Source organism: Eublepharis macularius, chromosome 12, assembly GCF_028583425.1.
Source record: "Eublepharis macularius isolate TG4126 chromosome 12, MPM_Emac_v1.0, whole genome shotgun sequence".
NCBI classification, from domain to species: Eukaryota; Metazoa; Chordata; class Lepidosauria; order Squamata; family Eublepharidae; genus Eublepharis; species Eublepharis macularius.
The window spans coordinates 49,781,586-49,853,504 of NC_072801.1; the positions used below are offsets into that span (position 1 = coordinate 49,781,586).

Genomic DNA, 71,919 nt, shown 5'->3' on the forward strand with positions numbered 1-71,919 from the left:
TATAAAAATTGTGCAGCATGTGTATACATAGTGGATTTGATTTAACAAAACTTTTTGCTCAGTTGTACCCAATTCTCTTCTTCTTTCTAAAGGAAGCAATCCTAAAAATATCTACTCCAAAGTAAATGTGATAGTCAATGGGGCTTACTCCCAGAAAAATGTTCATATGATTGCTATCTCAAAACCTTCAGAATACTTGGGCAATACCACAAATTTGCCTTTTCTGTACATGGACTGGATTGGCTGCATTTGTAATTGGCCACACAGTTTTCAATAAAATATAATGATGTTAAAGATATATTATGTAGTTGCTATTGTGCATGCACTATTCTTGTTTCTTATTGAAATAGTGAGTCAGGTTTCATTTGACCTTTAGCTTTAACTATCTTGTAACAAAGGAGGACTGTGACCTTGATAGCCCAGGGCAACCCAATCTTATCAGATCTCAGATGCTAAGCAGGATTGGTCTTGGTTAATAATTGAATGGGAGACCACCAAAGAAGACCGAAGTTGCAGAGGCAGGCAATGGCAAACTACCTCTTTTAGTCTCTTGCCTTGAAAACCCCAGAAGGGATTGCCATAAATCAGCTATGACTTGACAGCACACTCCACCACTGCCATCATTGGAGAAACAAACTATTTCCCTATTGGGATTTTTCAGCCAGTAATTCCTGATGTCAAATAGAAATATGATCATACCTATAGGTATAAAATACTGAGACTAAATATATGGGAAACTGTAAAAAAAAATGAATAGAAAGAGTAGTGAAGATCATTATCAAGAAACCAGGACTTTGCTATAAATATTAAATATTTAGTTCATAGAATGAAGGTAAATTTTAGTCCATTATATATGACCATAATAGTCACATGCATGAATGGTAGGGGACAGAAGTGATAAAGGGAAATATTTTAGAAGAATATTGGGTGCTCCTTGGGATGGTTTGAGTAATCGCTGGCCACAGACCTTTAATTTTATTGTGATTAGGTGCCTCCCCATTCAGTATGTGTAGAGAACTGCCATTTTGGATACAACAAGATAGTTCTGGAGGGAAAAGATTTTTGTTGCTACGGTTGTGACAGATGTCCAGAAGATACAATTTCTTCTCAACTGGGTATGTGACAGTGCACATTTTTCCTTGGAATATTTTTTTTTTTTGAAAAATTTTTATTGGGTTAGAATCCATTATTTCCACATTTACATTCAATTTTCCCCAATTTTTTCATCTCTAACCCCCTCCCTTTCCCCCCCCTTTTTGTTGACTTCCAACAGCTTTCCAACCCTTTGTCCCCTTTCCCTTACTTTTATTAGCTTCCTCTATCTAAAACAAATATATATTCTCCATTATTCTAAGCAGTACATCCTTAACTATTTTTAACATTATATGCCCAAACTGTAAGCCTTTGTTTCCATCTTAGATAAACAATTTATCCCAATTTTTCAATTTCAGGTATTTCTATATATCATAAACCATATAGATCATACATTCGTTTATATCAAACAATTTGACTTATTCTCTATATATATTACTCATTCTATCTTTTTATAATAGTTCTATATATCTCTCCTCAATTTTTCCTTGGAATATTGTCAGATACATGCTCACACCCATGCCGAACTGTGCAACCCTAAGCAGACTTCAATGGGCTTAAAAGGACATAACTGCCACAAGTTAAATCTCACATTAGATGGTGGTCTATGCTCTGAAGAATGAAACAAGTTATTGGAAGCAATCATTAAATAATAAAATCCCTAAGAGAAGTTTAATGCTGCAACTAGATGGTATAACAAAAAGGATATAAGACCTTCATTATTCAAAATGGCTTTGGGTGACTCAAAACTGAGATTCTAGATTGGCCAACTAATGTTTTTTCACCCAAGCTCCTGAACTCTGGAATTATCTTCTCAGATACTTGCCACCCATAGAGCCTTTCATTTCAGTGCCATCCTATGGAAAGATGCTTCTTTCTAATTCCATTGAAGTCAATTGGTTTAGAAGTGTGTAACTGTTTAGGAGTGCACTGTTAGTGTCTGAATTCAAAGTAGAGATGGAAGGCGTAGGATTGCAAAGATATTAAGGGATTGCTATATTAAGGCATTGGTTCTAACTAGCTTTTCTGGTTAGAAAAAGCATGGAAGAGTCCCCTTTGATTATGCTGTGGACCATGGGACCTGCATGTACAAAAGGCATGTAGGATAAGGACTATAGTAAGTAAGCAAGAAGGTGGCTGAATACAACCAATTATCTATCCGAGGCTTTCAGATGGGGCATAGCCTAATTCCAAATATACCGATGTATGTCTAGAGCCCAGCATTTGGTCCAAGTAAAATTAATGTAGTTATAGTCTTCATTTCCATTTCTTTTAGTGAGACAATCATCATTAACTATGGCTGGATAAAAAGAATTGCGCTTAGAGAAGAAGTACTTTTTAAAAAAAGTTAAACACCTATTGCTTGTTATCGCTGTATTGATCATTGCCACATATATTTATCGTGTTCTATAAAGGAAATCCATACCAAAGTAATTATATATTTGTCAGGTTCTGCCCTGGGTGCCGCTATGTGAGGCGCTGGCAAACCTGACCTTGATTCTGGGAAGTCATCAGGGACTGTGCAGGTTCTCACTCTGGGGAAGGATGGGGGGGTATACATCATTCTCGCTCCCTCTCAGTCTACTTGCACACCTGCTCAACCTGACAGAGCCCTGGCTGCCTCTCCTTACTCCTTCTCTTTCAAAGTCTCCAGACTCACTCACTCACTCACTCACTCACTCACTCACTCACTCACTCACTCACTCACTCACTCTTCCTCCTCCTCCTCCATCTTCCTTACTCTTTCAGCTTCTCTTACTCTCCACCACACTCCTATAAAACACACCACACCCTGTTGGTGAACTTGTCTTATATCCCTTCATCAATTCCCAGCTCCTCCTGCCAGTTACACCCACAGCCCTCTAGCCACGGCCCTGGCTGTCCTAGGCAGCTACACCCAGGGTTGCTCTGAGGGCTGCTCTGGGCAGCCACACCTGTGCCTTCTTTGCTGGCTGCCGGACATTCTTTGCTGCTTGCCTCAGGTAGCCCCATCTGTGGTTGCTTTTCTCCCAGCCTCAGCTGGTTCTTGATAATCCTTTCTAGCCTGCTTGCAGGATGGGGGGGGGGGGTCTGTGCTGCCTTTCCTCCACTGCTGGTAAGGTTGCTGGCTGGCTTGCTGATGGCTGGCTGTCCCTGCTTCTTGTGCCTTCTCCCTCTGGTCTGGTCCCCTCCTGGTGGTCCTAACTCTCCCTGCCTGGGCCCCTAGCTTCCCACTGGAGGGTGAGGCTAGCTGGCTTCCACCTGCCCCATCTGACTCTCTGTGGCTTGGGTACTCCCCCCCCCCATTCCTGGCACGTTTGGGCCCTGGGTGTCCGTCGGTGTAGCTGGGTAACTGTTCCCCAGCTGCCTCCCATCCCCTCCTCCCTGTATTGCCAGGGGCTGAGCCTCAGACCCCGGACAACATTATCTGGCATAAAAACTTGCAATGTATCAAGTCTTTATAAGGCAGGCTGCACATTGTGAAGTAAATTACTGACACTGTCTTTGTTTCTTTCAGATGCAGTCCATTGTGACAAGTGCCCAGAAGATCAGTATTCAAATATGAACCGAGACCAATGTATCCCAAAGCTACAGATCTTCCTAACCTATGAAGAACCTCTAGGGCTCATTTTGGTCTCCCTTGCTATTTTCTTCCCTGTAATCACAGCACTAGTCATATGTACCTTTCTAAAGAATTGGAATACTCCTATTGTCAAAGCCAACAATCGGAACCTCACCTGTATTCTTCTCAGTTCCATTCTGCTTTGCTACCTTTCTTCCCTGCTATTCATTGGGAAGCCTGGAAGGATAACCTGCCTTCTCCGGCAAATGGCTTTTGGCACTATGTTTAGTATCTCAGTGTCTTGTATGTTGGCCAAAACCATCATGGTGGTCTTGGCCTTCATGGCTACAAAGCCTGGCAACAGGGTGAGGAAATGGTTGGGGATGAAAGTAGCAAACGCCATTGTTCTTTCCTGTTCCCTCATTCAAATGGGGATTTGTATTGCATGGCTTTGGACCTCTCCTCCTTTCCCAGAAGCTGACATGCACTCAGAGGCTGGGCAAATCATAATACGGTGCAATGAAGGGTCTGTCTCCCTGTTCTACTGTACACTGGGCTACATTGGGTTTCTTGCCCTTATTAGCTTCATTGTAGCTTTCCCAGCCAGAAAACTGCCAGATACATTTAATGAAGCCAAATTCATCACTTTCAGTATGCTGGTGTTTTGCAGTGTTTGGATCTCCTTTATTCCAGCTTACCTGAGCACTAAGGGGAAAATGATAGTTGCTGTGGAAGTCTTTGCCATCTTAGCCTCCAACACTGGAATACTGGCTTGCATCTTTCTCCCCAAATGCTACATTCTTGTTTTAAGACCTGACCTCAACTCCAAGAAGCTGCTAACAGAGAAAAGGAATTAATCTTGTTTCTAAGAGTATTCGATCTGATTTTTCTTTTCATTTTCATTGCAATGGATCAGCTCCTTTGTTAGTTGCAGACTGCTTCCTGAATAATCTGGCAGTGTCCTATACCCTCTGTACTCCTTTCCCAAGCAACCCAGTTTGTGAGAAGAGACAGGAATGTTAACTAATTTGATTTGAAAGTAGGATTTGTTTTATGATTTCTTTGTGCCTGGATGATTTTTTTTCATGGTGAAAAAATAAGTGTTCTATGCCCTGAGGTCATTTCCCAAAGAACCGGCTTTGCTAGAAGTCAGAGATAGGAATATTACCCAATTTGATTTGAAAGTTGAATTTCTTTTATGTTTCTTTTGTCAAAAATAAGTTTCAATAGTCATGTTAATGATACAGTTCACATATATTTTTTATGTAAAGTATGGTAAAATAAATAGATGTAATGGGAAATCTATCCAAGAAAATTGGTAGGACAAAAATGGTAACAAAGGACAATCAAAGGACAATGACAATCACAAAGTTTGTTTTCTATAAATTAAAAGATTAAATGAATTTGTTTGGGATTTGAACTTCAAGTAATGGTAGGGTGCTCAACTGTTCAGTTCTGTTGCATATTTTTAAAGCAATGTCTAAATTGTGATAAAAATTGCCCTCATGTTAAGACAAGAATTAGTTGAAAATTATAGGTGGGTTACAGCCAGCATCTCTGTTCAACCTCACTCAAATATTTTCCTTATTAACCCCCACATTTCATTTTGCACTTGTCCATGCATGTCCCCCAATCCCCAGCATAGCCTTTTTGGCTGTCTAAAGGGTACAAGAAGAAAGTGGAGATAAAGCAACAACCCTATAAAAAAGGGAAACCAAATAATTAAAACACTGGCATACTATTTAAATCAACAAATAAAAATGCATAAGTTTGATTAAAAATATCCACAGCGTGGTTCTACATATAAGTGCCATTCTCTTGTATATAAACAGAGTAAAATTATGCATATCTATCTATCTATATAATTGAGTAAGCGTATTTCAGACAACTCACTTTATTCCCTGGTGCACCACAAGAGGATGCAGCCACAAAAGAAAGCCCAGGTAACTCACCCTATTGCTCCAGAAAACCCATCTTGGTGGGAAGCCCATGCAGGGAACAGAAGTGGAGCAGGTAGCAATGCCCTCTCCATGCTTTAAGCCAGCCGATATTAAGTGCAGAATAGGTGGCAATGCCCACTACCACCTTCACCCAGCTGATATTAGGAGCAGATCAGGTGGTAATACTGCCCCTACTTCAGCCACCTGGTATTAGGAATGGAGCAGGTGGCAATGCCCACCCTCTTCATTAATCCAGCTAATATTAGAAGCAGAGCAGGAGGCAATACCCGGGCCTCACATGGACTTCTTGTGTTTCCTGTAATTGTGATTTTCTGTATTAATTTTTCATGTTATAAGTGACGCTGGGTTGCTGTACCCTTAAGACCTTAGACCCATTTAATTCATGCTGTTTGGTTAGCAGCGCGGCATTGTTCCATTGGACCGCTACGTTTGAGTCTATGACTGTACTGGCTCTGTGATTTTGTGTGGTGTGTTTTGTGAGTATACCGTTTTTCCTACATATGAGATTATGTCTAAATGTATCTAAATGCACCTGAAGAGATTTGAAAATACGAGGGTTATGATTTTGTTGCAGATAATTGCCCTGAAGAAGCGTTGTTGGTGAAACGGGGATGGACATGATGCAGGCATGAACCAGTAGGCTCTTTACATGGAGTTTTGCTGCCTTCCTCGGTTTGGAGGACTCGCCACGCATGAACACAACAACCTGTTTATGGACTGAACCAGTACGATTGGTTGTATGGTTTATTGTAGGGTCCCATATGATTGTTCTATGCACTGTATGTGAATTATTTATGGATATTGCATAATATAATATATAACTTGGCAATTTGCACTTTGGATTGTGTGTATTTGTATTATAAAATTGATTGTTGCTAGTCATTGTTTTTGCAAGTGGACAGATGACAATGTCTTTCCCAAGAAGCTAAGATAAATACTTAGAAGGTGGATGTCCATACACTCAATGCAATAGGAACAAAGGTTATTATTACCTTAGTGAGGACCAGAGGTTAGACTTACAGCCATGCCCTCCCCCCTGCTCATAGAGACAAAAAAGCCATGACATCAGGGAAATGGTTTTCTGCTCAGCAATTAACACAATCACTGTCATTACTTTTCTTCCATGTAGAATCATCCAAGAAAATAACCCCATAGTTAAATTCTAAGCTAATGTCCATGTTGAAGTGAGAACAGTTGAGGTGTGTTTCATAGAGGAGTTGGGTTTAATTATTCAATCATTCATTCCCAGAATAGTCTTTCTAGTGGGATATCTATGTCCACAAATTCTGCCTTTGCCATTCCTTTCTGAAGCATGCTACATTCTGGCAAGTGCCTGCTGTGGGGATACTTCTGCCTTGGAGCCTAATTTACAATGCAGAAGTGCAGTTGTGATTTGGGTAGGCATGTCTTTGCATTCAGGTGCTTGTTCATTCTAGTCTTGTTGCTGCTCCTATTCAATCCTCTTGTATGTGAGGATATGAACAACAAATGTGACTTCACAAGGGGAATCTCAAGCAACATTTATAGGTTAGGAGATATAATAATTGGTGGAGCCCTGTCTTTTGTACAGCCTAATATTGGTTTGAGGGAATTTAATGAACCTCCAAAAGTATTTCCAGGTCGTTTTAGGTAAGTTGCTGTTTCTTATCTGGCAGTAGTAAAGCCATTTGCCAGAAAGTCTGAAGAAGGCAGAATGTTTAGCTGATATTAATATTTGAGCCTTAGATGGGGTTAGGCTTTTCTTTGTAGGTATTCTTGGACCCTGCCTGCCAATGAATTTTACAAATCACCATTGTTGCTAGGAGTGCCTTTTCAAGTACTCTTAGTTCATAAATTGGCCTCTTTAGATCCTGCCAATCTTTGATAATCTGTACTACTGTGCCCAGCAGATTGGACTACTGTGATGCATACTGTGTGGGGCTGTTTTAGCAAACATCTCAGAAGCTTCAATGGATACAAAATGTATCTGCAACTGTAAGGAATATTACAACCACATGGCCCTCCATTAAATAACCTACCACTCCCATCCCATTATTTATTTCATTTCTCCGTAACCTCCAGCATAGCCTTTTTTGGGATGATCAAAGGGAATGCCCGTCCTTTTCTCTTCAGCAGAAAAGGTGTTTGCATGCAAATGATGTTGGATAATGTCCTTAACTGGTTGCCTGTTTGGGGGACGTCTTCAAGCTGCCTTGAGAGGGGTCTTTTTGCATGTGCCATGTTGTTCATTGGGTTGTTTTTCACCAGATAAGGCCATAAATAGGGGTTCAGACCAAGAAGAGAAGCACTCTTCTTGGTAAAGTCAAGGCAAAAATAAAGAGTGGAGAATCACCAGCCAAGAGAAGAGAATTATACAATGAATAGAGAAAAATATTTTTATCTAATATTATCTAATAAAGTGCAATAGTGATAAGGTGCTTACACGTAATATAGATGCAATAAATACAATTAATAACTTACATTCAACAGATACAGTCAACGTCCAAATCCCTACCCCGAATAAGTAAAAACGGCCAAAAAGTCCCAGATTGCTCATGTGATTTTTTCTTCTTCTTTTCTTTTTGCAGTTGTATGAAAAAGCAATGTTACGCCTGGAATCACTGGTAAGTAAGAACTGACTCGTGTTAGTAATTCCTTATATGGTGTCCTCCCTTAACTTTAGGTGGAGGAACACTGCAGAGAAGAAAGCCACAAGACCCTGTGCCCAGAGTTTCAAGTGATTCATCATGAGTAGTTTCTCAAATGCTGTTCTTTTGTTTCCTTTGTTAGGTGAAGAAGTGTTGTGGAAAAGAGAGCCCAATAACCTGACAAGGAACAGGTTAAATTTCAACTTGTTTTAAGAGGAACTTTCATCAGGGGTCGTGCCAAAGAGAATGCCACCGTCTTGCCCATTGGTCACAAAGTGTTTAGTTTATGAATCCAAAAGGCCTTTCTGTGCTAAATCCCTTATTGAATATGGTGGAAAACCCATTGTTACATGCAGCACTGTAAATCTGAAGTTGTTCTCTTTGTGGTGATACTCTGAAACTAAACCAAACCGTTTGTGACCAATGGGATTAAATAATGAATTGAATTTGATTTGTTTTTTATAATGTCTCTTTCTATGATGTACTGTATAGTGTACTGTAATCCCATGTATTATACACTCTCTTTGCACTCATGTATTATACACTGTCTCTTTAACCTCCCTATATTGCACTACTGTTGCTTTAAGAAGTATCTATTTATTTTGTATTGGGGCGGCAAGTTTTGCACAAGGCCGTTACTCTGCATTTTGCCTTACCTTGACACCTAAGAGAGTTCATGTGTCTGCGTAGGTTAGTTTTTCTACAAGATTTTCTTTCTTAATGACCAGCCACTTGTTTGTAAAATGAATACTTTATTGTGTATTTATTTGCCTTTTGTTAGATGGTGGCATTCTCTTTGGCAAGACCCTTGATGAAAGTTTCCCTTGAAATAAGTTGAAATTTAACCGGTTCCTTGTTGAGACATTGGGATCTCTTTCCCACAGTGCTTCTCCACCTAACAAATGGGGGGCGGGGGAGAACAGCATTTGAGAAACTATTCGTCGTGAGAGCTGGCCTTTTGTCACTTGAATCTCCAGGCAACAAGATCTTGCAAATTTCTTCCCTGCAGTGTTCCTCCACCTAAAGTTAAGGGAGGACACCATATAAGGAATGACTAACACAAGTCAGTTCTTACTTACCGGTGATTCCAGGCATAACATTGCTTTTTTGTACACCTGCAAAAAAAGAAGAAGAAAAAAAATCACATGAGCATATGAGCAATCAGGGACTCTTTGGACATTTTTAAATTTTCTGGGTTGTGATTTGGACTTTGACTGTATTTATTGAATGCAATTTATTAATTGTATTTATTGCATCTATATTACCTGTAAGCACCTTATCACTATTGCACTTTATTAGATAATATTAGATAAAAAAATATTTTTCTCTATTCACTGTGTATTTTTCTCCTCTCCGCTGGTGATTCTTCACTCTTTATCTTTGCCATAAATAGGGGTTGGCAGGAATACTGCATGTTGATGTATTATGTGATGAGTGACCTGACGCATCTGTGGATGAAGGGACAGCTCATGATTGGTTTGTGTAGCCAAGTGAGTTGGAGAGGGAACACTTTTTGGTGCTGCTGAGTAGCATCAATCAAGCTTAGTTGCTTAGAGAGCATATGTGGGGAGGGAGATGCAGCTTAATGCCTCTTGGCACAGCTTGAATATGCAAGCTAGGATAGATAAAGATTAATGTTCACCACATTTTGGGGCAGAGTGGATTTGGACACCACACTGGTACTTATTATAGGCATCCTGTTGGTTACCCACATTTAATGTATCTGATGCTTTCTTGAGGGTTTAATGGCATAGATCAGCCAACACTAAACCTTTTCACTGTTGTCTTTTCCCTTCATATTGGGGCCAAAGTGAGAGAAAAATCTAATTCAGCCTATATTGTGCTCATATAATCCCACTGACTTCTACTGCAGTACAGCGGTACTGGTCAGGCCCTGGGGTCACTCCTGGACACCGCCCTGACCTGTCTGGGTGAGCACCCGCTGCCCCGAGTGCGAGCCATCCACCAAATGGCTGGGACCCGGCCTGGCCACGCGGAGGTGGAGTGGTTCACCCCTGTAAAGCTCCCCCACCCGGCCGTACGGCAGTGGGGGGAGACTGGCTTGTCCATGGGTTCCCCACCCAGGGTGTCAGACCTCACAGCTGGGCCGTATGGCAGCCGTCCGCTCCTGAAAGACCCCAATTCCCCACCAATGGGGAGGTGCCAAGGGTGCTCACCGGCCCGCTACAGATTTTCCTTATCTAAAATCCTGCCACCAGGGAATTACCTCAGTCCCACCAAGCCAATTACCTTCCTCTTCTCACAGTGCAAGGTAGGCAAAAAAACTCCATTCCCAAGTGCCAATCAGGGACAAGGAGAGAAAAATTCCTACCTGGCCCAAAAGGCGACCGGCTAATCCTGCACTGCAATAGGGTGAGGTGGGTGGGCCGAGCATGAGGCACAACTGAATGCAATGGGGCGGAGAAGCCAGCTAAGGCTACAGGCTCCGCCCCCAATGCTAAGCCCTGGATGCCAGGGTGTGCCTTCTGCTTTCCTCCTTCCAAGGAGGCAAAAGCAGCCACAGCCTGAGTGGCTGTTGCCACTGGCCGGGATGGCTGAATTCTCTTTCCTATTATAAATTTCACTTTCTTATTTTTGTAGGGGTGATGTATTGCGAGTCCTTTGGACCTCTGTTTCTAGTTACAATGAACAAAATATTTCGTTGGATGCAGCCAGCTTTTCTCGTGGTAAAAAAGGAAGGGGGTGCCCCCTTTGACCAACAAGAAAGGTTATGCTGGGGTTTGTGGGACATGTATGGATAAAACCTACGTGAGATGGGGTCTGTAAAAAGAAAGGGAACTGTGTGAGACTGACTGAAAAAGCTGGCTGGATCCAGCCCATTATCTTTGACAGAGGTTTTTCAGTCTCAAATTAATGTGTTTCTTATTGCAGCATGGCACCTAAAAACTTCCAGCAAGCCCTGGCCTTGATATTTGCCATTGATGAGATTAATAAAAATCCTAGACTCTTGCCCAATGTCACTTTAGGATTCTGTATCTATGATAGCCAATTTATTGCAAGTTGCACTTATGAGGCCATTGTGGATATGTTGTTTGCTAAGCAAAAGAGAACTCTCAATTTTAAATGTCACAGAAAAAAGGATGTGTTGACTGTCATCGGGGGGTACACTGTTGAAACCATCTTGCAGATGTCCACTATCCTGACTATTTACAAGATTCCACAGGTATGTGTATTATGTATTCAGAAATAAACAGCTCTTGTTGTTTAAATGTACTCTGATATACTGTGCCTTGATTTAGCATGATCAAACACACATAACATGAATAATAAAGAAGACAATGCAGGAAATAACAACAACAACATACGATTTATATACCGCTCTTCAGGACAACTTAATGCTCACTCAGAGCGGTTTACAGAGCATGTCACCATTATCATCCCCACAACAAACACCCTGTGAGGTGGGTGGGGCTCAGAGAGCTGTGGCTAGCCCAAGGTCACCCAGCTGGCTTCAAGTGGAGGAGTGGGGAATCAAACCCAGTTCTCCAGATTAGAGTCCTGCGCTCTTAACCACTATACCAAACTGGCTCACATTCCTCATATTCCTGTTGATGCTCTGGCTGTGTATATGAAGATGATGGCTGAGCAAATGGGATGAATTCTGCCAATCATATCTACAAACGAAAGGGAGGGTGAGTTTCTCTGGTTATCATTTCTGCTGCAGAACCCTGGCTCACCCCTCAAATTGTTCCTGATGTCCACTGAAAGCAGAATTTTGGAAAGATCAGTGGACTACAGTGGGAAGGTAGTGCAACGAACTTCCATTTCACTTATGGAAATGCCTTCTGGTAGCAGGTACAAGCAGTGAGTCCAGCTCAATGTGTGTACCTTTTGTGAGCTTTTGGGGATGGAGGGGGAGAATGAATCCACATTAGCAAGGAAAGTCAAAATCTATGGAAAGTCTAAATCCTCCTCACTCATACTGTTGTATCTTCTTCTTACCTGAATTTATGATTTTATTATAACTAATCTGCCTGTCTACTACTTTAAGATCTTGACTCCTGTTTCTCCTGTTCTTCTCCTCTGAAAATATATACAAAACACTTCGCAATCTTCTAATGAGAACTTCTAATTAAATGAATCAGTATCTATATAGATGATACAGATATTAATATATACACACATACTGCATTGTAAAGTTGTTGAATTATATATTGGAGCAGCACAGCTCTACAAAAATAGGTAACCGGAGGGTTGTGCATGTTTTTGTACATGAAAGAAGCAGCTGTAGGCAATAAAGTCCTGCACACAGATACATGGAACATAGATGACAGTGGTGTTAAAGGGAATACTCCCTCAAAAAAGCTTGGTATCTTGGGATGGAGCATTAATCTATTATTGCAAAATTAATCTGAATGTTTTTAATAAGCAATCAGTCAGTCTAATTCTGCCTCACATGATATTTTCTGTTTATCAGATTTCGTTGTTTTAGATCTGCAAAATGATCAAAATTAGAAAGTCAGTATTATCCAAACTGTACAGGATGACTGATGGATGGGGAGGGATGTCTTCCAAGTCTATCAGTTAAACTCTGTGTATGTACAAAACATGGAAGTCTGATTGACTTATGCATGCTATTAAAACACTGGAAAACAATCTATTCTTACATGTTTCTGCAGGCTCAAAACTTCAATGGATTGTCGTCATTGTAATTAGGAACTCATTTCGTATTTCTAAATAATATTTGCAGTTGAGAATTTCATATTGGAAAAAAATCAAATATTGTTCAGAATATTTGAAAATATAACTCAAAAGGGAAAGCTAAGGACTTTGTTTTTCTAGAGCATAGCAGTCTAGAAAGTTCTAGTTATTTCTCCATTTTATAATAACCTACATTTTCCCTATTAGATCACTTACAGTATATATGAGACTACACTAAGTAAGAAAATGGAATTCCCTTTCTTATACCGGATGGCACCAAAGGAAGCTACTCTGTACACAGGGATTATTCATCTACTCCTGCATTTCACATGGACATGGGTTGGCCTTATTGCCTCTGATGACGATGATGGGGAAAGTTTTGTTCAAACCCTGGCAGCACTGATGGCCCAGAATAAAATGTGTGTTGCATTTTTCCATAGAACTGCAGCCATAGACAGAAGATCTTTGTTTTCATATAGGAAAAACATAGGAAGAATGTATTCAGCACTTTCTTCAACTTTAGCCAATGTAATTATTGTTAGTGGGGACTCTTGGTCTCTACTTCCTTTATTACTTTTATTAGAACATTTTGAGTTTACTGAAAATAATCATATAGGGAAGGTCTGGATTATAACAGCACAATGGGATCTCATAAATACAATCAGTGAGGACGGCTTCACTTCAAAAACCTACAATGGCACCTTGTCTTTTGCATTCCATACAAATACAGTGCCAGGATTCTCGAAGTTCCTCAAAACCCTAAATTCTGATAAGTCACTGATGAATTTTCTCTGTGTATTCTGGCGAATAGTGTTTAAGTGCTGCATTCTCAATGAATATATAGAAAACTGCAAAAACTGTACAGGAGACGAGGAGCTGGAGAGCCTACCTGGCTACATGTTTGAGCTAGATATGACGGATCAGAGCTACACTATCTACAATGCTGTCTATACTATAGCTCATATATTGCATACATACTTCTACAGAAAAAGAAGCATGCTGGGTAGAGGGTCAGATCAGCTGAGCATTCAACAATGGCAGGTAAATCAGCATTGTAAATGTATTTCTGAGTCACACAAAAAATCTTTGGAATAATAAAAAAGCCCCCCCTCCCCCCAAACCACTGGATACTAATGAAGACATATACTATCGTGGTAAAACAATTGGAAGATTACAGAAATTGCAAAGCGTATTGATTTTTTCCAAGTTTCCATCTTTGTGGTCTTAGATTGGGGCAGTCATCCCACCCTACTGACAGAGTCCTGGCTGGCAAAGCTTGCTGGATGGCTTTTCTTTCTCTTTCCTGTTTATCGTTCCTTCCTATTCCTTATGTTTGTTCTTATGTCTTGACTGTTGGAGCTAATGAACTTACGGACTGGAATAGCATGGCTTCTAGACTGACATGGGAACTGAGAAAGAAGCCCCTTGTAGCAGGAGTCATCAAAGATCGATGACCCTGCTAACCTCCAGGGAGGAGCTTCTACCCATGAATTGTTACTGCTTGGACCACTGTGCATGGTACTTCATGGTATGTGCACAAACTTTGCATTCTCCAGTATCCAGGGTGGGGAAGACACAACTTATGGGATATATAAAAGTAGTAGAGCTTTCTAATTATTTTGTCAGAGCCAATTGTAGGAGTTTTCTCCTGAAGGAGGCCTCTGTATCAGTACAGTAGGGCTATGTAAAGTTGTGCACCAACTTCCCAGTGGCTGTCCACATAGTTTCCAATGAAAAATAGCCTCTACAGGCTGCAAAGATAGCAGAGCCTCATAGAGTGTGATCCATATCAGTATTTCCTACTTTCTGGCTCCATATGCCAGGTTTATGTAGCCTTGGATCCACCTCCTGAGAATAGACAGATACCCTGGCATGCATGAATGATGTTCTGAAAGAGACCCCCCAAAAAGTCAGATTTTCTCTATCAAGGCCTTCTTACTCCAGGCCATCTTAACGTCCAGGGAGTGTCACTCCTTTTCCTGTGGAGGATTTAGATTGGGGCAAAGGAAGACTATTTCCTCAGATCTGTAAAAACCTGAATTCACCTTAGGGATGAAAGCAGGATCTATCTTTAACACTACTTTGTCAGTCTGGAAGACATCAAGGACCATATCCACAGAAGGCATGACCACTAAGAAGCCATTTTACAGTTCCTTTGGAGACACAATGCCATCGGCCGGAGGTTGTTTGGATAGAGCCCATTGGACAGAGTTTAAGTTCCATGGGGGGGGGACACCTGTGGGCTACAGGTGGATTGAGAAGAGTCGCTCCTTAAAGAACTTCTTAATATGAAGATGAGAGGAGAGGCCATTATCCAGACTTGAATGAAGGAAGCCAAAACATCTGCTTTTCAGATGGATATCCATAGGCTTTCTTACTTTTGATGATGATGATGATGATGATGATGATGAAGATATTGATGGTGATAACAGAGAAAGCTTTGCTCAAACCCAATCAAAAGACTGATGACCCTGCCTGCCTCCAGGGAGGAGCTTCTATTCAAGAGTTGTGATTGCCCCACCCTGGACCCCTGGAAAACTACTGTTCTTGTGCACTTTAAGTCTGTAGAATGTTTGTAGAGGACACTCAGATGAGGGTCCATTCTATAAATTTTGTTGTATTTTTTCCCAATGTAGCTCCACTCTTTCCTAAAAAACGTCCACTTTAACAACAGTGTAGCAGAAGAAGTCGAGTTTGAAAATGGGGAGTTGTTGACTGGGTATGATATCGTTAATTGGGTCACCTTCCCCAATCAATCCTTCCTTAAAGTCCATGTTGGAAAGACATCACCAAGTGAAGAGTTCACTATCAAGGAGGATTCCATTGTGTGGAATACCAGATTTCAGCAGGTATGGATTACATGCACATCTTATGTCACCTTTGAATGGAAATTTTCAACTGTCCTGATGCTGTAGCATGAACTTCGGGGAATCCGGAGTCCATAAGTCAGGTGCCACAACAGTAAATGTCTTATCCTTAGTGTCCCTTGAACTCAATAAATAATCTACCTCCTTAGTTCAGCCATCTATGTCACTGGGTGGTGTGATGAACAGAAACAAGTGGCAAGGTGCTTACACACAGGCAAATGGCCCTTTCCTCTGCTCTTTAAGGGTTTATCTCTTGTACTCCATTCCTCTTTAATTCAAATTTAACTTGGGCAATTTCTAAAACAATTTCCAGAGTTCATTTCATTTGTCTCCCCCGTCCATGTCATCAGTGCGTAAATCTACAGTGGTGAAGCACTGAAGAAGAACAAACTTGAAGAGATTGCTACAGTGACCAGCACTGCCTTAGCAAATGCTGGGGGGATTTTTAGAGTAGTTCTTGGGGACAGTGGAGTTTGAGGAGAATACGGCACTTACCCAGCTGCTGCATAGCAGCTTAGCTGGGTGCCGGTATTTGCTCCCACGGAAGGAGGAGGGGGCAGAGAGTTTTCCCGGGCAACCGGGCATTGGGCTTGGGGGCGGAGACAGGAGCCTTAGCAGGCATCTCCGCCCTGCTGCCTCAGTCCCTTCCACGTGATTGGCCCACCTGCCTCGCCCTGTTACAATGCAGGATTAGCCAGCTGCAGTTGAACCAGGTAGGAATTTTTTCCCATTCCTAAATTGGCCATACAGGTTTGGGTTTTTTGCCTACCTTGTACTGTAGCAGGAAGAGAGGCATTTTTACCTGGGTGGAGCTGTGTAGGTGTCCTGGCAGGAGAAAGTCGGGGAGTAGGGAGCGGGCCGGTGAGCACCCCTTTGGCAATTCCCCATAGGTGGGGAAAGGGGTCTGTCAGGAAGGAGGGTATGCTTCATGGCTGCCACCACCTGTCTAGACCGCCTCCAGGGAACCCCAGGTGCAAGTCCTTCCCTCATGCTGTATGGCTGAGGCTCTAGGATCTTGAGAGGGAACCCTTTGCCTGGCTGGCTGGGTCCAGGCCAATCATTGAATGGCTCAAGCCCGGGACAGTGGGGCTCGCCCAGACAGGTCAAGGCGGAGGTCCTGGTTGGACCCACTGGCTTGACCTGTACCGCCAGTTGGCCTTGCCGTAGTTTATTGTTAATGCTATGTTTAATAAAGCGGCCCTTAGTTCCAAATACTGTGTCTGCCTCTTTCTTCCGACTGTGGGGGGCAATGTGGCATCACTGGGCCTTAATCAATAAGTACAGTCCTAAGCAGAATTACAATTTTCTGTGCCAATGAACATAGAAGGTGTAATACCGCTTAGGACTTTTCTGAATGGCATAATATTGGGGAAATTAACCATTTTACATATTTTTATATATTTAAATATATATGAATGTAGTCTAAATTGCATATAAAAATTGTGCAGCATGTGTTTATATAGTGGATTTGATCTAACAATTTTTTTTCCTCAGTACTTTTCTGAATGGCATAATATTGGAGACATTCATCATTATACATATTTTATGCATACAGATAGACAGACAGGTAGATAGGAATAAAATACTGAGACTAACTATATTGAATACTGTAAAAAAACCTGAACTGAAAGGGTAGAAAAGCTCATGATCAAGAGAGCAGGACTTCGCTATAAACATTAAACATCTAGTTCATAGAATGAAGGTAAATTTTAATCCATTATGTAAGACCTTGATATTCATATCAGTGAAAGGAGGGGGGTGACATAAATTACAATGAGAAATATTTTAGAAGAATACTAGCTGCTCCATGGCATGATTTTGAGTAATCTCTGACCACACACCCTTTAATTTTACTGTGATTAGGTGCCACCCCATTCAGTATGTGTAGAAAGCTGCCATCTTGGATTCAGCAAGATAGTTCTGGAGGGAAAAGATTTTTGTTGCTATGGTTGTGATAGATGTCCAGAAGATACAATTTCTTCTCAGATGGGTATGTGACAGTGCACATTTTCCCTTGGAATATTGTCAGATACATGCTCACACCCATGCCAAACTGTGTAATCTTAAGAAGACTTCAAAGGGCTTAGAAGGACATAACTGTGTTTAGGACCACAAGGTAAATCTCGCATTAGATGATGGTATGTGCTTTGAAGAATGGAAGCAGTTATTGGTAGCTATCATCAAATAATAAAATCCCTAAGTGAAGTTTAGTGCTACAACTGGATGGCATAAAAGAAGGGATATTAGAACTTCATTATTCGAAATGGCTTTGGGTGACCCAGAACTGAGATCCTAGTTAGTAGATTGACCAGTTAATCCCCTTTTCACCCAAGTTCCTGAACTGTGGAATTATCTTCTCAGATACTTGCTACCCGTAGAGCCTTTCATTTCAGTGCGATCCTATGGAGAGATACATCTTTCTAATTCCTTTGAAGTCAATTGGTTTAGAAGTGTGTAACTGTTTAGGAGTGCACAGTTACTGTTTCAATTCAAACTGGAGTTGGAAGGCCTAGGATTGCAAAGATATTAAGGGATTGCTATATTAAGGCATTGGTTCTAACCAGCTCTTCTGGTTAGAAAAAGGATGGAAGAGTCCCCGTTGATTATGCTTTGGACCATGGGACCTGCATGTACAAAAGCCATGTAGGATAAGGACTATAGTAAGTAAGCAAAAAGGTGGCTGAATCCAATTATCTATCCGAGGCTTTCAGATGGGGCACAGCCTAATTCCAAATATATCTATGTATGTCTAGGGCAAGCATTTGGTCCAACTAAAACTAATGTAGTAATAGTCTTGAGAAACTTCATTTCCATTTCTTTTAGTGAGACAATCATCACTAACTATGGCCGGATAAAAGCCATTTTGCTTACAGAAGAAATACATTTTTTTAAAAAAAGGTTACATACCCATTGCTTGTTTTCTCTATTTAATCACTACCTCATGTATTTATTGTGTTCTAGAAAGGAAATCCATATCAAAGTAAATACATATATTGTCTGGCATCAAAGTAAATCCATATATTGTCTGGCATCAAATTTGCAATGTGTCAAGTCTATAAAACAGTCTGCACATTGTGAAATGAATTATTGACACTGTCTTTGTTTCTTTCAGATGCAGTCCATTGTGACAAGTGCCCAGAAGATCAGTATTCAAATATGAACCGAGATCAGTGTATCCCAAAGCTTCAAATCTTCCTAACCTATGAAGAACCTCTAGGACTCATTTTGGTCTCCCTTGCTATTTTCTTCCCTATAATCACAGCATTAGTCATATGTACCTTTCTAAAGAACTGGAGTACTCCTATCGTCAAAGCCAACAATCGGAATCTCACCTGTGTTCTTCTCAGTTCAATTCTTTTTTGCTACCTTTCTTCCCTGCTATTCATTGGGAAGCCTGAAAGGATAACCTGCCTTCTCCGGCAAATGGCTTTTGGCATTATGTTTAGTGTCTCAGTGTCTTGTATGTTGGCCAAAACCATCATGGTGGTCTTGGCCTTCATGGCTACAAAGCCTGGCAACAGGGTGAGGAAATGGTTGGGGATGAAAATAGTAAACGCCATTGTTCTTTCCTGCTCCTTCATTCAAGTGGGGATTTGTATTGCATGGTTTTGGACCTCTCCTCCTTTCCCAGAGGTTGACATGCACTCAGAGGCTGGGAAAATCATAATAGGGTGCAATGAAGGGTCTGTCTCCCTGTTCTACTGTACACTGGGCTACATTGGCTTTCTTGCCCTCATCAGCTTCACTGTAGCTTTCCCAGCCAGAAAACTGCCAGATACTTTTAACGAAGCCAAATTCATCACTTTCAGCATGCTTATATTTTGCAGTGTTTGGATCTCCTTTATTCCAGCATACCTGAGCACTAAGGGGAAAATGACAGTTGCTGTGGAAGTCTTTGCCATCTTAGCCTCCAACACTGGAATGCTGGCTTGCATTTTTCTCCCCAAATGCTACATTCTTGTTCTAAGACCTGGCCTCAACTCCAAAAAGCTGCTAACAGAGAAAAGGAATTAATCTTGTTACTAAGAGTTTTTTCTGTATGAAATCAATTTTTCTTTTCATTTTTATTGCAACGGATTAGTTCCCTGGTTAGCTGCAGACTGCTTCCTGAATAATCAGGCAGTGTCCTATACCCTGAAATCATTTCAGGGTAAGAAATTGGAGACAGGAATGTTAACTAATTTGATTTGAAAGTAGGACTTGTTTTATGATTTCTTTGTGCCCGGATGAATTTTTTTTCATGGTGAAAAATTAAAATTCAATAGTCATGTTAATAATAAAGTTCACACATATTTTATGTAAAATATGGTAAAATAACTGGATGTAATTGAAAAACTATTGAAGAAAACTGGTAGGTCAAAATGATAATAAAGGAATTTTTGTAAAAAATGAACAAATAATTTACTCCCCCAGTCATAGCTGAATGATCCTTTTGAGGATGACTATCATAAAGATGGGGTTCCATAATTTAAAAGTTTAAATGAATTTGTTTTGGATTTGAAGTTCCAGGAGTAGTTAAAGAAATGGTGCTCATTGGTTTAGATGGGTGTTGTGGGTTTTCCGGGCTGTATTGCCGTGGTCTTGGCATTGTAGTTCCTGACGTTTCGCCAGCAGCTGTGGCTGGCATCTTCAGAGGTGTAGCACCAAAAGAGAGAGATCTCTCAGTGTCACAGTGTGGAAAAGGTGTTGGCAGGTCATTTATATCTACTCAGGAGGGGTGGGGTTGAGCTGAGTCATCCTGTAAGAGTTTCCCAGGGTGTGGAATGCTAATGGCGGGAGGCTTCACTGTATCCTGAGGAGGTTCTTTTGCATATGGATTGGTGCTTGATGTGCTAATCTTCTCCGCAGGGCTATTGTCGGGTGTAGAGTGTTTTGTTAGCCTGGTGTTTTTCAGAACTGGAAACCATGCTCTGTTCATTCTTAAGGTTTCTTCTTTCCTGTTGAAGTTTTGCTTATGCTTGTGAATTTCAATGGCTTCCCTGTGCAGTCTGACAAAGTAGTTGGAAGTGTTGTCCAGTATTTTGGTGTCCTGGAATAAGATACTGTGCCCTGTTTGTGTTAGGCTATGTTCAGCCACTGCTGATTTTTCAGGATGTCCAAGTCTGCAGTGTCTTTCATGTTCTAACATGTTCTAACATGTCTCAGTGTTGTATGTTGGTCAAAACCATCATGGTGGTCTTGGCCTTCATGGCTCCAAAGCCTGGCAACAGGGTGAGGAAATCGTTGGGGATGTTATAACATGAAAGACACTGCAGGAAAGAAGAAACCTTAAGAATGAACAGAGCATGGTTTCCAGTTCTGAAAAACACCAGGCTAACAAAACACTCTACACCCGACAATAGCCCTGCGGAGAAGATTAGCACATCAATCACCAATCCATATGCAAAAGAACCTCCTCAGGATACAGTGAAGCCTCCCGCCATTAGCATTCCACACCCTGGGAAACTCTTACAGGATGACTCAGCTCAACCCCACCCCTCCTGAGTAGATATAAATGACCTGCCAACACCTTTTCCACACTGTGACACTGAGAGATCTCTCTCTTTTGGTGCTACACCTCTGAAGATGCCAGCCACAGCTGCTGGCGAAACGTCAGGAACTACAATGCCAAGACCACGGCAATACAGCCCGGAAAACCCACAACAACCATCGTTCTCTGGCCGTGAAAGCCTTCGACAACTCATTGCTTTAGTTCCTTCAAACCTATTTCCAAGTTGTGATAAAAATTGACCAGGGGTTAACACAATAATTTGTTGAAAACTATAGATGGGGTCCACCTAGCACGTCAACTCAATCTCACTAGACTATCCTCTTTGCTACTGCCCCCATTTCATATTGCATTTGTCCAAGGATGTCCCACAATCCCCAAAATATCCTTTTTGGGCATCTAACAGGCCCCCTGCATTTTTATCAATGTAAAACCTGTTTAGATCTCACCCAGTAACATTGATTCAGCATATTATAATGTGTAGTTAAGTCATGTTAATTGTAATAGGAATTGAATCTAGGTAAGAATATCTCATAGCATGGGCCATTGGCCTAGTAGTATGGAAAAATGGAAGAGGGGAAAGTAGTCTGTGGGATGTAGGGATGGTTCCATCCAGCTTTTTAATTTACATCCCCTGTCATATATGGTTTTTGTTCATGCATGTCTAATAATCTGCAGCATAGATTTCTTAGTGGTCAAAGGGGACCTCCTGCTCTCATTTTCACCAGTGGGAAAACTATTCGTTTCTAACACTGTACCCTGGCATTCCAATCTTAAAGACATAAAATCTGACCTATCTATTTGTAATGCAAAATAAACATTTCTTAATGTATTTTATAACACAATTTACCCATCTCGCTAATCATTTTTCTTTATTCAGGAACTTCTTTATGTTTAAGAGCAATAAAAATGCAAAATAGGCAGGCATAAAAGGTTTATAAGGTCTGGGTTTTTTTTAGTGAAATAACTGTAATTATCCCTTAGTGATAAGTAGGTACTAAGGTCACCTTACCTATTTTGGAACTTACACTCTGTGATCATGTTCTTTCATCATCCAAAAAGGTTCCTCTCCCAAACTCTTCTAAAAGCACCTTTAAATTCTTTATTCCGCAAGCTGTATATGATAGGGTTAAATATGGGGCTAACAACTGTGTAGAAAAGAGACAGATATTTATCAATGTTTGGTGAATAAGCTGAGCTGGGTTTTAAGTATATAATGCATCCAGAACCATAGAATAGGGTCACCACAATTAGGTGTGAAGAACAGGTAGAGAAGGTCCTTTTCCGTCCCTCAGCGGAAGAAATGCCCAGAATGGTGGCAATGATACCGGCATAAGACATTAAGATCATGAGGAATGGAAAAGTTATAAATATCATAGCCACTGCAAACACAGCAATTTCATTCTTTGATGTGTCTCCACATGCCAATTTCAGTAACGGGGGGATGTCACAAAAGAAGTGATTAATCTCATTGGAGCCACAAAAAGACATAGTAAACACCATACTGGTGTGACCAAAGGACATAAAAAAAACCACTTAACCAAGATGCTACAGCTAGACCCATGCACACTTTCCTGTTCATGAGGACAGGGTAATGCAGAGGCTTACAAATGGCAACATAGCGATCGTAGGCCATTGAGGCCAGGAGGAAACACTCTGAGCCACCAAGAAAGAACGTAAAATAGGTCTGAACAGCACATTCCAGGAATGAGATGGACTTGTTCCCAGTCAGCAGATTCGCAAGCATCTTGGGTACATTGACTGATGTGTAACAGATCTCTAAAAAGGATAGGTTTCTCAAGAAGAAATACATGGGTGTGTGAAGGACAGGATCGGCCAATGTGAGTAGAATGATGAGAAGATTTCCTGCCAGAATGATGATATAGATTACCAGAAAAGTAGAAAATAATATGTTTTGCAATTTGGGCTCATCAGAAAGACCCAGGAGGATGAATTCTGCCCATGGTGTGCTATTGTAAAGAATATTTTCTTTCTTGGTCAGCATTCTGGAAAACAAAAGGAAATATGCATCTATCTAAGAGTTTTGGAGAATATGTTCTTTCTTAGTCAATAAATGTATGAACTATGGAGAGAGAGATAGTTTGGCTATAAATTATGGTGCATCAAACCATCTTCCCTGCTAGTGAAAAGGAAGGAAACTTTTTTACCACCAAAAAAAGACTACAGTAGATATCGTGGGAGCTGCACGGACAAAAGCCATGGAATGGGGGATACAGTAAGGAGAACTGGTCTAGTCTAAGTGAAAATATTGTCTTGATCCAACCCATAATACTGCTAAATAACTATTTTGTATGGTTCCAATGCAAGGCCCAAGCAATGATTTGAAGGCACATGATCTAGTTCTAATCCTGAAATTGAGTGAGGGCCAAGCTACACATGACGAATGACACTTGAATGGCAAGTGTATTTCTCCCTGTTCACTTGCCCTCCACTCAATCCACTTGCCGTTCAAGTGTCATTCGTCATGTGTAGCTTGGCCCTAAGTTTAACAAGCAACAAACAACAACAACAGATTAGAGTTCTGCCACTCTTAATCACTATACCAAACTGGGTCCCAGTTTAGCAGTATAAGAATTCTGGATAAAAATCCATCTGAGAAATATACCTAAACTGAAAAATAATAAAACAGGAGTTCACAGCATATGCCCATCTATAACCTCTACTGAGATGAATATGGACATCCATCCATCCATCCATCCATCCATCCATCCATCCATCCATCCATCCATCCATCCATCCATCCATCCATCCATCCATCCATCCAAATTTTGGCATAATTTTGCCTTGTAGGACAGACAGTTCTCTCAATAAAAGAGATGGTATATCTACTTCAAACAAACAAACAAAATCTTGGCACAAGTCTACCAACTGGCCTGAAATATTGGGATATTGGAAATATTGAAAAGTTGGGGCTGCACAATCTCTTCTGGCACATGACAATTTTTATATATACCCTAAAGTCTATATGAATACTAATAACTATAGGAACTAACATCTTTTAAATGCATTGTTGAGTCCCATTAATTCCTAGGGCAGATATTAACTTCTGCTTAAAATGTTGGAATTTGGAACTGAATCTGACACAATGTGGAACTTTGGAGTTCAAATATTGTCATTAAAATGAAACAAAATTCAAAATAATCCTGAACTAAAATATAGCTTGAGCGAGACGGTGGTATGATATAGGCTAATCTCGTCAGATTTCAGAAACTAGGCAATGTTAGTATTTGGATGGATGACCACCAAGGAAGATGCTGCAGAGGAAGGCAATGGCAAACGAGTTCTTGTTTTCACTTGTCATGAAAGCCTCTTGCTGGGGTCATGAGAAGTTAATTGCAACTTGATGGCACATACACATCCAAAACATGGCTTACTATTAGTAATAATTTCTAGAAATACACTTAGTCCACTCCTTCACAATACTAACCAAAGCTTTCAGGTAAGATAAAATAGTAAAGAGTCCAGTAGCACCTTTAAGATTTGCCAACTTTATTGTAGCATAAGCTTTTGAGAACCACAGTTCTCTTCATCAGATACATCTGATGAAGAGAGCTGTGGTTCTTGAAAGCTTAAGCTACATTAAAATTGGTTAGTCTTAAAGGTGCTACTGGACTCTTTACTACTTTGCAACTACAGACTCATGGCTAGCTTCTCTGGAGGTAAGATAAAATTGTACTTACTGGAGCCTCAGATGCTCATATTTAGTCTACCACCTGTGTTACTGATTCATCAGCTGTCCTTAGTTCTATTCATACAGAAAGGAGTGCTCTCTTGATCCTCTTCACAGGCAGAAATGGACGTGTTTTATTCTCCTGGGCTCCCCGCTCCAAGGAAAGGGAGGACTTTTCAGTTTCATGAATGGAACTCCTGTTATGGTACTTTGGATCCACTCCAATTTTTAAAAATTAATTATAAAAACTGCAGATGGCAAGGGCCTTCAGAGGAGAGGCATTTCTCCTTCTCATAAACAGGAAGGGATGCTTCTCTGGGTAATTCCATTGCTCATTTAATTGATTATCCATCTAGAATCTACCAAGATCTCTAACAAGACATTAAAGCATTGGGGAAACACCTGACCAGGAAAGAACTACTAGTCAGGAGTCTCAGAACTCTTTAGGGAGGATGAGGAGCAATTGTATAACTTCCTGTACTTTAAGGTGTATGTATGTAATATTTGGGAGCATCTCTTGATTTTTATGAGGTATAAAAGGAATAATAATACAAACTCTTAAAATAAACTGCCATGATTTCTTTTCATGGCATATTTGCTGTCATTTTTTGCTTTTTAGAGAAAGGGGAAGAAAAACACGTGCTACTTAGCTAGACTGTTTTCCACCTGTGGATTTTGACACCAAACTGGGCCATGAATCAGAGGACAGTGGGTTGCTGGGTTTTGCAGTTTTATTGATTTCTGCATGCTCTTTTTTTAAAAATTGGATCTCCATACAAAGTAAATTTGGTCTTGTGGATCACCATATGAAAGAGTTTGGGAACATCTAGACTACTTAAGGCTGAGGCACCTCTCTTCTTAAGACAAGAAAGATGGAGGACTCCGTCTATATTAAAAAAAAAATACCCTACGGTATTTTTCAGGTATATTTCGGAATCATGATCAATATTTTATTTCTTGGATTAACCACTATTGCTGGTCTCAAACTCTCCCTAACATGTGATTCCATTTGCCTCTGAGGGCCAAGCTACAAGTGACGAATGACACTTGAACGGCAAGTGTATTTCTCCCTGTTCACTTGCCCTCCACTCAATCCACTTGCCGTTCAAGTGTCATTCGTCATGTGTAGCTTGGCCCTCTGAATCACCTCCCTCCCCACTTCCTACTTTTGCTAGGGAAAATTGTGAAAACACTAAAAGAAAAGCTCTGGTGATGGATTGCCAAATCAGAGTATCTTTGGGATTGTATGTTTTGTGCTTCCATGTAGATTCTTCTGGGATTCTCTGTTTTGGAACTGACTGCTTTGGGCTTTGTTGGTTCTGTTTACCAGAATGTTTGTGTGTTTGGCAAAGGATTCTGTGCCCTGAAGACAGCATGGAGGATGGCGGGGGGCATCTTGTAGAACTGAACGCCTCAATCCAATATTTTTGAAATGTGAGAGAAGCAACTTACAGCTTTTGAGGTATCACTGAGACTCACGCTAGAAATGGTGACCTTCTTGCAAAGTTTGGAGATAACCACAAACCTTATTCTCACTTCTTCAACTCTCCATTGTCATTTTTAGGCTGTAGAATAGCATCCTACAAACCAACAGACATTGAATAGAATGGCTTGTACTTGCTTAGTTTGTTTTCTCTAAATTTTCATGTCTTTTCACTACCTTTTCTGTATAAGAGGTTCTTTCTGCAAGTATGCAGCTACCTACTGCCCTTTTGTGGCTGATCCAGGATTACAAGGCAATGAGCAGGAAATGGGAAGAGGGGACATGGAGGTGACTATCAGAAGGAAGTCTCATCACAGCTCTCTAGGAATCACTGTACACTGTCATAAAGCCATAGAGCGTTCAGCAATTCCTAGATAAGACTAATGTCACTTCTAGGTTTTCCATGGAAGTGATATCATGCCATTTCCCCTGGGAGATGAGGGCAGGAAATTCCCTGGCTCTCCTGGGATGCTGACAAAACTAGGCTGATCCCATTGTGCTGCTTTCAATATCCACCTGAGTCTGGCCAGACCATCATGAATGACAGTGCTTAAGCCAACTTTTCAAGCATTATAATGGGAATTTAGGAGGATCTATCCATGTTCCACAAGCAATTAATTCCAGCCACTTCTCAAGAAACTGAGTAAGTTTATTTACTTGTAGTGGTGTAGTTTGGCATACAGTTTGGTGTAGTGGCTAAAAGCAGTGGGACTCTAATCTAGAGAACCAGGTTTGAGTCCCCACTCCTCCACTTACTACTACTGCTACAAGTTAGTCCTAGAGGCACTAACTGCAAAAACACAGCCATCTTAACAACACCCAACACAGCTTCTTCTTCCCAGACACCACAATAAGTACAATTACTTGGGGGGGGGGGCATCATGAAGATGGCAATGTCACTTCTGGGAAAAATCTAGAAATATTAGGGGGGAGTTATAGGAATCAGTGGAAACCATGGAGTTTCTGATGATTGCTAGAGCTATCCACCATCACATCTGGATTTACTCTGGAAGTGGCATCACACATTCATGACACTGCCGTTTGCAGTCACCCCTCCCCCTGCTCCCATGTGAATCATTGGCAGACAATGGCAGTTAAGAGTGGGGTATCCTCTGCCCCCACTGGAACCTTGGAAGCTCTAACCAGAAGGAAGATATTCTCTTCTGGAAAAAGAAACTATTTATTAATTGTATCATTTTTTATTATTGTTTACCACAGCAAGGTTTACTCAGGCACTTATTATACATGTCCTGATGGTTACATGCAGGGCTTTTTTTCTGGGAAAAGAGGTGGAACTCACTAGGTACCATATGTGCATGAGGTGCACTTCCAGGATTGCACAATGATGTCACTTCTAGGAGAACTAGGTTTTAGTCCCTACTCCTCCACTTGAAGTCAGCTGGGTGACTTTGGGTGACCCCCGGGAAGTAACATCATCATGCAGGCTGTGGACATCCTGGGAGTACACCTGTGCTTCACAGGGGGCAGATTTGGGCCCAAATTGGCCTGGAACATGCACTGCCACATGAGAAAGCACTCCCTTGCCTAGCAGCAGCCCAATCCCGGCCATTTTGGGCCCAAATTGCGCCAAATCGGGCCCAAAATGGCCTGGATCAAGTCTGAATTGGCCAGGATCAGGCCCAAATCAGCCTGAAAAGGGCCATTGCTACGTGAGGGAACCCTCCTCTGCCCAGCAGTGTCCTGATCATGGCTATTTAGGGCCCAAAATGGTCAAAATGGACATTAAAAATACCAACCAGTCAGCCAGCGTTCTGGCTGAAAAAAAGCCCTGCTTATATGTATATTTGTCCTAACAGGACAAATATAGCAGCTCCCTCAGCTAGTTCAAGTCAGTAAAAAGATGCGGGGGTAGTTTTATGTCCCTGTTCCTGTGTACTACTGCCCCAATCCAAATCAGACCCTTGTAGGATTTGAATTTGGAGAGATCTCTAGACCCCACCTGAAAGGTGGAAAACCTAAGCCCCTAACAAATTGAGTTCTGCACCTGGAATTCACTGCAAATGTTGGGGTCAATTTAATAAGGTGCTCCCAAGTTCTAGTATTTTCTTCCTCTCTCAGAATAGTAGAACTTGAGTGCCCAATTAAGTTGATAGGAAGTATATTCAAGATGGACAAAAGGAAATATGTCAGCAAATAATAAGATTTGAAAGTTGCTTCCAGAGGCAGGGGCTGCTTCCCCACACGTTGGATAATCCACTTTCAATACGCTTTAGTGAACATTTATAACTGATTTTCCATGTGCAGAACAAAAAATCCACTTCTAAAGGATAACTAAAGTGCATTGAAAGTGAATTATTCAACATGTGTGGAAATGGCCATAGTGATATCCACAGGTATAGATGGTTGTAAAAGGGGATTGGATGGATCCATGGAGGATATGTCTATCAGTGGCTGTTAGCAATGATTAGAGATGGGCACAAACCACATTATGAACTTCAAAAACCCACGAAAATGGCGATCGCCTGATCGTGATCCAGCGGTTCTTGATCGTCCACGGCCAACGAACCAGTGTTCGGAAGAGGCCTGGTTCGGTGTGTTCGCCCGCAGTTCGGGAAGCCAGACAATCAGGCGCCAGCAATCAATTCCCCTGGCAAGGGAGCCGGGGGAATGCCTGAACTCTGTCTGCGCTCCTTCTGTCGCCCTGGAAACCCAAATGGAAGCCCAGCTTACCATGATCGGCAGGTCTTCCTTCCAACCACAGAGCTGCAAAGCGGTTACAAGTTGGGAGAAGACACCCAGGGGAGGGAGGGGGAAGGGGGTGTCCTGTAGCCATGGGCACTCCAATCTCATCCCTGCAAACTTTTATAGGCAGCTCTGATGGCCAAACACAGACCTCCTGCATTGCTCAATGGGACCTGTGCTTATAAATAGCCGTGGGCTCCCAGGCTGGCTTTCACTTTCAGCGAGCAGTGGAGTGGGACAAAGCTCTTCCTTGCCACTTGCTAGCCTTTGGGGAGAGAGACTGAGAGTATAATTCAGCTTGGATTTGGGGGATAGGGATCTATCTTCTCTGGTTCCAGGGCTGCTGCCTGGCTCTGGGGCCAAGCACAATGGGCACCTCAGCTGAGGGCTCACATTGATTATTGATCAGTGCCTGATCGAGTCAGGTCTGTGGGAGTGGTGGGCTAGGGCTCTAGTCCCTCCCTCCTTCTGGTGCCAGGGCTGCTGCCAGGCCCTGGGGCCAAGCTCAGTGGGCACCTCGGCTGAGGGCTTACATTGATTATTGATCAGAGCCTGATTGGGTCAGGTCTGTGGGAGTGGTGGGCTAGGGCTCTAGTCCCTCCTTCCCTCTGGTGCCAGGGCTGCTGCCAGGCAGATCCCTTTTGCAATCTTGTCCAAAATTGGGTGATGGCTGTAGGAGATCCTGCAAAAGACTCCCCGGGAATATGGGCTCTCTAAGTGCCACGGGGGCCATTCCGTGCCCAATGAACTGCGAACCGGTTCAGCAACAGAAAATGTTCATTGCGGTTCACGATCTCGGGATCGTCATTGGCACCGAACCGCAAACCACTGGTTCGTTAATTTTTTTTTGCTTCGTGCACATGTCTAGCCATGATGTTAACTAGCAATAACCTCTATACTAGAGACAGTATACTTCTTATACTAGTGCTAGAAGGTAACATCAGGCAAAGGTCTCAGCTTGGTTTTGGTCCACCAGTAACTGGTTGATCACCATGTGAGACATGATACTGGCTAGAAGGGAAACTGGCATGATCCAGCAGTCCTTTTCTTATATATTTATGTATCTGGGGCAGATCTAGACAGGACATGAAGACAATGAAATGCATACTGAGGCCCTTAGGAAGCCATGGCCCTCTGAGCTATCATACACCTATCTAATGATGGTGAAGGTTGCAAGTATGCAGGAGAGTCAACACTGAATTCTTCCAATTCAGATTCCTCATTTTCCTTTGACCATATTCGGTACTAAACCAAGCCTCCACCAGAGTTGAGGCCCACAGCAAACCAGGCTCACCCTGCTGCGACCTATCCTTAACGAGATTATTTTCTTTCTCATTCTCTTACCTTAGGGTGGAGTGGGGACAGAGAGGCTTTGAAGCAAATGGATTCCAAGAGTACTTTGTTAAAGCCAAGGCACTCCTTAGCAGAGTCAAGTCTGTTCAGAATCACAGGGGGCTGGCTCCAGCAATGTGCAAATGGAAACATAAACAGAATTAGTGCACTACTATTTGCATAAGATCTTGTGGTACCTAGCACTTTCCTCCCTATATGGCCAGAAACTGATTGCAGAAATGCAAGTGAAGATACAATAAATTTGGCTTATTGCAAATGGCTACCATCGTCTTTTTCTTGCATTTCTACTTGAGAAAGCAAACATTTTGTGCTGGATCTAACTTACTGAGTAACTAAGTCCCACTGCAAAATCCTGCATAAGATTCTGATTAGATCCACTTAGGATGGCTGTCATAGTTCACCTGGTTCCTGACATTTAGATCCTAGTACTCCCTTCTGCAAAGTGAAAAAAAGGATCTAGCGGGAGTTAGGAAAGACATTAATGGGGGCTTCTAGAAGGGAGGAGGGGATTCCTCTGTTGCCTGTCATACAAACGTGATAGTGCTCAGACTTCAGAAAGTGTTCTTGGGGATGGAGAAAATATGTATTGAAATAGTTGCCAACCTCCAGGTGGAACCTGGAGTGCTCTCAGAATCACCATTGATCTCCAGACTACAGAGGTCAGTTCCCCTGCAGAAAATGATAACTTTGGAGAGTGGACTCTATGGCTTCACATCTCAACTGAATTCCCTCCCCAAACTCCATCCTCCTTAGCTACCACTCCATCCTGACTCTTCATGAATTTCCCAACCCAGAGTTGGTAAAACTAGTTGAAAAAAATTCAAAGTTTCCCCCCTTTTTCTAATTTGACCTGAGGAAAGAATCTACATTTCAGTAGACCTACTCTGATGTGCCAAAGGCGGCAGAGCCCTGTGTTATATATGTTGGCTGGAAATGTGCTTGTTTGTCAGGTCAACTATGCATCATGCTCTAATTAATTAGGATTTCTCTCTCTTTCTCTACTTTGGAGTTCAAAGCTCTAGAAGGTTTTGTTGGTTGACTAACATGCCTCAGTCTCAAGACTCAAAGAGTTTCAAAAGGGGTACACGTTTATAAATGGCTGTAATATTGAAGAATGTAATATTATCTCTTATTAGAACCAGCACAATAACACACAACAGCACTCCAGCTTTCAACTTCATCAAGCAAGATGCTGCCAAAAAAAAGAGGAACAAAATCAGGTATTTCAGGTCATAAGTTTAAGACTTTGTTGTCTGGTCGACCTTCTGGCTGGCAAAGAAGAATCAGGGCCATTTTCACACTACTAACCTGCTTCCGTAATGTTGCGAAACGTTGTGCAAAAAATGTGGAAGGTAGATGATAGGCCAGGTAAATCTTACATTGGCCTGACATACATTGAAAAAAAAATCCTGTTAACAAACAAGTATTGACAAAGTATAAACCCAGAGACTCCTGGAAGTGATGCAAATTATTCTATTGGTATATCTTACTATATAAATACAAAAAATGATTTGAAAAATCATCTGGATGCTCATTGTTGGAAAGGGTTTGAATATAATATGGGCTCCTATTTTATCACCAAGTCACCAGCCACCTTCCAACCAAGATGCTGGCCATGTATTAGTTAGTCTTCAAGGTTCCAAGAGCCTCTTTGATATTTTGGCTGCAATAGACTCCCTCTCCCACTCTGGAATTAGTCTAAAAATGATTCACCCCATAACCATGAAGCTGTGAATGAAATATTCTTTTCAAGAATAGGAGGCTCATCAGTTTTATGCAGCACAATTCATCAACCAAACTATTTATATCTATACAGTTCATTCTTGAATCAAACAAGACAATTTTAAAAGCATATATAGGTGGGAAGAGCCTTTTTCTGTCTTTTTCTGGCCCTCAACAGAAGGAATCCCCAAGGAATGATACCAGCATAAGACATTAAGATCTACTCCCCCTAGTAACTTCTCATAATGGTCAGATCCATTCTTTGTGATCTATCGGTGGGTTCCAGCCAGGTTTTCTGCTTAATCTCATCCAGTTTTCCCCATCACAATTGAATTTTATCCAGACAGAACCCATGAGCCCCCGCATAGCTCTTTGGGATGGTTCAGTGGGACTACTTATAAGAAATGTATATATCTTGTCTTTTTCAACTTCAGAAAAGCTGCCTGGATCTCACTTAAGCATATAGCAGATTTCAATTTAACATTCAGAATATGGTTGTGTAGATAACCTGGGTAACATTATGCCATATTGCTATGAATTGGTTTTATATAATTAAAAATAAAAAAGCAGCAGCAGAGAAAGGGGTCTGGGAAGCATAGCTCAGGACTCCAATCCTGAACACACATAACCTACCTATCTACTTGTAGCTTGGAAAAACCATTAATATGTCTTGTTAGATGTTGTATTCAAGCTAATGAATTTTCTCTATCCTCAACATTCTTTATGTTTCAGAGCAATACAGAATACAAAACAGGGAGCCTAGAATGGGTTTTTAGATCTAAGTAGGCACAAATGTTGCCTTTTCTGTTTTGGACATGACAATCTATGCCCATGTTCTTTGATCATCCAAAAGGTTTTCTCTCCCAAATTCTACTAAGAGCACCTTTCACTTCTTTATTCCGAAAGCTGTATATGATAGGGTTCAGTACGGGACCAACAATTGTGTAGAAAAGAGACAAATATTTGTCACTATCGGGTGAGTAAGTGGAATTAGGTTTCAAGTACATAATACAAGCAGAACCATAAAATAAGGTCACCACCATGAGGTGTGAAGAGCAGGTAGAGAAAGTCTTTTTCCGGCTCTCAGCAGAAGAGATCCCAAGAATGGTGACAATAATACCAGCATAAGACATTAAGATCAGAAGAAAAGGAAGGGTCACAAAAACCATGGCCACTACAAACACAGCAATTTCATTCTTGGAAGTGTCCCCACAAGCCAGTTTCAGTAATGGGGGAATGTCACAAAAGAAGTGATTAATCTCATTGGAGGCACAAAAGGGCATGGTGAACACCATACTGGTGTGACCAAAGGACATAAAAAAGCCACTTAACCAAGATGCCACAGCTAGACCCATGCACACTTTCTTGTTCATGAGGACAGGGTAATGCAGAGGCTTACAAATGGCAACATAGCGATCGTAGGACATTGAGGCCAAGAGAAAACACTCTGACCCACCAAGAAAGAATGCAAAATAGGTCTGTACAGCACATCCAAGGAATGAAATGGACTTGTTCCCAGTCAGCAGATTCTCAAGCATCTTGGGTACATTGACTGATGTGTAACAGATCTCCAAGAAGGACAGGTTTCTCAGGAAGAAATACATGGGGGTGTGAAGGGCAGGATCAGTCAACGTGAGGAGAATGATCAGAAGATTTCCTGCCAGAATGATGATATAGGTTACCAGAAAAGTAGAAAATAATATGCTTTGCAAGTTTGGCTCATCGGAAAGACCCAGGAGGATGAATTCTGTCAGTGGTGTACTATTGTGAAGAATATTTTCTTTCTTGGTCAGCATTCTGGAAAACAAAAGTAAATATGTATCCAATCCATCTAAGAATTCAAGAGATAACAATAGTTTGGTTTATAAGGGGTTTGATCCAGCCATCTTGTCTGCAGATGAGAAAGGAAGAAGCATTCCCCTTTGAGCTCCAAAAATGTCTGTGCTGGATATAATGAGTCCTGTAAGGACAAAAGTCATGTTGGATAAGCAACATTGTAAAGAGGCCCACTGGGTGAGATTGTGAAAATATTGGCAGGTCCAAGCCATAATACTGCTAAATAGATTATATTGTATGGTGCCAGTGCAGGGACCAAGGAATGAATTTAATGCAGCTCTACTCCTGGAAGTAAGAGGATTTATCCCTCAAAGGCACATCTGTTTGAGGATTATATGTGGAACCCCCCCCCCCAAAGTAATAGAAATGCACAGCTCATGTGGGGAAGTCTATCCTTTCATCCGACATACATAATATTCTCGACTGTGGTGCATGTGTCCATCCTGTGATAGTAACAGTCTTCTAGATAAAGGCGCTGATATTAACAGTGCAATCCTAAGCAGAGTTACTCTTGTCTAAGTCCATTGATTTCAATGGTCTTAGACTGGCCTAACTCTTCTTAGGATTGCTCTGTAACTCTGCAAAATACCCCTGACCTAATACATGATTTAGGATAATTTGCTTCTAGGAATGTACATAGGCTACACAGGTTTTCAAATAAGATACTTACTGGAGTGCTTGTGCACAATCACCCGTTACTGAATCATCAGCTGCACTGTTGATTTCTGTCCACATTCATACAAGGGATTAATCTTGATCCTAATCCCAGAATATTTCTCAGTGAACAAGTTTTATACTATTGTACTACCTCTGAGAGAAACAAGCACACAGAGGTTCATACACAAAATGTGATTTGTCAGCTACATCTAGTAGACTAACCTGTTTGTTGCACAAACCGCAGTTGATGGTAACGTGGTGTCTGAATGCAGACAGTGTTTGTGAAAATATCTGACACACTTCAAACATTACTTATACACATCCTAAGTATGATGCTGGTCCTGCACTTTCCTGCAAGGGGTCAGGTGTTGGGACAGGGTTTGCTGAATGGCCCAGAGAGAGTACCCATATGTGACCTTCCTTAAAGGGAACAACAGGGAGAAGGCTGGAGAAGTCTACAAAAGGGATTGTATCCCCAGCTCCAGCTCCTACTTTTTCTATTGATAACTCTTAGAAATGACTAGGAGGTTCTTTTCACTTTCATGTTTGTCATTATTCAGCACCCTGACCCTAAACGCAGTTAGTCAAAGGAAGCTCCAGCAACAGAAAATTAATCTCAAGCAATCTAAAAGGAAGCAATCTAAAACTGAGATCAGATTTCAAACAGATTTTGAAATTCCTTCCTTTCGTTGTACCAGCACTCCTACCTGCTTTTCTGATTGACAACTCTGGATGTCCATGGCTTCTGCATATACAGATTCCAGAAGTTTAATTTCTGCAACATCAGCACAATAAAGAAAAAGGAATGCCTCCCGTGTACAAAACTGGATTCCACAAAATATTTAAGCAAGAATATTGGTACTTAGCACAGCCTCCTACCTTTGAGACCAATGATTCTTGTAAACTGAGAAGATAGAATGGAGCTCCAATAAAAATAACAGTCTGTCTGGTTCTCTTCATAAACAAACATACACCCAACAGAATGAGCGACAGAGCCAATACCCTGCGGTGTGTGCAGGAAGTTCTTACTGCTTACACAAGAGTCATGTGACTCAGCTCATTTGGTTGCAATATTCATGCAATATCTTCACACCTTGTAGAAGCAGCTCCTGTGCTATTGTGTATTTGTGTGTATATAATTTTGTACATATATTTCTGCTTGCTTGTAAGGGGGCATGCATTTGTGAAGAGATTTTCATAACCATATCGCAAAACCATTGGTTAGAACATTTATTTGATGTGATTGGGTTAATTAAAAAGGGCATTCTGCAGATTCCTGACTCTTCTTTAAAAAATGTTTTAACTTTTTCAGAGAGTTTTTAGCAATAAAGAAAAGAATAAAACAAACAATATTCATCAGTGACAATGCAGGATGTTTTCAAGATGAATAATAGCATGTAGAAACACTGACACTAATAATTTTGAGTAGGCCAATCTTGTATTCATGTGTCTATCCACCTTATGCCCCTTGTTGAAAATTATTTTGCAGGCTAGGTTACTACTTTTATGTTGCTAAAATTACTTTGCAAAGTAGAAACAGAATACGGTATAAACTCCAACAGAATGAGAATTCTTTTGGGTACTTAAGTAATATGAATAACTGCCATGTAGAAATAAATAGGGGTGTGCACCCGAAAAAGATTCGAGTAAACCCAAAGTTGGAAAACAATTCGGAAAAACTCAAATTGTGTGTTTGAACTGCTTCAGTGTGCTCTGTAAAGATTCAGGAAAGCTCAAAGATTTGGGAAAGCTCAAAGCAGCACTTTTCTTGCCATTTGCAAGAAAGTGGTAGGGCATTTGAAAGCAACACTTTTCTTGCCACTTGCAAGTGACAAGAAAAGTGTTGCTTTCAACTTCCTGCCCCACCACATTTTTCCTCAAATGGGAGGGAGAAGAGGGTACCCTCCTCCTCCTCCCATCAGGGGAAAAAAGCTGCAGGGTGGGGTTTGAAAGCAAGAAGCACTTTTCTTGCTATTTGTGATGCAAACAGCTATAAAAATGCTATGGGCACAGCTGCTGCTGCTTTTTCCCAAAGCTTCCCGAAGTGATATGAATCACTTCAGAAAGCTTTGCTTTGGGATTCCCAAATTGGCTCAGCAATGTTGAGGCAAATTCGGGAATCCTGAATTTTTCCAACTTGGTCATTATTTGGGTTAAAAACATGAATCGGAAACCTGATGCGCACATCCCTAGAAATAACAATTCAACACACCAATGTCAAGCTTTACACAGGTATATGAGAGCATGAATCTATATGATATTTCCCATTTCGTTATAAAAATCTCATTGCAAGAATTTTTATGTGCACCTGAGTCAACCTGACATTGTTGCAATGACAATTCACTGATGCCACAGCCACCTTGTAAATATGAGTCATCTCAGGTGTGCATCTTGGGTAAATATCTTCAAATAAGTAATAACTCTACTGTGTAAACATCATTCAAAAATGCAATTGAACTTAAGACTTAAGTGTTTACAGTAAAAATATAAAACAACTCTGAGACCAGTGATTTTCAAATGAAGTTTCCCTTCCAAGCTTAATAGCCACATGGTCATACTGTGGAGACTTCATTTTTTACAGTCAAAAGAATGATTTAGGAATAATGGTGGTAGTGAACAGTACCATTCCTGTGCCTTTAGTGTAATGACATTCAGTGTGTACAGGATAATGTATAGCACATTCTTATTTGTATTTTTATTGAAGCCACACAAAATGGATTCATTTGTTGGAGAGTCCCTTGCATCTTATTAAGCACAGTGCAAAATAAAACCACCTGAAAGCTGCATATTTTTTATTGTGAAGTCATTAGATTCAACAGACAAGGGCTTGACCCTACGCAGTCAGCTGTATCCATCTAACAGAGCTAGGCCCAGAATGAAGAAGAGAGAAATGTGAGAAATTTCTTTCTTTCTGTTCTCATGTGGCTCTTCCCCCCCAGCCCCCCCCCAGCCCATTGCCTGGAGCACACCCCGGGGTCACCCCCAGAGACATAGCCAGGTCCCATGACTGGGAGGAAGTGGCAAACCCTCCATCAATCACCCACCACCAGCAGACGACCCACAAAAGCACACACCAGTCATGCTCCTGGGAAGACGCGATGATGCCACTTCATGAAGTGGCATCATCACACCAGCCATGGATCCTCTGTTTTTTTAAATAATAATAATAACAGCAGCAGCAGCAACAACAACAACATTTGATTTACATACCGCCCTTCAGGACAACTTAATGCCCACTCAGAGAGGTTTACAAAGTGTTATTATTACCCCACAACAATCACCCTGTGAGGTGGGTGCGGCTGAGAGAGCTCCAGAAAACTGTGACTCGCCCAAGGTCACCCAGCTGGCTTCAAGTGGAGGAGTGGGGAATCAAACCCAGCTCTTCAGATTAGAGTCCCATGCTCTTAACCACTACACCAAACTGCCCAAAGTCCAATGAATATCAAATTGTGTTTGTTGTTTGAATTATTGTGATGAACCCCACTTCTGCCAGGATCGAACTCAGTTCGTGAGCAGAGCTTGGGCTGCAGTACTGCAGTTTACCACTCTGTGCTACAGGGCTCCTGTGCAATTATTATCAAGGTTATTTTTTTCTCCACAGTTTACTCTTCTTACATGTCCTAATCCAGTTTCTTCAATCTCTTTGCTGTTTTCCTGAAGCTACCCAACTACTTTGTTATCTTGCTTTCAGATGTGATTGTATGAGCTAATCCACATAGTTTCAGCTGGGTAGCCTTGTTGAGCTGTAGCAGAAGAGCAAAATTTGGGTTCAGTAGCACCTTAACTCCAGGATATGAGTTTTCCAGAGTCAAAGCTCTGACAAAGGGAACTTTGGCTCTTGAAAGCTCATACCTTGGAAATCTAGTTGGTCTTTATGCGAACTCTATCTGCTAGCAGATCAAAAAGAGTAACTGGCTGACTGGACAGTCATGTTAATGTCTTATTTCACTAGTGTTTTGGCTGTACCATCTTGGAAGAAGAATTTGCCCATCTTACCTACAGGAAGGAATGCCTCTTCTAAGATGATTACAGCCATGTTTGTAGGTTCAAAAAACGAAGTGGCACTCTTTTTTGCATTAAAAATAGTGTTATTCCTAATATGATTGCTATTCAAGTAGCAGGTTAGTCATATGGATTCTAGATTGTTACTAAATTAATTAAGTAATTGAATCTGTATCTCAGAGGCAATAATAATTTTCAAGCAAAAAGAAATCTTTTTTTGATCCTACAAATGCAGCATGCATCAGAAAAGGCATTCTTTCATGTATGAGAGAAGAAGAAATATCCCTCCTATGATGACATTTACCATACATAGTTTTTATAACTACCAAATAGTTTAGACCCAAAGTGCCTTGAGCAATGTTCTGTTCGTGAAAATGAATGCTTCTCCCTCCCCTGCAGATATCCACCAAAGCACTTTGTGGATAATGACATCCTAAGTAGAGTTACTCCAGTCTAAGGCTGTTGAAATCAATATGCTTAGACTGGAGTAACTCTGCTTAGGATTTCACTGCCCCCCTCAGCCAGCTCAGCTTTTTGATCTGCATGCATATAGACTTCCCAGAGGGGATAGCACAGGAGGATATAACATGTCCATTGTGCCTGGTGATCAGACAGGAATTAGGATCAATGCCACTCTCTTTCAAGAAAGTGACTTAGAATCCTACAGTGCAATTGACAAGTCAGTAACAGAGGAGGCTGCATGTGAGCATCTGAGACTTCCGTAAGAACAACATTCTCCTATTTGAAATTATGTCCAGCATTCTGAAAGAGCTTACTGTGTACATTTCTAGAAGTGACCACTGATAGTAAATCATTTGTTGATCAAGGATTATTTTTCAGGGTAAGTCCATTTTAATAATAATAATGCTTGAACTCCAAAGTCCAGCATATTTAGTTTGACAGTTTTAAGCCTGTGTCAGTTTCTGCATTTGTAATCAATGGAATTTAACAACACTTTAAAAATGTCTGGATCATATCCGAAGCATCAACTTTAAAGCATGCCTAAATATTCTCATTTAGCAAGAGAGGCTTTGAATTCTAATAGCTCAGTAAGACTTGTAACAATATCATTATCAGACTTTACCCTACTTGTAAGTTTGTACAAGAGACAAAGCAACCAACTCCGGGCAGAAGTATGCATCCTACTCTAGTACATTGTGTATGCATGGATGGGTATACTTCCCTATCCATCACAATAGAGGCATTAGGTCTGCATTTGCTGTTCATTCCTATTTACTATATTTAGATGCCACTATTTATCCAAAGAGCGTGAAGGTTTAGAAACCGTTTTCAGATGGGTTAGCAGCCTTTCTAGGCTAAATCCATTTACCTTTACCAGTACACCTGTACCATGTGCCTTCAAACTATTCTCAGGGCCTTGTGTTGACACAATTCAATATAGTCCTAAGAAGATAAAAAGAGCCTGGTGAATCATACGAGTGTTCCAGCTAAACCAGCATCCTCGGTTGCACAATGGTTGACCAGTTGCACTGAAGGGCCAACAAACTTGGAATAGAGATTACTACTTACACTTCATATAGCCCCCAATTACTGATATTCAGAGGTTCATTACCTCAGAATATTGATGCTCCCATTAGTTATTGGCTAGTCCCCATTGGTGAACCTCTCCTCTGTGAATCTTTCTATTCTCCTTTTAAAGCCATCTATGCTTGTGGCCGTCACTGCATCTATTGGTAGTGAATTCACAGTTTAACGACTCTAAGAATTATTTACTTTTGTCTGTCTTGAATCTATTGCTCATGAAATTAATTGGGTACCCCCAAATTCTAGTACCGCGGGAAAGAAAATGAATGTTGTCTCTATTCACTTCCTCTGCAACATGCATAATTGTATACTGTTCTGTCATGTTTCCCCTCAGTAACCTTTTTCTAAACTAAAAAGTCCCAGACTCTTTTTGCCTTTGAGCAAGCCCCTTAATTGTCTTGCTTGCCTTCTTCTGTGATTTTCTAGCTTGGCAACATTCTTTTTAGAGCTACAGTTACCAAAACTATACTACATATTCCAAATGAGGCCACACCAAACAGCTCTGCAGGCGCCTTACATTATTGTCCACTATTTTCAATTCCTTTGATAGTAACGTTAATAATTTCTAATAATTATTTAATAATTATTATTAGATTTGTTTCATAAGAGTAGCAACATTTCGGTATGAATCCAGCAATCTTCTCTACCTGGTCCTATCAAATTCCTCTGCTTATTACATTCTCCTTCCCACAAAGGTCTTGCCCGTGCAGCTCCCACAGTCCTAAACATAGCCTTTTTTAGTGGTTGACTGAAATCCATCCTTCCTTTTCTCCTTCATTATTAGCAAAGAATCTGGTCAATTGAACCCAGTGTATCACTAAACATTGTCTCTTTCATTCTTAGATTTATGTGTATTTCCTTTTGTTATCCAGGATGCTGACTAACAAAGAAAGGATTCTACAGAACACCACTGCACTGGCTGAATTCATCCTCCTGGGTCTTTCGAATGAACCCAACTTGCAAAGTATACTGTTCTCCATATTTCTGGGTATCTATATCACCACACTAGCAGGGAATCTTCTAATTATTCTCCTTACGTTGGTTGATCCTGTCCTTCACACACCCATGTATTTCTTCCTGAGAAACCTGTCCTTCTTGGAGATCTGTTACACATCAGTCAATGTACCCAAGATGCTTGAGAATCTGCTGACTGGAAACAAGTCCATCTCATTCCTGGGATGTGCTGTTCAGACCTATTTTACATTCTTTCTTGGTGGCTCAGAATGTTTTCTCTTGGCCTCAATGTCCTATGATCGCTATGTTGCCATTTGTAAGCCTCTGCATTACCCTGTCTTCATGAACAGGAAAGTGTGCATGGGTCTAGCTGTGGCATCTTGGTTAAGTGGCTTTTTTATGTCCTTTGGTCACACCAGTATGGTGTTCACCATGCCCTTTTGTGCCTCCAATGAGATTAACCACTTCTTCTGTGACATTCCCCCATTACTGAAACTAGCTTGTGGAGACACTTCCAAGAATGAAATTGCTGTGTTTGTGGTAGCCATGGTTTTTGTGACCCTTCCTTTTCTTCTGATCTTAATGTCTTATGCTGGTATTATTGTCACCATTCTTGGGATTTCTTCTGCTGAGGGCCGTAAAAAGACTTTCTCTACCTGCTCTTCACACCTCATGGTGGTGACCTTATTCTTTGGTTCTGCTTGCATTATGTACTTGAAACCCAATTCCACTTACTCACCAAATAGTGACAAATATCTATCTCTTTTCTACACAGTGGTTAGTCCCATATTGAACCCTATCATATACAGCTTTCGGAATAAAGAGGTTAAAGGTGCCCTTAGGAGAATTTGGGAGAGAAAATCTTTTGGGTAATCGAAGAGTATGGACGTAGATTTTGATATTCAAAAATAAGTGACATTTGGGCCCATTTTTGCTAAGAGCTAGACACATTTATTTCACCAACATGCATCCTGCCTCCCTGTTTTGCATCCTACATTGCTCTATGACATAATGAATGATTAGAATAGAGAAAATTGGTATTTTGTGTGCAGTTCCTTTCCATATACTTTGTAGATATATTCATAAAATTAATAATTAATTTCAGAAATTTTTCTGGGGTTCGTTACACCGTTGGATTTCTTTCAAGAGGATGCAACTTCCATTTAATGAAGGAGGATTTAGCTTTCCTGATCTCAGTTTATATCATCAGGCATAGAAGTTAACTTGTACTAATTATTGGGATTGGTCTTCTCAGTTGGTTTATCCATCTTGGGCTCTTTTGGAAGCTTCTTGTCCAGTGCCCCTCTATAAATGCGGTGCATTAGGGACCATTTATGCTAAAATTCTCCCTCTTCCTTCTGCAATTTCTGCAGGAGAACTATGGTGCAAAATGGCACAACAATATCAATTTGTCCCCTTTTCACATGCTAAATTAACATTTTTGGCCAATCCAGATCTAAAAATTGGGAGGAAATTTTTTTATGTAAGGTTCGGCAGATGCAGAGATTTGTTTCTTCTGGATCAACAATGAGTTTTGCCTGAGGTCTAGATATGACATCAACTTTTGTTGAGTGGCAATATTTACAACTGCAACTGTAAATATGGCATCGAGCTTTTCAGACACCCCCTACTTCTGGAAACTGACATTGAATAAATGCAGAAAATGAAATCTACAATATTTGTTATCAATATTTGATGTTGGTTAGGGTATATTGGACTCTGCAATGCCTTTTTAGTAAAGGAATGAGAAGTGTCTAATTGCTGGTGTTGTAACTTACAGAATGCTTCTCTTAAGCATGTGGTGTGGGTATATCCAGTTATCCAGTATTTTGGGGACAAAATTATTACTCATATTATTTTTGTATTAGAATACTCATTGATTTTTGAAGACATCTATGTGCTTTTAAACTATTTGCCTGTCTCCAACAGCCTAACTGGTGGTCAACAAAAATGAACCTTCCATGCCCATACTGTAGCCAAAAGACTTATTTTGCAATACTGGAAAAATAAATGCCCACTAGTCATAATTCAATAGATTGAGGAACCTACAACCTTATCAATATTTGAATGTATGGCATACAGATGACAATTTTGCATTGGCTTATTTTTAGATATTCAGAAAACTTTGAGATGATTATATGTAGTTCTGCCACTATTGTTGTCATATTTTATCTCTATTTTGTTTGAAGCTTGTTATAATTTTTAAAAATTAAATTAAAAAAATGTTCTACAGGAGAACTTTGTGAAAAAATGGACACACAGGTCATTTGTATCCTACAAGTGCTCTTGAGGGGCACTGCTACCCATTCATCAGCTACATGTCTATATGGCACTGTTCTCGCTACCCTCTGCACCAAAGCCTGCTATGTTATGCTCAGCTCAGTCTCTGTTCAGCAGTGGCACAAATTATTAGGACACACTCCTCAGAGATTCTAATGAGAAGTGACCATAAAACGTCACTACAAAGATTACTATAGATGGCAACAAACTTTGAAATGTCTTATCATTCAATCTACCTATTTCAAGTCTGTAATGCAAACTTTCCCTTCACCTCACTTATTAACCTCATCCTATCTCAAGTTAGACCCAAGTTCCTTCCAGTCTTGGGTTTCTCTGCCTCACTCCCTACTTGTAGCAGCCCTCTCTCTTCCTAAGCAACTATATCTGATCTTTTTGGAAGGAAAAGAATTTAATATGGGCAGAGATGGCCTCTTTTTAACTGACAGTATACATCTACACTTGACCATTATTTTTCATCTGAGATTATGGGATTTGTAGTTTTTGCTGCCTCCCTATTATATTCAGGAAGTCTGCCTTATTCATGTCCATAATATTGGCCAAAGTTTCTAACTTTGAATCCTTAGAGAACATCTACCATATTTCAGTTGATTCATGTCAAGCATATATCAACATTCGTTTGGAACAAAATTATTTTACTTTAATGCAAAATTGGTAAAAAGTTACATTCTTGTAAGATATTCATATTATTAAACATGCTTCCTAGAGAAGAAAAGGAAAGCAAAAACTACTACAAATTCATTCTGCAAGTACATATTGCCTTTAGTTCTCACTGACATTACACAATTGTAACCCAATCCTTTTGGCCACTATAGTGTTCTTGTGCACCCCCTCCCCATTAAAATGATGGGGTTATATCAAAAAGTGCACTTCTGGTCACGGAAAGTTTCCTTCTTCCCAGGGATAGTGCTTTTCTGCTCACAGAAGAAGTTTCTTCCTACAAGAAGAGAAGGATTTCTTCCAATTGTATAGATTGGTTCAAATTTAAAAGCTCCATAAACCAGGAATCATATCAGAACAGGCATAAGAGCTGCAGATAAGGGCACTCATCCATGGCACACATACATTTGGATAAAATGGAACCAAGGGTTCATTTGTTTAGATTATGTTGCTGAAATAGTTGCTGCTTCACATGGTTGGACTCCACAATGTACAAATAATGTCTGAAATGGAGAGGCTATGTGGTATGGGCAGATGACCATGGATATAACCCACCCTATTTAGGGTTGCCAACTCCATCCCAAGGAATTTCTGGACATTTGAGGGATGGAGCTTTGGAAGGATGGGGGTTGGGGAGAAGAGGGACATCAGCAGGATATAATGCCATAGAGTCCACCCTCCAAAGCAGCCATTGTCTGTAGGGGAAGTGATTTCTGCAGGCTGGAGATCATTTATAATTCTGGGTGATCTCCAGGCCCTACCTTGAGATTGGTAACCCTAACTCTACTGCTTCCACATATCAAGGGGAAAAGGGGACAGCTATGCTGAAAAAAGTAACATTTTCACCTAAGACAGGCAAGTTTTTCCAGCAGACTGTTGTCAGTTAATCAAAATGGAACCTTCAGAAGCCAATAGAACCTCTGCATTTGGCTGACACATTTCTCAGGGCCTCTTTCATCTGCTTGTTTCTCAGGCTGTAGATAACAGGGTTGAGCAAGGCAGGGGCCACTGTATAGGTGAGAGAGAGGAACTTGTGTACTGTAGGTGAGTAATTAGAACTGGGCCTCAAGTATGTGAACATAGCTGAGCCATAGAAGAGGACTACAGAGACCAGGTGGGAGGAACATGTGCCCAGAGCCTTTTTCCTTCCTTCCTTTGTGGTAACCTTCAAGAAAGCGACAATGATCAGGAAGTAGGAAACCAAGATGAGAATGAAAGGCATGATGAGAACCAAGAAGATAGTTAGAATTCTCTCCATGTCATTTATGTATGGGCTTGTACAGTGTAGCCTCAGCAGTGGGATGACATCACAGAAGAAGTGATTAATTACTTCAGAACTGCAGAAGGGGCTGGTGAATATCAGCATTGTCTGCATAAGAGATACGAACAACCCAATGGCCCAACATCCAGAGACCAACAATAAACATGCCTTCCTGGTCATGAGTCTCATATAATGCAAAGGGTGGCAGATTGCCACATAACGGTCATACGACATAATTGCCAGGAGGTAACATACAGCTGCCCCCAGGAAGAGATAGAAGAACATCTGTACAGCACAGCCAACAAAGGAGATAGTTTTCTTCTCTGACATAAGGTTCAGAAGCATTTGAGGGAGAGTTACAGATGCAAAGCAGATGTCTAAGAATGACAAATTCTGAAGGAAGAAATACATGGGTGTGCGCAGAGTGTGATGTAACACAGTGGCAACAAAAACAAGTGCATTCCCAATCAGGATGAAGAGGTAGATAAGCAAGAAAGCAATAAAAAACAGGGCTTGTAGCTCAGCTCTATTAGAGATTCCAAGGAGTACAAATTCAATCGTAGTGGTACCGTTCCCATGCTTCATTTCTTCTGTATTTTTCTGCTAGATGAGAGAGATGAAACTGTCATATGTAGATGTTATGAAGGAAGACATGATAACAAAAATATTGAAACCAAATCTTAACCCAGGACCTGCTTATATGCCTTCCCTGTCATTAAAAAGTTTGATCAGTTTGAACCTGCATACAAAGTAGAGGCTCTATTACTGAACTATACTTCCTATGAATCTTAATACATGATGCTGCCTTATACTGAGTTAGACCACTGATCTTAGAACATCATCTATTATACCAGGCAACTGATCCAGGTTCAGATTTTTTTAAAAATTCTTAAGCTTGGTCCTGGCAATTAATGCTTTTTCCATGAGAAAATTATGCCTGAGACAATTTATCAACCTCAGCTCTAAATATTTGAACTCAGTTTTAGAACTATAATGTTGATAAAGCATTTAACAATTACAGTATAATCTTACATTTGGGGTAGTTGACATTTGGTGATGCACTGGGTGTTTGATTCACCAAGATTAACTCTCAGTTATAGCAGTGGGATTGAGCATGACCAAAGGCTAAAATGCCTTCAGGTTCTCCAGTAACATCTGGAGATGTTCTACATATTCAGTATTCATAATGGGTTTGCAGATCAGGATGAAATTTTCTATGACTTGAACGAACCACAATACACTGTCAGATTAAATAGTGGAAGTTAGCAGCTATGAGGTTCATTCTCTTCTCTTTTATCTATTCACCAATGTCACCATCTTTATAACTCATTTTCCTAAGCAAATATGAACAAGGCATACTAATAACCTGTTCCACCAAGTACACATTCTTAAAGTTGGTCTACTTCAAGATAAATTGAAATATAGAACAAAAAAATAGAACATTAATAAAAGGCTTCCTCTACTTCCATTTAGTTTTTGGCAGTCTCAGATCTAAGAATTTTTTTTCTGTGTACACAGAGATATATTAAAAATACATTCACTTGCTTGCACCATATGATGTATTATTTTTCCATGTTTAAATAAATGCTTTACCATTTACCATTGAGTTAGGTACCGACGCATCCAAGAAAAGTTAGGATCTTTATTGCTGATTTCACCATTAGATTTTCAGTCACAGCAGTGCAATGATCCAAAACAGAGTTGCAACATCCACTGACATCAGTGGGGTTAGAAGAACATAATTCTGCTTAAGGCTTCACTGTAAATCCCTCTCATTAAAATCACCAGGACTTCTAAAAAGCAGTCATTAGACTAATGTTAGCCTTCAATATTTTATAAACTGTATCCAGAATAATATGCTAATTTTAATACTTTTTAAAGCAAAATGTGTATGGCTGCCATTTTCAAAGAACATGTAGAAGAACGGAGAGTAAAAATTGAAGAGACAGGCAGATGCAAAGATTATGTATAAAAATGTTATAATGGCTTGGTACAGACATAACACAAAATGGTGGTTTATTTTAACAATGGTTAATTTGTAAAACTGGGATTTGGGTTGCCAATGACCATTCAAACCCTGGTTTGCCTGGACAAATTCTAGTTTTGTTCTGTCTTGTGTGTCTGTTCCTGGGAAGCATGTGTGGGCAGCATCTGTGAACAAGGGAGACCTGCATTGAATTGGACTCCATGTACTTGACGCTCCAACTTTCTATGACTCTTGCTAAAATAAAGGGAAACTAGGATTAATCCAGAATTTCTGCCATGATTAATATAACTTCAAATCATGATTTCACATCCTGTTTTGGAGGACCCTAACTAAATTAGCAGAGTGGACTGCATTCAGACAATCACATAACTATAGTCAGTTTAGTTAAATCTTAGTTTCATATTCTGCCTGAACTGCCGCTGCAAACTGAAAGAAAGATAAAATGGCTGATTCCTGTGCATATTTAGAGCCTTCATCAGAAATCATGTTTGCATTGCCAAAATATTACGTTGATTATCAGAAATTAATTTATGCAATCAACCCAATATCAGGTTGGTTCCAACCAGATTTTCTCCTGGTGAAAAAGGGAAGAAAAGGTCCCTTTTGACCACCAAAAATGTTATGTTGCAGACCGCTTGACCTTCATAATCAAAACTCATGTAAAAGGGAGGCTGTAATAGGTAGGATTATTTGGGCAAGATTGAGCAAAGAAGATGGCTTAATCCCACCCATCATATTTGTACCACTTTTATTTATTACAGTTCTTCCTTGGAACTCAAAGGTTATACAGAGGTGGTCTCTCATCAGGCAAAGACCTAACTAGACCTAATTTGCTTTATAATGATTGTGGTAAAACATATCTTCAGTCCATATCTTGAGAGAGTTGATACATGGGTCTTGGTAACTGACAATAGCTGAAGAAATAAGAATTACACTTACTTTTGCAATGTTGATCATGTTATGAAAGTAATATGAAGAGCTTGGAAGTTCCCACATATATATCCACCAATCTGAATAATTGCTATAAGCAGATAATAATTGTTTGATTTCTGTAAGCCAGGTCCAAATGCATTTGAAAAGAAAGCACTAGCATGCTCATTTGAATAGCAAATTATCGTGATACATTCTAGTTAATTCTCTTAAGTGGCTCAAGAGATCTGATCCCTGAGAGGAGATCTGATCCCTGAGAGGAGAACTGGATTTTTCAAAAAAGTTCTTAATTATCACAATAGCACAGATACTTTTATGCTAATACCATACAACTGAATGAAATAAATCAGAAATGAAGTACAATGCTCTGCAAAAGCCACTTGGCTTAATATCTTTGGAAACAAGCAGACCTCAGTACAATTAACAAATTCTTCATGAATATTTCCTTGCTTCTAAAAATTTAATATCCATGTACCCAAAGCCATGGGTTGGATCCTACAAGATTTTCTACATTACCTCAAAATGTTCTATCAATTCTACTCAATCTACTACAAAGTTTTCTATTCAATATCCTAGTTGCAGACCCTGTCTTGCATATTTTTGGTCCAAACGGGTCCTACAACTAAAAGCGCAGCCCTTTTGATGATCAAAAGGGGCCTTTCCTCCCTCTTTCACCAATGGAAAAGCTGATAGACTCTAACCCTATGTTTATCAAATGACTCAAAAACAAAAGGTCAAATTGTAGTTAGTTTGCAGAGAATATAATTGGGGATTTTATAAATAGGGGTCTAAAGGTTTTTCCAAATGAGACTTACACCTGAATGGTCAGTCTACTTCTAAGGTTCAGTTGAAGTGTGAAGACTTCAAGAAGGGTAATGGACATTTAACAATATCTTATTATATGCAACATGTACTCCTTAAATAGAAATGAATGAACGTAATTATTTGTCTCAACAAATCAAAGGGGAAAATATAGCCTTCTATACTCCTCACTCAGTCCATACATATTATAAAGTGGCTAGAAATTCTATTTTGTTCATTCTCCTTTGGTGAGAGATTAAATTTCATTGATGGGCACAAATGACACATTAGTGTTATCTTTGATTGGAAAAAGGGTCCCACAACAGTAAGTAAATGGGGTGACATCACCTGGAAAATATGCAAGGGACATAATGATCTTGATTGCCCAAAGAGATATAGCATGGCATGTGCTAGGAGCATCACTGAAGGAGGTGCAATCATGCACATAAATGTGCACATTTTGTGTTCAATTCACGTGATCATCCCACAGGAACATCTAAATGCACTTTTTTTTTGTAGCTACTTATACTCCGCTTTTTTCTCTAAAGTAGTTTGCAACATCATTCTCCCTTCACACATTTCATCCTCATAACAATCCTGTGAGTTAATCTTGGATGAGAGAAAGGGACTAGCCCAACACCACCCAACATGCTTCTGTGGGCCAAGCTACACATGACGAATGACACTTGAACAGCAAGTGTATTTCTCCCTGTTCACTTGCCCTCCACTCAATCCACTTGCCGTTCAAGTGTCATTCATCATGTGTAGCTTGGCCCTGTGTTGGAGAAGGGGTTTGAAACTGGGTCCCTCAGATTCTAATCTGACAGTATGCCATGCCAGCACTCTCTGATTATCTGATTACCACAGCTCTGATTATCATGTGGTATAATAAAGGAATCAGAACAAATGCTCTTAAAATACACTGCTTTATTTGTTCATTTGTTGCAGCTTAATATTGAATATATCCAAGAGTGGTCCTTTGACCTGTGATACAGATGTCTCTTTGCCAGATGTAAAATAAGGGCTCATTACGATTGACATATGTAAATAAAAATAGTGGTGTTTTTTTTTAGTCAACAAACAAAATGACTCAGCCACATGCAATGGTTCAAATATTGCGCTCTGGTAGACAGGTAACCCCTGCTATTGTTATTTGCTATACTAGTGGAAACATACAAGTTGTAATGCAATAGAATAGCAGCTCCTGGAAGAGGGGAGTTGTTTGAAGGCAGAAAAGCAGCACTATCCCTTCTGTGATGTCTCTAAAATTCTGTTCATTGATCCAGGTGAGTATTGTAGACTATTCTGGGTTAACCACATGCAGATCTGTTCCAGAACTTACTGTGAGGTAGAAGAACAAAATATATTTACAAATTAAGTTTAGTTAAATATGGTTGCTATAACTGGGCTTGCCAGTGCCCCCCCCCCCAACTCAGGGCAGGGCTCTTCTGATCCCATTGCCCACTGCTGTTCTGACGTAATGACACAAGCAATTTTGCCCCCCCCCCCCGCTCATGTCCCTGACCCTAAATCTCCCACTAGTTGCCAGACCATGCCAAGAATAAACCTCTTCATTAAACTTTGCTTCCCCCCCCCCCCAAACTGTCCTGTGTCCTCGTTTTCATGCCTGGCTTTCACTATACAATAAACTCTTGTCCTTGGGTTAGACTGTGCCAGGTGTTTTAGCTCAGTCTCACCCATTTCCCCTCCTTACTGTAGCCCTCACCCTCATAACTTTTGTCCATGCAGATCCAGTGATCCCCAGCATAGGTTCATGGTGAAAAGCTATCCCCCCTCACTTTTTCACCAGAAGAAAAGTTGGTCAGAACCAGCTCACACTGTGGTTTGCTATAGGTGCCCAAGAAAAGACAAGAGAGTGGATTGATTGATGGATATGACTAGCTTATCCCAATATTAAACATACAACTTAAGTTTTTTATCGAGACAAAAGGACCAAATCTCAATCTGCCTTTATATATATTTCCCCCCCTTTTTGCAGAAGCCTGTCTCCTTCCTAGCTCAGTAGACTAAAAGGGAAAGGACCTCAGCATCCAGGGTATTTGTGAGTGAAATTAAATTTTGAAGTGTGTAGTTGCAGTAAGATTTGGCACTGCTGCAACAGGGCGGCTGCCAGATATGATGGACCACTCCCCCACTCTGAGGCTGATTTTCTCACCAAAATCTGCCTGCCTTGGCTGACCAGCCCCAAGTAGTGTGTCTCTATTTGTGGTTTTTAAAGTTTGTTTTGTGTCCCACCGTCATAAATAGTTATATTTTTGGCTTTTTAGCTCATCCCAGAGACTTGATGACGGAAAAGCAGGAGCCCTCTTCCTCTGTGTTTGAAACAACAACTTTATTGAACAGGCAGGGATGGAATAGGGGCAGGAGGGAATAAGGGATGGAGGAATAGGGGCATGAGGGAATAAGGGATGGAATAAGGGAATGAAAGAGTGAGGTAATATTTGTTGATGGAACAGAATACTCTTTAGGTCACAGGCAAAATAGTTTCCTTTAAGCTTAGTTTCTATATTCTTAATCCTTAACAGTGAGATGTGTTTTGTTAGATACCTTGGTTACACAACAATGTTTATTCACAGAGTTCCCTTTTACAACTCAGGTTTCCTGATGCTGGTTTAAAACTGTTTTTCCTTTACAACAGACCCCGGGTCCTCCTCAGACCCAAACCCCTTTTAGACACTGGACAGGAATTAATCATCTTCACCTAAGAGGAATTAACCCTTCTTCACTTGGCTTGAATGGGAGTCTCCATTTACTACCCAGTCCCTCTTGCCAAAAACACAACCCCAGTTCATGGCTGTGTAAATGAGTTTCAGGTTGCGTTGGCTTTTATGCTTGGAATTTTTAGCTAGAATTCCTCCTCAAGCCAATGATGTTACAGTTAGGGCAAAACATTTCTTTTTCTTCACTCCAGAGGGGAACTTGTTTGACCTTCCCTCTCATACTCTCACACAAACTCTACTCCAAATCCTGTCAGCAACCAACTCTCATCCCAAAGGCTGGTTTGGACTGGCCAAATCTGAAAGAAGGGACCAGTCTGTCAATCAAGCTCTCATTCCAGGCAATTGTTAACTCTTTCCCTTCCAGCTCTATGAGTGCTGCACTTAGGAAACTCCTTTAAACTGCATTCTGTCTCACCAAACAAGACGAAAACATTGCTGAGATCTGGTACTATATCACTATGAAACCCAGCATAACCTTTTGGAGTGATCAGCATGGTTTAGTGGTTAGAATGTTGAATTAACATCTGAGAAAACCAGGTTTGAACCCCAACTTTGCCATGAAAGCTTGCTGCGAGGTCTTGGGCTAGTCATATACTCTAAGCCTAACCTATCTCACAATTGTGGTGATAAAATGGAGGAGATAAGAATTATGTAAGCCACCTTAGGTCTCCATTGGGAAGAAAGGTAAAATAAAAAGGTAAAGTTAAAAAATAAATCAAAAGGACCTTTCCTTCCTTATTTTAACCAGCTGAAAGATTGTGAGGATTCAACTTGTTGCAATATAAAATACAATGGTGAAAATGGTAAAGTGTCTTAAATACATATACAGCCAAAAGGAACACTACACTTGTGACTTGCTCTTTATAGCTTCATCAACAAGTGCATCGTATAGGTTATTTTTAGATTAACTCATTTCCCGACTAATCAGAATCCACAGGGAAAACCTTCATAGACTCTCTCTACATAATGGGTGAAATGTTGCCTACAAGGACAGAGGCACCTGCTCTAAACAGTAGAAACTGGCACTAGTCCTAATCTCAGAGGTAAGCCCTTCCTTCCTTCAAAATTGTTGTTTTTATTAATATAACTATGTGGGGAGTGTATACACTGTGATCAAAGGGAAAGATATCATCAAAGAATTCCAGAAGTACTGCAGTGGGAGAGAGCATGGGAATAGGGAAAGGAATGAGACGGTTGTGGCCTTTTTCACTATTCTTGATCAATTTCTCTCCTTACTGTAGCTCCAGCCCCATGTGCCTTTTGTTGGTGCAGTCCCATGATGCCCAGCATAGCCTCTTTGCAGGACCCCTTCTCCTTTTCCACCAGCGGAAAAGCTGATTGGATCTAATAAACAGTTGTATGTATGCATGAATGATTTAGTTTTCCCATTCTTTTTGTTTTCCAGATGAGCGCTATCAGAGAGTTTAAACTGGTAAATCATACCCTGAGACCTGAATTTATTTTCATCAGATTCTCTAATAATTCTGGGATACAAATAATTTTCTGCATTGGGTTCTTCACTATGTATAGCCTCACACTTCTGGGAAATGGCCTCATTATAATCCTTACTCTGGTTGATACAGCCCTTCATACTCCCATGTATTTCTTCCTGAGGAACCTGTCCTTCCTAGAGATTTGCTACACTACAGTAACTCTCCCCAAAATGCTGGTCAATTTTGTGTCTGAAGTTAAGAGCATCTCCTTTGCTGGCTGTGCTGCCCAGATGTATTTTCTCCTTTCACTTGGAACAGTTGAATGCTATCTGCTGGCTGTCATGGCATATGACCGCTACAGGGCTATATGTTCCCCATTGCATTATCCAGTCATCATGAACAGAAAAGCTTGTGCTCAAATGGCATTTGTGTCTTGGCTCTGTGGAATCTTGTTGCCCCTTGGCAATGTGGTTTGGATCTTCACTTTGCCTTACTGTGGCCCAAACAAAATTAATCACTTCTTCTGTGATGTGCCTCCAGTGCTAAAGTTGGCTTGCACTGATACAACAAAGAATGAGATGTCAATCCTTGCTCTAAGTGTTCTCATCACATTATCCCCCTTTCTACTGGTGCTGGTTTCTTACATCCGCATTCTCTCCACTGTACTCAAAATGACATCAACAGAAGGTAGACGCAAAGCCTTCTCCACATGTTCATCCCATCTCATTGTGGTCACTTTGTTCTACGGCTCTGCCAGTGCCATGTACCTGCGTCCAAAATCGAGCCACACAGAGAATATAGACCGGTTGGTTTCTCTCTTTTATTCCATCATCACCCCTATGTTGAATCCCATGATTTATAGTCTGAGGAACAAAGAAGTAAAAGATGCCCTGAGGAGGCTGAGGGGGAAGAAAAGATTCCTGTGTGAACTAGGCAAATACCTTTGTGAGAAAAGAGATTTTTAGGGGGGAAAGTAATGTGTTATCTTTTCTCCATCAGAATAGGAAATGAGAAGGGCATGGAGAGACCCCATTTTCTTTCTTTTTAGGACATTGAAGCTTTTTAATGGTGACAAGTTTTGGAGGATGAAATCCATGGATAGCCATTTATAACGTAGATATGGAGACACATAGCTCTCTTTGAAATACAAATTTCCTGTACAACCCACACATGTTTCTAGTTAAATTTCTTGATCTCCCCACCTTTTTTGTCTCCTGCACACATACATAGGGCAGGATCCAGACCGCTTTTTTGCTCAATCGTACCTAATTCTTTCTCTTACTACCAACCACATTCCACAGGGGATGCTTTTGATAATGCAAGTCCCCTGATCCACATCATAACATTTTTGGGTGGACAAAGGTACCCCTCCTGTCTGTTTTACCAGTGGAATAGCTGACAAGATTGTTGATGAATACATTTAGTGGCTGAAAAACTGGCCTCTGTAGGATTATATCTACTTCAGAGGCTTGTTCTCATGTGTAACTATGCTGATGGCTTCAGGGGCCTGGTGCTTCCAAGTTCCAACATCCTCTGGAGACAGTCAATGTCAAGTGGAAAATTTGTGCTGTGTAAAATGCCTGTAAAATAGCACAGGTATCCTAATATATGGTCTTACAGAGGACAAATTCTCAGTGGATCCCTTGATATTGATTATGACAGCAGAATGTAAAAATAGGGCTTCATGATACTTTTGCCTGGATTGTGACCTGAGTAGAGAGATCTCCCCCCCCCCCACACACACACCAATTAATTTCTACGGAGAACTGTTTTGTGACTGGGAAGAAAGAAGACTTGCTTCAACCCAGCAGCATGCTAAGAATTCAAAGGCCCAGATATCTAGTTATGTGTGTCCAATGGGGCCATTTGGATATCGAACATTTAATTCATATGGCAATCTGCTTTTGCTAATTGAGATACTTCAGTATCACATGGCTTTGGTAAACTTGGTTGTCTTATCCTGACAGACAAGTGCTTTCCGATATCCTGAGTCTTCCTCACAGTTTGAAGGGTGAACAGACCTTAGTCCAAATATTATTGGAGTCTTGGCTTATATGACTTCTGTGAATAAGGACAAGGAAAACAAAATAATGGGTCAGTTCTCCATTTGAGACTTATTCATAATATTAATAAACATAAATATCTCACCTGCACTGATGAACTTCTGAGCAACTTTGCATGATTGCTTGAGTGTAGATTTTAGTGGCATTCTGCTGAGGTTAAGTCTGAAGACTTCTTCTGGCCAAAGACCAGCTTAATACAGCTTAAGTGGCTTTATCTCCAATGGAACATTCCAAATTTTGCTGAATGAAGTGGCAGTAGACTAAAGGCTACTATTTCTGGTATGCTTGTGGTGGAGGTGGAAAGTGCCATCAAGTCATAGCCAACTTACGGTGACCCCTTCTGGATTTTTCAAGGCAAGAGACTAACAGAGGTGATTTGCCATTGCCTGCCTCTCCACAGCAATCTTGGTCTTCTTTGGAGGTGTCCCATCCATTTACTAACCAAGGCTGGCCCTGTTTAGCTTCTGAGATCTGCAATCAGGCTTGCCTGGGCTATCCAAGTCAGGGCTTTAATATGCTTGGTGTATGTAATTTCAGTGGTTTCTCTGTCTTTTGTACCAAATCGTATTATCAATAATCACTCTTGCATTATTAGCTGTATTTCCTAATTATAGTATATCAATATGTGAATGTTTATTATTATTATAGTCACTAACATTTTTATTGGCACCCTTGCATACAATGATTCTTTTGAGTTCATCTCCTCTGCTTCCATATTAGAGCCTTACTTTGTTAATCTTTTCTTCAGTACTGGGGCTCTGCCTCGCTTGCTGCACTCACAATATTTAATGGTAGATTGAATACTGAATTAACAGTTCTGCAACCTTTTAAGAGTTACAGAAAAAAGAAACAGCAAGAGTCACTCTTTCTTGTTGGCAAGCTGTAGGCAAGATTAGATTAACAGTAAATGTCATACACTACCTTTCTCCCCAATAAGGACCCAAAGTGGCTTGATCCTCGTCCAACATTCTAACCACTACACTATAAAGGTTCTGATCGGTCGAGAAAGTTGTTAAACTCCCTTTGTTTTATCAGTGGAGATATTTTTCACCCTCCCTATCTGAGCCACCTGTCCTTGCTGACTTCTCATGAGTTAATCTTTGTTTCCATTGCAAATCTCACAAGGATGTTTGGGAGCTAAATCTGTGCCTGGATGGTCTGATTGCCTTCATTTTGGCACTGCAAGTCCAACTATCACCATTGAAGCTGGTAGGCAATTTTGAGGGTCCTAGATTTATTTTCTGATGAGTGATACCTGCAACAAAAAGAATACCTTAGCTTCATTTGGAAATAGCAAGTGAAGGGAATCTTGGTCTTCTTTGGAGGTGTCCCATCCATTTACTAACCAAGGCTGGCCCTGTTTAGCTTCTGAGATCTGCAATCAGGCTTGCCTTATTTTTGGCACTGCAATTCCCATGATCATCTGTATTTGGTTGCCAGTTCTGAAACTCCTGGCTTTATTTTCTGATGAGTGAGGCCTGAAACAGACCACCGTAGTTCCATTGGTGCTTACTTGGGGGGGGGGGTGTCACATGCTTCTGAAGATAACCTGGACCAGGATGTTCTGATTTACTTCATTTTTGGCACTCCCACAGTCATCCTGAAGATGGCAGCCAATTTTGAGACTCCCAGATTTATTTTCTGCTTCATTATCCCTGCCACAAAAAGACCACCTTATCTTCCCTTGCAAATGGGAGGAGAGGGTCCTGGAAATAGCCAAAACACTTTGTTTTGTTTGTTTGTTTCATGAAAGGACATATTTTTCCACCCAACTTATCTGAATTCATTTCCCATGCTGGCATCTCATGAATAAACCTTTTCCCTATTGCAAACACCAGAGGTTTAGTTCTGAGATAACCTTTGCCAGTATGGCATGATTCCCTTCATTTTGATCAGTGTAATTCTCACTACCATCATGAAGTTGGCTGCCTATTTGTACACCAGCTTTATTTTCTGTTGAGTTATGATGACTACTATAGATAGCTGTAACTTTCAATGGAAAAACATGGAGTTTGGGGTCAGAATTGATTATGTTATGTTTCAGCAATTCTTCAACTCTATTGGATCCTTACTAATGCTACGTCTTTGTAAAATCCTATGACGTTGTGGAAATGTCCTTAACACTGTGTCCTTAACACTGTGTCCTTGATGCTGTATGGAAATATTCCCAATACTGATTGTACTAATCTCACGCTATTTAATCCGTCTTGAGTCTCAGTGAGAAAGGTGGACTATAAATGGCTCAGAGTGGTAAGCTGCAGTACTGCAGTCCAAGCTCTCTGCTTACAACCTGAGTTTGATCCCGGCGGAAGCAGGGTTCAGATAGCTGGCTCAAGGTTGACTCAGCCTTCCATTGCTCCAAAGTCAGTAAAATGAGCACCCAGTTTCCTGGGGGTAAAGTGTAGATGACTAAGGAAGGCAATGACAAACCACCCCATAAAAAGTCTGCCAAGAAAATATCGTGATGCGACATAATGACTTGGTGCTTGCACAGGGGACTACCTTTACCTTTTAAATAAAAAATAAATGTTCCATCTCCTTTCATATTTGATGCTGTAACTCTCAGGATCATCCAGAAGTGAGTGGCTAGTTTTGAGGCTCTTAGCTTTACTTTTGGAGATATTATGCCTGCCATAGTCAGCCGTAGCTTCCAGTGCAAAAAGTAGCGGGGGCGGGGGAGAAGTTGGAATCTGAAGATAAACTTGGCCAGGATGTTCTGATTCCTTTGGCTTTTGGCAAAGTGGGCATTTTTGAGACTCCTGGCTTTAGATTCAGATGAATTATGCCTGCCACAGACAACCATAGCTTACAATGAGAAAAACAGGAGGTGGGGTTTTCTTGGGATGAGGTACTTCATGAGTCTCCAATTCCTTTCCCTTTGTCACTGCAACTCCCATTACCATCCTGAAGCCCTTGGGCAGTTTAGAGGCTACAAGTTTTGTTTTTATATCAGTTTTCTCTGCCACAGTCACCATTAGCTTCCATTGCAAAGAGCATGTGGGGGGTGGCATCTGCATATAACCTGGGCCATGATCTCTTGATTCCCTTCCTTCTTGGAATTGCTACTCCCATACTGAACTCAGCAATTTCCAAAGGCCTAGCTTTAATTTCTGATAAGCTATGCCTTCCTGAGACAACAATGACTTCCAATGCAAAGAGGATTCCAAGGTTTCATGGAATTTTGAGATTCATCACCTGGTTGCCCCTCCTGGCTGCTTAAATCTGGTGTGGGGGAGGGGGTTAACTGGATCCAGGAGATAATTGGTGGGTGTCACGAAAGGTGTCAGCAGGTGTCATGGTGCTCATGAATGCCATGCTGCAGATCCCTGACCTAGGTAGATACTGGAGAACAGTCTTAACAATTTGTTGATATGAAATAATGCCATCTCCCCTTTCTGTCTGAATGCAAGGAAGCAATAGAAGCATAAAAATGCTGTTTGGAGAAGTAAAGGGCTAAATGAGCATAAAGAGAAGGAGTGTGGGTGGTGGATAAGTATGATCTTGTTTTCTTTCTATTCTGGATGGGGGAGTTTCCTCTCGTTTAAAGATTAGCTCTGAAAGATAAGCAGCAGCCACCATGAATAGTGTTCTCAGATGTCCGTTGGTGGTGGGCAAACTCCCAGTGGTTTGCCTCCTTGCCTGCCAGCTTTGTTTGGGTCCAGAAGGGATGTCATCACACATGCACTGGGAGAGACACAAGAGCTGCATGAGGTAAGTGCAAGGTCCCCTGTCCCACTGTGAGAGAGGGATCTGGCAACTCTAAATGAGTGGCCACAGTCCCATGGAAACATGCTGTTCTTCCTTTCTCCCTTCATGGGTGTGGGGTCTTGGATGAGCCTGGGGGCAGCACCCTTTCCCAGGCTGTTTTTGCCTCTCAGTCTACCCCATCACTGAGCGCAGCACCTTCAGTTCCAGGGCTGTAGTAATCAGGTTAGAGGATGGTTGGTGGGTAGACCCCATCTCTTTACAGCTGTTTACTCCAAATGCTAGCCTGAAGGTGCCACCATCCATCTGGACAACAGAGATGCCAGCAGCAGTGGCAAAGTGGTAGCTGGGCAATCAAAGCCACTTCAGCAGGACCGCCCCCCCCCCCAGACCAGGGACCAGGGCAGCTGTCTTGGTAAGCAAAATCACCCCAGCTGGTAACCCCACACTGTGTAGCAATACTAGCCCTACTAGTCATGTAATCTCAGAAATAAACTGCAACTGTTACAATAAAAGAGTATGCCTGTCCATCTGTCTATTACTGGCAGGCATAAGTCATTTGAAAATAAAGCTACAAGTCTCAATATGGACAACCAGGCTGCTCACGGGAGCTGCAGTGCAAAACATGAAGGAAATCAGAACAGTCTGGCCCACGTAATCTCCAGACAGCCCCCCCACCCCCAACATGAGTGCTTTTTGCATTGGAAGCTATGGTTGTCTCTGGTAGATATAACTCATCAGCAAATAAATCTAAGCAATTGAAAATTGAACATCAGAAAGATTATACGGCCACACCTGTGGGCAGCTTAGCTGCTCAAGCAGAGGCCCATGCATTGCCTCCCTGGAAGGAGGGAGAGCAGTGCACTTTCCCAGGCCTTTGCCAGGGGCAGAGCCAGCAGCCTCTTCAGGCAGCTCTGCCTGCCTGACTTCAGTTGCTTCAAATGCTCGGCCCACCCTCCTCACTCTGTTTGGTGCAGGATTAGCCAGTTGCTGTATTCAGAGCCAGGTAAGAATTTTTTGCCCTTTTCTCAAATTGGACAGGCGATAACGGGTTTTTCGCCTACCTTGCACTAGGACTTGAGTGAGGGAAATTGGCTTTGGGTGGTGCTTGTTAGTGGTGTCACTGGCGGGATAGAGTTTGGTGAGAGGCAGTAGGCTGGTGAGCACCCTTGGCATTTCCCCATTGGTGGGGAAGAGGGGTCTGCTAGGAGCAGTTGGTACTGCTTGTGACGGCTACCAGCATGCCTGGGGGAACCCCATGTGCAAGTCTTTCCCTCACTGCTGTACAGCTGAGGCTTAGGAGCTTGAAAGGGGGGAACCAATTTGCCTGGCCTGCTGAGCTTCCTAGCCATCCCCAAGGAGGGCTCACACCCAGGGCTTTGGGGCTCACCCAGGCAGGTCAAGGCAGAGGTCCAGGGATGACCCCGTGGCTTGACCTGTACCGCTTTTACCCTTGCTTCAGTTATGGAATAATGTTCACTGTTGAGGTTAATGTAATAAAGTGGTCCTTAGATCCTATACCTGTGTCTGTCTCTTCATTCCAACTAGGGAGGCAATGGGAGTTACAATATTAAAAATGAAGGGAATTGAAACATCCTGGCCCAGGTTATGTGCAGAGCCCCCCACCCCATGCATTTTAGGATTGTGACATTAATATCTCTTAATCCTTGCCTTAAACTATTAAAATCAAAAAGAGTCCAGTAGCACCTTTAAGACTAACCAATTTTATTGTAGCATAAGCTTTCGAGAATCAAGTTCTCTTCGTCAGATGCATGATCCAAACTTTGGATCATGCATCTGACGAAGAGAACTTCATTCTCGAAAGCTTATGCTACAATAAAATTGGTTAGTCTTAAAGGTGCTACTGGACTCTTTTTGATTTTGCTACTACAGACTAACACGGCTAACTCCTCTGGATCTTAAACTATTAAGTTAGTTTCAAGTGGGTAGCTATGTTGATCTGCAGTAGAAGAGCAAGATTCAGGCACAGTAGCACCTTGCTCTTGAACTATTAAGGTTGTCAACTTTTAAACTGATCCCTCTAGCTTTCTGTTTTTAGTATCTGTTTGATCTGGAATAGTTATCAGGTAATTTTTTTTTTAGCTCAATGCCATGAAAAACTTCACCTCATTTCTGCATATTCAGCTTCTATTAAAGGGACAAGACTTTTTTCCCTTCTGACCACCTGACAATTCTATGCACCATGCAAAATGACAATGAGATTAATGTTAAGTTAAACTTATCCAGAGCCAGTCTGGCATTTGATATCATTTCATTGTGCACACCTTGGCTATTGGTCCCTGGATATTTACATGGCATGATTTCATTTTTACAACTGGAAGTGAAGATTTGCTCTAATTATTGGTCCAGGATTGAAGAAAGATTGTCTGGGATAAAATACAAGCGTAGTAGCAAGAGAGAAATCCAGCAGATCAGCATGTTGGTTGTCTGCCTTTGCTCAAAGCTACACTTTCAGAGAGAGAACTTCAGCTGTCTTAAACAGAGTTAGCTGTATAGAAATTAAGAGAACAGGGCTAGTTTACACCACCGAGGATGTGGCTCTGAAAGTTTACTTTCTTACACTGGGAATCCCACAAGATCTAATTTAATGTTATAACTGAAGACACATTTTGTTCATTTAACTTAAACCTCACTGGGAAAGACATTAGGGTCTAGTATGTCTCCAGTCACCTCATGCAATAAATCCTGAATGAGTGCAAATTTGGGAGAAGTGACAGCAATAGATACTGGTGCACTTTTAACAAGTCCCTGTGCAACTAGCTGAGGTTCAACTAACTCCATTTGTCGAGTCTTCCTTTTTAAATAAAGCCCCAAGAGACCTATTAAAAGTAACTGTTTGAATAAGGCGGATGCAGTTCTGAATGAAACAATGATTGCCAATTAAAAATGTCAATAGTTTCAAAATAATATTTTTCAGCAACACATTTTCCTCTTTGACCCTACTTCTGGGTGCTTTTCTGAGTCTGGACAGCCTTCTTCTAACCCTCAATCAAATGGGCCACAAATTTTCTCAGCAACTCATGAAGTTTTAATTGGTACACTTTCTGTACAATTCTAAACTGTATAGGCTTATGGGAACATGAGGAGTCCTAAGCAGGTCCATTTTGAAGGAAGACCCATTTCATCAGTGTTAGCTTATTCCCAGGAAGGGTTCTTGGGAATACAGCTGAAGAGACTGTCAACTTATTATCTGAACATAGCCAAGGCAATTTTTGCTGCCTTTGAATGCATCTGATATACCATCTCCCCCCAACATACATACCAACATTTTTTAAAAAAATAAGTTTAATTGTATGAATTTCTGTGTGTCAGAGCCAAACTAGATCATGTGACCTTTTTCATGAGTTCGTCATGGGCCCAACTCATGATCCCTGCAGCCACGCCAGCCACGCAGCAGCTGTGGGGGATGGCTTCTTTTTAAAAAAGGAGAACCCAAATGGGTTTGGAATGCTGCTGCAGGGGGAAGGAGGGCTCCCGTGCCCCAAGCCTTTTTCCCAGACAAAAACAGTGCAGAAACAGCTATTTTCCCATTTTTGCTGCTCCACAGTGGACTATTAATCATCACAAAATACCTTCCCTCCCTGCACTGTTTTCACTTGAGATGGTGGCAGAGCAGAAGCATTAGAACTAATAGAATTCCCAGTCCTCCAGTAGGCTGGGATCCCCCACTCCCAGCCTCTGCCCACCACCACCTCTTACTTGGCCAGAGGGGGGGAGGTGCAGAAAATTGGCCTGGGAGCTTTGGAATGTGCTCCCACACCATTCCTGATGTGACAATAAAGGGTCAGGGGCAATTGAGAGCATGCTCCAGAGCTCCTGGGCCCATTCCCCACACCTTTCCCCCTGTATAACAACAAAGGCTTTGGAGTGCATGTATGTGCTTTGTGAAGAAGCACAGTGACTACTGCCCCAAGTGCACACCCCAAGATACCCCCCATCCTGGGAGTCGGGACCTGGCAACCCTAAAACAAGTGATCTTTTTGTGCCTACAGCGATCCTTGTTAGTGATTCACAATCTGAGTAACCACAAATAACCTTGGTTTGTGTAAGGATCTGCCAGTTACATGTCGATAACTTTACTGCAGGAGTCCAACATTGCATGAGTTAAAACTTTATTGATAATCCCCAGTTCAGCATCCCAAAATGTTCTTTGTCAGCAATAAAGTCTGGTTCCCAATACCTAGCATATATAGACATTTAAACACAGCCCCGCCCCCCATCCCCCCTTCTATCTACAGCAAATATGGGGGGAAATCTAGCTACAGTAGATATCTACAGGAATGTGAGCCCAGAGAATGTTTTAGAAAGTCCAGAAACTTCAAGGTTATGTATCTATGGAAAGGGCTCTTCTCTTGCTAGAAACTCAACATAGATAAGTTTGTCTACCATCTTTCCCAGGCCAGCATGCAGACAGGAAACAGTGTTAGCTAACAGGATCTTGCTTATAAAGCATGTCTTATGGCAGGGGCCATGACCCTGACAGTTTGCTAATCTTTTAAAAAATTCAAATGTTGGCCTCCAACTGACTGACACGGGAGGCCAGCCTGGGTGGACATTCCTAACAGATGGCTTGTTCCTGTCTCCCACCAGCATACTTATTCTCAGGGCGAAGCTACAAGTGACAAATGACACTTGAACGGCAAGTGTATTTCTTCCTGTTCACTTGCGCTCCACTCAATCCACTTGCTGTTCAAGTGTCATTCATCACTTGTAGCTTGGCCCTCAGTGACTGCCCAGGCTGCTGGTCCTTCCTCTTTCCCACTGCTGCCTGCTTCTTCTGGTAATGAAGCACTGCCAAGCCTGTCTTCTGCTGCTAGGCCAGTCCTCTGGAGCCACTGCTGAGCCCCTGCCAACTGTGGTGGCCCCAGTTCATTGCTTTATGTGGGGCCAGACTCTGGAGGCTTGGGGTGGGCCGGTGACAACTCTAAGGGTGGGCCTGTCCCTTGGACACCATGGTTCTTAATAGACAAGAACATTTCCAATTAATTCCTTAGTCTTTTGTTTCCTGATGGGAACACTAACAAATTTTGGGGCTTGCTGAAGATAATCTATCTTGGACATCTAGAGGCTCTTATTAGAAATTTATTCTCAGCACTAAACCCAATTCCATACAGTAATGGCTAAATAAACATGAATTTGTTAGTGTTATAGTGTTGAAGCTATCAAACCATTTAGCTCTCATGGTGAAGAGTATACTAAATGCCCTTTACACTATTGTCTAATTTGGATAATGTTTAAGGTATTGTCCCTATGGTTGTCAGGTCCCCCAACCTTCCCAGCAGGAGATTGGAGGTCTGGCACCTACCTGGTCTTCTTCTCCCTTGCGCATGCGTGCAACACACGTGTGCTTCCGGGAAGTGATGTCATTGTGCAGGCTGGGAGCGCTCTCATGCTCCATATGGGGGTGATTTGGGACCATTGTGGGCCAAATTGGGCCCAAAACATCCTGGATTGGGGCCAAAATGGCCTGGATCAGGGCCAAAATGGCCTAGAATGGGCCACTGCCGAGTGAGGGAGCACTCCCCTACTCTGCAGCGGCCTGATCTAGCCCAAATTGGGGCTGTAATGGCCCAGGTTTGGGCTGAAATGGCACAGATTGGGCCCAAAATGGCTTGGAAGGGACTGCTGCCAAATGAGGGAGCACTCCACCACTCTGCAGCAGCCTGATCCAGGCTGAACAGGGCCCAAAACTGCCCAGATTGATGCCAAAATGGCCTGAATCGGACCCAAAACGGCCTGGAATGGGCTGCTGCCAAGTGGGGGAGCACTCCTCTGCAGGTCCCATGTTGCCTAGTAGAGCCTATTTGGGGTGATCAAAGCAGATCCCTCCTTCCTTTTTCACCAGTAGAAATGGTGGTTGCATCTAACCCGGTTTCTGGGAAATGTAACATTTAGGACAAATGTCATTTGCAAACTTCACACCATTATGCATCTTTATAAACTTTTCTTACTGATGCTCTTAAGAACAATCTAAATATTATTTCCAATAGTCTGGTGCCTGCTCTTCCTAAGGTAACACATCTTTGCAACAAGGCGGTTTTGGAACTGAATTGTGACAGAGAATGGTTAAACGTATCTTTAGAACCTCATCAGGGTAGTGGCTTGGAGGGGGGATTTCTACTGAAACGTGGGAGGGAGGGGAAGGGGATGCACTCCTTCCCCTTTGTCCCTTCATCACTGAAAAAAAATCACTCCCTTCTTTCCCTATAACTTCCCTTGGTCCTTATTTGGAAGTTTTTGTATTTAATTTTTTTTTTAAATCAGTCAGCATGCTTGCATAGATGTAGCCTGCCTTCTTATCAGATTATTTTTCTTGGGTGAATGAACGTGATGTGAAATGTATTGTGTCTGAGGTGAGGTGAAGTAAATTCTGTCTATGCTGACCCATTCATCAGTTGAAACCTGTGTTTCATGTTGTATTGATCAAGCAGTGGACACGTATGTGTGAACTAGATTTTTAAATACAGAGAAGACATTTGAGGATGATTTTAAAAAAAAAAACTTCAGTGCAATTACCATTCTGGATCACCTTTCAAATCTGGAGAAAAATAAAAAAAATACCGTTAGCAAATTTGGTGTTAATGGGATGAAACGGTGGTTTGGAAGGCAATGTGGCACTACCAGCTAGTGGCAACAGCCACTTTGACTGGGGAACGTGATTTGCCTTCCCAGAGGAGGGAGAGACAGCAGCATACTCCCAGCAATCTGGGAATGCGGTGAGGGGCAGAACTCAAGGCCTTATAAGGCTGTTCCACCCCTTGGCATCTCAGTTGCATCTTGTACTCGGCTCACCCACCTCACCCTATTTCAGTGCAGGTTTAGCTAGTTGCTGTTTATTGGAGCCAGGTAGGAATTTTTCTCCTTTCCTACAACTGGCAATGGGTGAGGAGTTTTTCACCTACCTTGCACTGTCCGTGGAGGGAGGTAATTGGCTACGGTGGGTCAAATTGATTCTCCCCGGCAGGTTAGAAGTTGGGGGAAATGAGCAGGCCGGTGAGCACCCTTGGCATATCCCAATTGGTGGGGAATTGGGGTCTGTCAAGAGTGGCTGGCTGCTTCACAGCCGAGTTGTGAGGACAGACGCCTTGGTGGGGAACCCCTGGACAAGCCAGTCCTCCTCCAGCTTTACAGCTGAGTGGTGGAGCTTTAAGCTTCACCTGGCCAGGCCAGGTCCCAGACATACAATGGATGGCTCGCACCAGGGGCAGTGGGTGGCTCGCTCAGACAGATCAGAGCGGAGGTCTAGGAGTGACCCCTGGGCCCGACCTGTACTGCTAGTTAGGCCCTTGCCATGTTGATAGGTATGTTGTGTTATTTTTAAAAAGCAGCCCTTTAGAACTCAACTCTTGTGTCTGCCTCTTCATTCCGATGGGGGGGGGGCAATAACAGGCCATGCTTAGTGAGTGGTGAGGAATAAAGGATGGCAGTGTTTGAGAAAGCCAAAGTCCTTTGGGTGGCTGAGGGCAATGCAGTGAAAGAGCCAAGATCATGGGTAAGGGAGTAATAGAATAAGAGCTGAAAGGTATTTGGGGGGGGGGGGAGAATCCAAAGCCATGGTAGGTTTTGAAAAGGATGCAGAATTGTGGTGGATCTGGATGTGGGCATGAGTCCAATGTAACAATTTAAAGATCATCCTAAGAGGAAGGTCAGTGAATGATTTTGGAAGCAAGAGCCAGAGATATGAGTTAATTAAGTTGCAGCCACAGAAGACCCAGAAGAAGGTAGCAATTATTGAATTTTTGCTGAAGAGACATAGTGAAAGGACAGTTACCTGGGAATCTAAATCCACACAGAGCTGTCAAGATTCATTTATCATTGTGTGTGTGTCCTCAGCTCTTCAATGTTCTTTTGAGCACTTCTTGACATTTCCATTGTAGTCATCAGAAACTAACACTATCTTTTCCTTCTCAGACTGTGTAAAAAACAAAATAGTGGATGTCTCCAAAAAGATAACTGGGACATAATTACATTTTTGTGGATAGGTAAGAAGGAAACCTGTCTTGGATGGGAAATGGTTATTGAGAATAACACTGATGTGACTAGCTTCATACTCCTGGGTTTTTCTGATGTTCCAAGGCTCCATCCACTACTCTTTACAGTGCTGTTTTTGGTCTACATCATCACTCTTTTGTCCAATGGCCTTATTGTTGCAATAATCAATGCCAACAACAGTCTTCACACTCCTATGTATTTCTTTCTAGTCCATTTGTCTTGCTTGGAGATTTGTTATACCTCAGTTACCACCCCAAAGATGCTTGAGAACTTGCTGGTGAAGCAAACAATGATTTCGTTTATGGGATGTGCTGCCCAGATGTTCTTCTTCCTATTCTTTGGGGTGGCAGAGTGCTTCCTCTTGGCCTCCATGTCATTTGACAGGTATGTAGCAATATGTAGACCTTTGACCTACCACATCATCATGAACAAGAAATTTTGTGTCCAGCTGGTGGTTGTGTCTTGGGTCTGTGGGAGTGCTGTAGCACTAGGTCATACCATCTTGATGTTTAACCTGCCATTCTGTGGGATTTCCATCAACCATTTCTTTTGTGAGATTCAGCCACTCTTTGAGTTGGTTTGTGGGGATACTTTTCTGAGTGAGATTCAGGTTATCGCTGTGGCTGTGCTAGCAATCATGATGCCTTTCTGGATGATCATCTTCTCATACAGTTCCATCCTTGTCACCATTTTCAAGATGCCATTATCACAGAACAGACAAAAAGCTTTCTCCACTTGTTCCTCACACCTCTTGGTAGTGACGCTTTTCTATGGCACAGCAGGCTTCATGTATTTAAGACCAAAATCAAGCTACATGCCTTCAATCGACAAATTATTGTCTCTATTCTATGCTATTGTGACTCCATTGCTGAATCCTATTATTTACAGTCTCAGAAACAAGGAGTTCAAAGGAGCCCTGTGGAAACTTTGGAAAAAATATTTATCTCATTGAACAGGACAAATAATGAGGTCTGAATTGCTGTCACGCAAACAGGAAAGTTCCACAGTTGCTTGTGGATATTTTGGTATATTCAAATTTCAAAACATTTGTTTCAAATTCCACAGACTTTTCCTTGATAACTATATAAAGATATGATGCACTTTTTGTTTAGAATCCATGAGGTCAAATCCCACCCTCCCTCATTCAGTGGTGGAACACTATATACTTTAAACTTTTTTTTTGTCTTTGTGCTATGTATAGCCTTCTTAGAAGTATCTGGCCAGGGCTGGAAATAGCATGTTGAACAAAACAGGCCCTTAGTCCAATCCAGTAGAGCTCTTCTTATGCTATTCTGGAAATAAACAACTATTGTTCAACAATATGGAATCCTGTGTCTAATATTGTTTATTCCTTCAATACAGTGTGAAGCAATTTTATGATCATAAGGGTTTTTTTTTTAAGATGCTGGATTTCTCAGAGTTGAAAAATCGGTTTTATGTACTTTGTATATTTCCTGAGGGTTCATGTTGGATGTTAAGTGTTTGTACTTCTTAAAGATTACATTTCAGTACTTTTGGGATAGTCTTTTATTTTGTGTCTTCATACACACAGTAGTATGAGAATGTTATATTAAATTAATCTGACATTTTATGGAATTTTAGTCTGTTGCATATTTTCAAAAAATTGATTTATTGTACGTTCTGATCTCTTAGCCACCATGAGGATCCTTATGAGTGAAATACTATTACGCAGTTGTACTAATCTGAACTCAAATACAGTTCATAGTTCGCTTTTTTCCTGCATTTTAATCTCACTGATATGTCAAGGAGATCGTGCGTGTTTCTCACCTCCATTTTATCCTAACCAAGAGACACTGGGAGAAAATGGCTGGCCCAAGGTTGCCCAAAGAGATTTTGGGGTAAATAGTGATTTGAACTTTAATGACTGCCTTAGTTTGGATACCACCCTATAATGATTTGCTTATTTTTTTAAAAAAAAAAACTTTTAATATTTATAACCTTTTAAAAACGTTAGCCTTAGAATCTTTTGTTCAACTCCTTACTTTATCTAAAACATACCTCAGGAAGGCCCTGGTCCCAGTCAACAATCTTTATATTTCCACTCATACAGAGCTTCAGGTGTTCTCTACTTTACTCAAACCTTTACCTTAAGAACACCTTTTTTTTTCTGTTTGACCTTATATTGCTGCCTCCCTGACTCCCCCAAAAGGTTTTTGCTGCCACCAAAGGCTTTTGCTTAGATCACTTCTGCTTAACATAGATGGTAGAGGGACAGAACAGTCAGAACATGAGAGGGGTTGTGAGGTAAAAGAAAATCTCTTTTTTTGTTGTTTTAAAGAAGTAGAATTTATTTGTAAATACAAGCTTGATGGTTGCAGTTTTGATCAGCGTGTTGGTTTCAGAATACTTCTTAAGCTTGGTGGTTTCAAATAATTATCTCTTATAAAAGGTATATTTAGAGACTCAGCCATACAGACTAATTTTCCATACAGATCTTCACTAGCAAACTAAACTCTCAACTCATCTATGCAGGCATAGATTCACTCAGGCCTTTCTCTCAGCTCTCTGTTTAAAAACTGTGGTTCACTCCACTCCCTCAGGTACAGCTGTCATCAATTCAGACTCCATTCACCCATCCAGCCCCCTCCTCCTTTCCTTAGAGGCCTGCATTTTAACTAACAACAATGATCAAAACCTCCACATTAGCAAGCATCAATAAAATGCAAATAAAATACATTACATGCAAAACATTACATGGACTTTGGTCTCTTCTATCATAAGTCAGCTGTTAGCCACTATATCACATTGAGTCTCAGCAGGGGCAATAAGATCTCTCTTCTATTTTCTAGAGAAGATCATCCTTTTCTCTTAGTGTAAGAACTTGATCTTGCAGTATAAAAGAAGCAAGGCACACTAGATGTTCAACATGCAAGCAGGGTGTTCCAGTTGCTGGGCTATGTGGTGTGATTCTGATTCCACATGCCATCATGCATACAACTGTATGAGCTTGCAGTGTCTGCAGAGTTACTCTGTAGTATTGGATTTTGCAGCTCTATTTGCAATCTTTAATTAGGGGAGAACTATATTAATTGAACTGCAACTTGATTATATTTAGATGTTAATGAATACACACATTAAGCCATGATATTATTCCACAAGCCACAACACACCTCTTATTTTACCATTTCTATCCTTGAATTGTTATGCTTCCTCAGGGCTAGTTTATGCATATCCATGAAAAGCAACCTTGGGTACATAAATTCCCCCACCACACTAGGCCTAGAGTTTTTCATGCTATTTATGGTTTGTTGTTATTCATAAAGCATAGAATCACACATTTATTTAAAGGTCTAATTGTGTACCTGATCATGCATGGCCTATACATGTATGAACATATAGGCATAAGGTCCATTAAAAGTGAAATGTCCTACAAGCAGAGTAGAATAAGACCCAAACATTCCAGGCCTGGGCTTATCAGCTGTAAATGATTGGTCTGTGCAAGAACCACAAACACTTCTCACTGATGTAACCACAATAGATTAGCTCTCTTCTGCTAAGTGAGAATTAATATTGGAGGAAGGAGTCCTTTATCCAATGGAAGAATCTTCATTTAGCAGAAGATAATTATGGGACCCTTCTCGGTATCTGGAAAGCACTTCTGTGTTTGTATTTTCAATGAGTATACAGGATTTCCTCCCCCTCGTCCCAATGTGTTTATGCGTGGGTGGTGGAATGTTACAATGATTTTAATAAAAATGATAGTTTATACAAGTATATTATTTTCAGTGTACAGAATAAAATAAAGCATACTTTCTTAACTTCTGCTTCTTATTCTTTGAAGCGCTCATACAAGTATTACTATAGGTCAATTGTGTAATAGGTTAAATTGGAAAGTTATTTCATTGGATGTATTTCACATAACAAAGCTCTATGGTCATGTGAATGTTGACTGCACAAGTATTACTGAGCTTACTGAATTTATGGATAAAACAAACAAGTTGAATCTAAATCAATCATTGGAAAACTGTGAGCAAAAAGATTCCTTCCTTGAGCAAATATGTACCTTTGACTTCAGCCTCAATATTTAGGACTAAGAAGTGAGTATGGAAAAACTCTAAATGTTGTGATGGACTAAGGAAGGGAGTACACAGTAAAAAAGGACAATTCTTAGAGTAGCCAGGCAGTGCCTGGAAACCACAATGAAAAAGAAAAGTATGGCCGTTTCTGCAACCGCAGTAAAGACAAGGGAGGGATTACCCACAGAAACGTTTGCATTCTGTGTGCACGCCGCAACAATAATGAATGATTATACAATTTTCAAAGTGCAAGTGCCTCTTGTTCGTTGAGCCAATATTGCAATTCATACAAAGACCATTGCTCATAGGACAATTCATACATGTGCAAATCGTACAAGTGCAAAATCATACATGTGCAATTTCATTTCCGGTGCAGTACAGCTCTACAATACCAGGTATATAAGTAATACAATAAATTTTATACAGATTCACTCCTTCCTCTCCTTCAACTAGTTCTTCCCAAAGGTGGTGTAAAGCCCAAATGAATTCCAAAGGAGGGAGTGGAGACCGCCACGCTCAATCTGGGGCCGGCTACGAACGCAGATTTCGTGCCACCTTCTTCAGGAGCGTGCCATCTATGATGAAAACACTCTATGAGTATGCTACCCATTTACAGCCTTTTCTCCATAATACCCCTTCCCTGTAGTTCACAATCTTTCCTACTTACAAACACTCCCCAATAGAATGTCACCACCACATTTCTCTCATCGCCTGGTTAGTAGGTATGCTTGTTCTCTTCCTTGTACGTCATTGCAAACTGCCCCCTATTTAAATCAGCTGTAGCCTGTTGGTATCACCCTTTCTT

The 71,919-nt window shown here is 41.1% G+C and overlaps 6 protein-coding genes and 1 pseudogene across 6 annotated transcripts in view; 4 read left to right on the top strand and 3 right to left on the bottom strand.

Moving 5' to 3' along the window:
- The first annotated feature begins 7,072 nt into the window (after positions 1-7,072).
- On the top strand, positions 7,073-19,765 carry LOC129339155 (vomeronasal type-2 receptor 26-like). The gene is made up of 6 exons (XM_054993759.1): positions 7,073-7,224; positions 8,163-8,198; positions 11,115-11,406; positions 15,521-15,733; positions 18,713-18,731; positions 18,864-19,765. The coding sequence occupies exons 1-6, from the start codon at positions 7,073-7,075 to the stop codon at positions 19,763-19,765; spliced, it is 1,614 nt and encodes a 537-aa protein (XP_054849734.1).
- Positions 19,766-22,289: 2,524 nt separating this feature from the next.
- Positions 22,290-23,244, bottom strand: LOC129338654 (olfactory receptor 10AG1-like; annotated as a pseudogene).
- Positions 23,245-33,033: 9,789 nt separating this feature from the next.
- On the bottom strand, positions 33,034-33,987 carry LOC129340555 (olfactory receptor 10A7-like). The gene has a single exon (XM_054995420.1). The coding sequence runs from the start codon at positions 33,985-33,987 to the stop codon at positions 33,034-33,036; it is 954 nt and encodes a 317-aa protein (XP_054851395.1).
- Positions 33,988-41,104: 7,117 nt separating this feature from the next.
- Positions 41,105-42,058, top strand: LOC129340496 (olfactory receptor 10A7-like). The gene has a single exon (XM_054995321.1). It carries the CDS (start codon positions 41,105-41,107, stop codon positions 42,056-42,058), a length of 954 nt encoding a protein of 317 aa, XP_054851296.1.
- Positions 42,059-45,044: 2,986 nt separating this feature from the next.
- On the bottom strand, positions 45,045-45,989 carry LOC129339156 (olfactory receptor 10A7-like). The gene has a single exon (XM_054993760.1). It carries the CDS (start codon positions 45,987-45,989, stop codon positions 45,045-45,047), a length of 945 nt encoding a protein of 314 aa, XP_054849735.1.
- Positions 45,990-53,304: 7,315 nt separating this feature from the next.
- LOC129339157 (olfactory receptor 10A7-like) lies at positions 53,305-54,261 on the top strand. The gene has a single exon (XM_054993761.1). It carries the CDS (start codon positions 53,386-53,388, stop codon positions 54,259-54,261), a length of 876 nt encoding a protein of 291 aa, XP_054849736.1. The 5' UTR covers positions 53,305-53,385.
- A 12,835-nt stretch (positions 54,262-67,096) lies between these two features.
- Positions 67,097-71,919, top strand: part of LOC129338622 (olfactory receptor 10C1-like) — a 5,891-nt gene continuing 1,068 nt past the window's right edge. Inside the window, exon 1 of the mRNA XM_054993001.1 lies at positions 67,097-67,995. Coding sequence (XP_054848976.1) covers positions 67,097-67,995 — 899 coding nt within the window. The remainder of the gene's footprint in view (positions 67,996-71,919) is intronic.

Excerpts from the sequence above, each read along its gene's own strand:
- LOC129339156 (XM_054993760.1), bottom strand. The coding sequence starts at position 45,989 with ATGAAGCATGGGAACGGTACCACTACGATTGAATTTGTACTCCTTGGA.
- LOC129339157 (XM_054993761.1), top strand. The coding sequence starts at position 53,386 with ATGTATAGCCTCACACTTCTGGGAAATGGCCTCATTATAATCCTTACT.
- LOC129340555 (XM_054995420.1), bottom strand. The coding sequence starts at position 33,987 with ATGCTGACCAAGAAAGAAAATATTCTTCACAATAGTACACCACTGACA.
- LOC129340496 (XM_054995321.1), top strand. The coding sequence starts at position 41,105 with ATGCTGACTAACAAAGAAAGGATTCTACAGAACACCACTGCACTGGCT.
- LOC129339155 (XM_054993759.1), top strand. The coding sequence starts at position 7,073 with ATGAACAACAAATGTGACTTCACAAGGGGAATCTCAAGCAACATTTAT. Across the intron at positions 7,225-8,162 it reads GTATTTCCAGGTCGTTTTAG|TTGTATGAAAAAGCAATGTT; the intron begins GTAAGTTGCTGT and ends TTCTTTTTGCAG. Across the intron at positions 11,407-15,520 it reads CTATTTACAAGATTCCACAG|CTCCACTCTTTCCTAAAAAA; the intron begins GTATGTGTATTA and ends TTCCCAATGTAG.